Source organism: Nyctereutes procyonoides, unplaced genomic scaffold (assembly GCF_905146905.1).
Source record: "Nyctereutes procyonoides isolate TBG_1078 unplaced genomic scaffold, NYPRO_anot_genome, whole genome shotgun sequence".
Classification (NCBI taxonomy): domain Eukaryota; kingdom Metazoa; phylum Chordata; class Mammalia; order Carnivora; family Canidae; genus Nyctereutes; species Nyctereutes procyonoides.
The window spans coordinates 74,779,764-74,833,096 of record NW_026575140.1 but is presented as its reverse complement, the minus strand read 5'-3'; the positions used below and the strand labels follow the sequence as shown (position 1 = coordinate 74,833,096).

Here is a 53,333-nt window from a genome sequence, read left to right as displayed (position 1 = left end):
GAGATTAGCAACCCACTGCACCTCTTCAGACTTACTGCCTTCCTCTCTTGCCTCTTTTAACAAATATGTATCAAGTACTCACTATCCTGCAATTGTACTAAATGCCCAGGATATAAATGTGAACAAGACATTATTCTCGCCCTTTAGGGAGCTCAATCACCACCATGGGGGACATAGAAAGGACTGACCATGACCACCTTAATTTTATGTAATGAATTATACTTAACAGAGCATTTTAACTTTGTATGGACTTTTAATAGCAACCATTTGCAGAAGTATCATTATCTCTGGTGAGAAATGAAGTCCCTAAGAGGTTCAAGTGACTCTCTATCGGCAAGCACATTAAAGTTCTTCAGTTCCCCAACCTTTAATTAGATGCTTTTCTGGAGTGTGAAGCTAGGTATACTTGTTAGAACATACCCCAGGATTTGCCTTTTTATTATATTTGTCTGAGTCCAGGAACTTCAATATAGTGAGGAAGATAAGCAGGCAAACTGCACAGAAAATGATATACTAATTCAGTTCTGCATATGGAGAACATGAGTTCTTTAGGGACTGAAGATCAAGAGACAATTCAACTCCTTAGCTTGAAATTAAAGAGATCGCAATTCAGAATCAAGGAATGCCTAGCCATGGACTCGCTTTTCCCCTTCGGCAAACTGCTTCCTGTGACATACAAAACAGTCATATCTACTGGAGCAAAACAGGAACACTTCTTTTTTTTTTTAAATTTATTTACTCATAAGAGACAGAGAGAGAGAGGTAGAGACACAGGCAGAGGGAGAAGCAGGCTCCCTGCGGGAAGCCCGGAGCCCAATGTGGAACCCGATCCCAGGACCCCAGGATCATGCCCTGAGTCAAAGGCAGACGCTCAACCACTGAGCCACCCAAGGGCCCTAAAACAAGAACACTTCTTGTTCTGACTGCTCATTTTTATTTTCTATGTTTGTTTTGTTTCTTTCTCATCTGGCTTTCTGGGTAGAAATCATTTTCCAGACTACTGAAAGGTCTGGGTTTTACTCTTAGTCCCTAAAAAGGCTAAAAGTTTCCATGTTAGCAACAGGAAGGTCAATCTAAAATAAACTCTGAAGTCTCCCCGTACAGGAGAGCCCAGGTTCCAAAGCCATAGTGACATAGGAGGAATCAATTAGCTAATTATGGACTGTGAAAATCTGGCCCACAAAAGGGAAAGGAAATTCCCCATGAATTTGGCAAAGCACTTAACCAAACTTTTAACACTGCAGTAGTGCCCATTTTTAAGTTGTATTTCTCTAGACTAAGAACAAAAACAAGTAGTTAATGTATATTTGGTGCTTAGGCCATCTCAACACTGTGCTAAGCACTTTCCCCTTTTACATCAACCCTGTAAGACTCATACTAGCATGTAGCTTTTATTTTTTTTATTTTTATTTTTTTTTAAAGATCTTATTTGAGACAGAGAGCACAAGTGAGAGAGAGAGAGAACTTGAGTGGGGAGGGGAAGCAGAGGGGAGAAGCAGGCTCCCCACTGAGCAGGGCGCCCAATATGGGATTTGATCCCAGGATCCTGGGACCATGACCTGAGCCGAAGGCAGACACTTAACCGACTGAGCCTCCCAGGCACTGCACCATGTCGCTTTTAATGCCTTAGAAACTGAGGCTCAGGAAAGCTAAACACCTGCCTGGAGTCACGCAGGTAGGAAATGTTGTGTACAGGCAAATCCAGGTCTGTCCAAATCTAAAGCCCCATATTCTGGGTGCTTGATTTAACTTTTTTTTTTTAAAGAAACCCAATTCCATAAATCTGTTCATAATTCTGAGTGATTTTCCATGTGGTCATGAAATCACAGAATTCAAGAACACTGAAAGTCTTGCTTTCTCTTGACACATAATCATCCCTATCTCAATGCAAACTGGGAAATGTTCCCAATCCTGTCTGCTTATCCACCCCTCCATCCTATTCAAATTCATAATATTAGGACTGTAGAAATGAGCCAATATCCTTCATAGTGTCCTTAAGGATACAGAGACTGTCATCACTGCTGTTGGGAGCACATGTAATAAACCTTTCTGGAGAGCAATTTGGCAATATATACGAAATGCCTAAAGAGGAATTTAAGCCTGCATAACCACTTCTGGGAATTTATACTAAGTAGATTAAAAGGGATAAATTTGCATAAAGATTTGTCATTAAGTGTCTATTGCAATTTTATAATAGCAGAAAAGAAGGAAACAACATAATTGTCAAATAGTAACCTTGGTAAATAAATTATAGTTCTTCATGCTGCAATTCTATAAAGATAGCCACTGAAAATTCTGTAGAGAAAAAAAATCATGTACGGAAATGTTCTCAGTAAGTTAAACGAAAAAGTCACAAAATGTTATCTCTGTTAAGTCTCAAGTGTGTGTGTGGCTTTACACATAATGACATAAAATAAACATAAACATGTTTAATTTAGAAAATTCAATTGTGGATGGCTTTTATTTTATTCTTTGTTTTTCCTATGTTCTTCATCATCAAGTTTTCTTCAGTAACCATATTTCTTTTGTAATTCTAAAACCACTGAAGTAGAAAAATACTTATCCTGGTGCAGCTTCTTCTGCTGAGTTTTCCCCTGCCTAAGGTTTCCAGCAAAATCAAACCCTCTACTCTTTTGTGCAACACATACAAAAGGTTTTTTAAATTATTATTGGGGTGCCTGGGTGGCTCAGCAGATGAGCACCTGCCTTCGGCCCAGGGCATGATCCTGGAGTCCTGGGATCGAGTCCCACATCAGGCTCCCTGCATGGCGCCTATGTCCCCCTCTGCCTATGTCTCTGCTTCTCGCTGTCTCTCATGAATAAATAAAATCTTCTAAAAAATTATTGGAGTATAACATATATGGAAAAGCATATATACTACAGTTCATTTTCACAAAGCCACTGCAACCAAGGCAAAGAGAGCACTGCCAGCACCCCAAGAAAGCTGTTATGCACTAAACACTACCACCCTACAAAGTAAGCACCATCATCACAGCTTAGTTTTGCCTGGTTTTAAACTTTATATAAGTGAAATCATAAAGTATGTACTCTTTGGCTTCTTTTTTCACTCAATATTATCTTTGTGGGATTAAGTTGCAGAATGAATAGCAGACCATTTATTTTCACTGCTGTATAGAATTATATTGTGTGAATCCACCACAATTTATTCACCCATCCAATTACTGATGAGTGGGTAATATTCAATTTGGGGCCATTATGAATAAAGCCTTTACAGTCTCTTGGTGAATATATGTAAGACATTTGTTACATGTAAACCTAATATTGGGGTTGCTGGGTGACACCTAAGTTAAAATTCTCCTGAATCAGGATGTTTGCCCTGATAACACTGCTCTCAGCACATGACAACATGCATGGTTTATAATGTATGTATATGCCTTTGCTAATGTGTTCATTTCAATCTTCTGTCACTATGGCACATGTCCTGCAAGATGGCAAGTTGTGGGTTTCTGCTCCATGTGGGGAAGGGATGTAGTCCTCAAATATTAAGAAGTTACTCTAAACGAGAACTAGTGAATTTAGCTGCCTTGGTCGACCTAAATCATGTGATTTACCTTCAAATTTTCCCATTGTTTTACAGCATGTTCTGGGAAACACTATTCTCCTCTTTGGTCAGAGAACAAAACAGGTGAGGCTCCCCAGAGTACTTGCACCTGCTGTATCTCCCAGGGGGACAGATACCCAGGTCAAAAACCTTAGCTGCAGCAAACCTGTGCTCCCATCAAGGATATTCTGGGGATCAGAGCTCAAGAGCAGGGCACACCGATCTTCTTACTGTCCCAACTTGTAGCCATTCAATAGGTTTTTAATGAGTGCATTGAAACCATGAATATATTTGTTTCCCAACAGACTGTGATTTTTCTAAAAGCAAGGACATAGTCATCCCCATCTTGGGAATAGTACAGCACCTAAGACAGAGGCCCAATAAACATTAAAAATGCAAAAAAAAAATAAAAATAAAAATGCATCTGTTTGAAATGATTGCTAAGAATCTACCCTCCCAGATAGCTACTCAAAAGTAGAGGCAGTCATACAGAAACAAAATCTTTCTGTGGAACTGAAATGACAACATATATGTCCATTACTGCGGCTAAACAACCCCCATGCTGTGCAATGTTCTATAGTAGTAAACAATGAGGTGAATCTTTACACACTGACAAGGAATCTTTTCAGATTAATATCATTAAAATGATATTTTATCATTTAGAAAACAGCAAAAACTACATGTTTCAAGATACTATGTACGGTAAGTGGACAGGAAGAGATCTGGAAGGTTACACACCACACTCATAACAGCAAGTAGCTCCAGAGAGAGTGAGGTTGAGGATGGTATCAAAAGGTTTTATTTCTCCTTGTTTCTACCAAGGTCTCCATATGAAGACTGAACAATTCAGATTGAAGAAAAATAGATCTCTCCCTGGTACTGCCAGTAGGTTTATCTTCTAAGTATAGACACCTGATTTCTCTGTCTCCCTAAGAATCCTGAAAAATGTAAAGAAAGAACGGATACATAATTTCTTAGGGCATCCCTGGGTGGCTCAGTGGTTTAGTGCCTGCCTTCAGCCCAGGGCCTAATCCTGGAGACACAGGAGTGAGTTCCACGTCGGGGTCCCTGCATGGAGCCTGTTTCTCCCTCTGCCTGTGTCTCTGCCCTCCCCCCCCATGAATAAATAAATAAATAAAATCTTAAAAAACAAAAACAAGTTCTGCCCAGGGCCTTCGGGGGAGACTCCTGTAAAAGGGAGGCCGAGAGTCGACTTTGGGAGAGGGAGGAAACAGAACAATTTTCCAAATTTAAGAAAATCGCGCTCACATGAATAAAATGGGAGAGGAGCGCTCTCCAAGGGCCGCGCACACTTCAAGAGCTGCAAAATAGACAGAAGGGAGGGAGGAGCGCCAAATACCTGTCCGAGGTACTTTAATTTGGATTTCAAAGCAGGAAAAGAGAAGGGAAGATACACAAAATTCAATGGAATGAAAATCTGAGGTGGTGCATTTAGGATCAATTACAGCCTCACAAATAAAAGTATCTCTTTTATGTACAGGGCTTGGCATTTTGGAATATTCTGTCCCTAAAAATGGAGCTAAGAGGGACACGTGGGTGGCTCAGAGGTTGAGCGTCTGCCTTTGGCTCGGGTCGTGATCCCTGGGTCCTGGGATTGAGTATTGCACTGACCACCCCCCCCCCGCAGGGAGCCCGTCTCTGTCTCTCCGTGTCTCTCATAAATAAATGGAGCTCAGAGTAAGGAGCCCCGGCCAAATCCCGCCACCGATCCAAGCGTCATCTCCGTCCCACTGGCGAGCATCTCTGCCGGTGGCTTCAGTGTCACCGGGGGACCGGGGCGGGGTGGGCCACCCCTGAAGCGCGGCCATGCCGATTTCCATCCAAAGCCCAGGGCGGTCCAACACCAACAGCAAGCGAGCACCTCTTCCGCGTGGCTGCGGAGGGGACGCGGCTCACTCCCCCCGCGGCCGGGGCTCCGCAGGAGGCCGGAGAAACAGGGCCGAGCGCGGGACCGTCCGTGCGCCCGCCGCACCGGGGTCCCCTGGCTCCCGACCCCGGCAGCCCGGCATCCGGTGCGGGAGGCCGGAAAGGTCCGGGAGCGCACCGGGGCGGGCGCGGGGCCCGTGACGGGGTCCAATCCCCGGCGGGCGTCGGCGGTTTTCCCCCAACTGGCGGACTGGCCCCTCGGCGGCCTCCGGGGCCCCAGCCGGCTTCGGGGCGGGGGCGGGGCCAGGACGTGGCCCAATGGGAGCGCGCGCCGGGGCGGCGGGGGCGGGGCCGGGCGCGCGGCGCAGGGCCGGGCGGCGGAGGCTCCAATGAGCGCGCGCCGCGTCCGGGGCCGGCTGGTGCGCGAGACGCCGCCGAGAGATTGGTGGCTAATGTAACAGTTTGCAAACCGAGGGGAGTTGTGAAGGGCGCGGGCTTGGGGGTGCGCTGCCGGCCTCGTGGGTACGTCCGCCGCCGCGTTTGTCCCAGGGCTGGGGCCGCAGGAGCGCAGGCAAGCGGCAGCGGGGCTGGGGATGGCGCTGCGCGCCGGCCACCCCTCCGGGAGGAGGCAGCGTGCTAGCTCCGGGGGCGGGTCGGGAGCGGGAGCGAGGGCCGCGCGGACGCCGGTGCGCTCGGCCCCGCAGCTCGGTCCCCCGGGCGCCCCCGCGTCTTCGGGGTGGGCTGGGCCGCGTTTCCGGGAGTGGGCGCCGGCGCCTTCGCCAGGTGAGGCTTCGGGGAGCTCGGAGGGGACTCGGTGTCCGCCGGGCGAAGAATCCTAGCGTTCCAGGCGCGGCGTCCGTGTAGGCAGCGGGGCCGGGGGCTGTGATGGAGAACCGGGGGGCGGGCGGGGCGCCCCAAAGGGATTCCGAGGGGCAGACAGGCCCTTCTAACATCCTAGCCTCCTCCGACGTCACCACCTCTCAGTTCCCGTCCAGGCCCGGCCTGGCTCTCCGCGCCAGCCGAGGAGCTCCAGGTGTAGGGAGGTAGTTGAGCCCTGGGCGGGGATCCCTGGCCGCACCCCGGTGTCTGACAGCAGGGGCAGTGCTAGGGTGCGCCGGTTACAGCCTGTGCAGTGGGCGGAAGGCTCTGGTCTCCTCTCTCCTATCCTGGTACCTTCCGTGTTTAGGGATGTGGTGGATGGAGCCCAGGACCCTTTGTGTGATTTGAGGAAGGGGGGGGTGTAGTCTCCTCCGGCCCCCCGGGGTGACAGCGGAGTATGGATCTTAAAGCTTCCCTGTCCTGGGATGAGGTTGTCTTCACTTAGGGCATCCGGTTACAAGTGTTGTTTTTCTCCTCCCTCAGAGGCACAATGGCAGCCACCGTCAGGAGGCAGAGGCCGAGGAGGCTAGCCTGTTGGGCTGTGCTGGCTGTGCTCTTGGCAGACCTGTTGCCACTCAGTGGTGTGTACCCCCAGAAGCAGAGTCAAAAGAAGAATAAATGAGTGAATGACAAATGATCGATGGTGGGAGGGGAGGCTTTTGGTTGGAAGCCTCTGGACTTGAGTTGCTGGACACACAGGCCTTTATCTTTTCACTGTCTTACCTTCTCTATGGAGAGCAGTGTGCTTTGGTGAGAGGGGACTCGGGAGTGTGGGGGAAGAGGTGGCTAATTGACAGATCTATTTCCTTTTCAGACACACTGGCGGTCATGTCTGTGGACCTGGGCAGTGAATCCATGAAGGTGGCCATTGTCAAACCCGGAGTACCCATGGAAATTGTCTTGAACAAGTGAGGGCAGCCCCAGTGTCAGGGGTGGGGAGGGAGGGAGTCTGTGCTCCAAGCCAGTGTATATTCTTTCCTGCACACCAGTTTGGTGTCTTTAGTGATTGTATTTGGAGTGTTGGGGCTCCTGAGTCCACCTCCTACTATATATAGGCACCTGGGTCCTATGTCTCTTCAGGGAATCCCGAAGGAAAACCCCAGTGACTGTGACCCTGAAAGAAAATGAAAGATTCTTTGGAGACAGTGCAGCAAGCATGGTGAGCTAGCAGCCCATCCCTTTCCCAGAAGTGGTAGGCAGAGGGGAGGAGATGACAGATGCCAGAGCCTGAACCCTTATCGACCTCTGATAAGACAGGTAGGTGATGGTGGACCTGGAAGCCTAATGCTCAGCTCCTTATGTACCTCATCTCAGGCCATCAAGAATCCAAAGGCGACGCTGCGTTACTTCCAGCACCTCCTGGGGAAGCAGGAGGGAAACCCCCATGTGGCCCTCTATGGAGCCCGTTTTCCAGAGCATGAGCTAGGCTTCGATCCACAGAGGCAGACTGTGCACTTCCAGATCAGCCCGTGAGTACTCTGGTGGGAACGTGGGCTCAGCAGGCCCAGTGGGCTCCTCTAGTACCCATGACTTTCTTGCCTCTAACTACTCCCCCACCCCCAGGCAGCTACAGTTCTCACCTGAGGAGGTACTTGGCATGGTTCTCAATTACTCCCGTTCCCTGGCTGAGGACTTTGCAGGTGAGTAGCTAAGGGGAGGGCAGCGGTGGCCAGGCTCCCTAGGGTCTCTTATGGGAGCTGTTTTGCCTCCCAGGAACATTTGAGAATACTTGAAGATATTTTTATTTTGGTTATCTGGGGAGCTGCTCCCAGCATCTAACTGGCAGAGGCCAGGGATGCTGCCAAACATCCTACGATGTACCGGACAGCCCCATATAATCAAAGAGTTTTTTGGCCCAAGGTGTCAATAGTACCAAGACTAGGATAGTGTCATATGAGGTACAGAGCTGGTGGGAGCCCCGTTCTGTTGTCCTCTGTAGAGCAGCCCATCAAGGATGCAGTGATCACGGTGCCAGCCTTCTTCAATCAGGCTGAGCGCCGAGCTGTGCTGCAGGCTGCTCGCATGGCTGGCCTCAAAGTGCTACAGCTCATCAATGACAACACCGCCACGGCTCTCAGCTATGGTGTCTTCCGCCGGAAAGATATCAACACGACTGCCCAGGTGAGCCATCGAGAAACTTCTTTTCTTTTTTTTTTCTTTAAGATTTTATTTATTGGGCAGCCCGGGAGGCTCAGCGGTTTAGCGCTGCCTTTAGCCCAGGGCGTGATCCTGGAGACCCAGGATCGAGTCCCGCATCAGGCTCCTGGCATGGAGCCTGCTTCTCCCTCTGCCTGTGTCTCTGCCCCTCTCTCTCGGTGTCTCTCATGAATAAATAAATAAAATATTAAAAAAAAAAGATATTATTTATTCACGAGAGACAGAGAGGGGCAGAGACAGGCAGAGGCAGAAGCAGGCTCCCTACAGGGAACCAATGAGGGACTCAATCCCACAACCCTGGGGTCAGGACCTGAGCTGAAGGTAGACACTCAGCCACTGAGCCACCCAGACCCAGGCATCCCTGGGGAGGAACTTCTAACCAGACTTTCAGGATGGCTGATTCTGAAGATGCAGGCCATGTGGCTCATTTTGCATCTTGTTTGCATAGCTAGCCTTGACAGAATGCAGTAACAAAATGCCCTTCTCGACCACTGGTTGGAGCTTTTCAGCTTTGAGTGGAGAGTGCATAAAGCACCTGGAGTTAGGTAAGGTTCCTGTGACAGTCATTTTGGTGTCTCTACAGAACGTCATGTTCTATGATATGGGCTCTGGCAGCACCGTGTGTACCATCGTAACCTACCAGACAGTGAAGACTAAGGAGGCAGGGATGCAGCCACAGCTGCAGATCCGGGGCGTGGGGTAAGTTGGTGCTGGGAAGAGGGCTCCTTGCTGAGACATTCTCGGGCCGGGGCTTTTTTTTTTTTTTTTTTTTTTGGAGGGGCAGTGACCTCATTTCCCTGCACCCTGCATGAATGCTATCCTAAAGCAGCGCTCATCATGGGGTACCTCTTGGGAGACCCAGGGGAATGTGGAGAGGGAGGAGGACAGTTTGGGAAGATTGAAAGAGTACTTCCTCAGCTGCTTCTAAGGAAACCCATGAATAGACCACGTGCAGTCATTTTGTCGACTTGTCGCTTTCAGCACGCTTATTGATGACGTTGTCTTCTTTCTCAGACCTGTTCACTTGTGTCCGGCTTTCCCGCCGCCGGCGTTCTAGTCTAGGCTGCCCTTATCTCTGACCCACAGGGTTATGAGAGAGGGTCTCCCTTTTCCAGTCCTTCTCCACGTTGCAGCCAGACAGAGAGTTCTTTTCAAAATGCCAACCTGATTATAATTTGTTTCTTTAAAAACCCTCAGTGGCCCCAAACCTTTACTTTGGCCTGTGAGAGCCCAGACTCCGCCCACTTGCCCTCCCCAGAGCCCCTTGCTCTTTGAGCTCCAACCATGCCTGGCCTCCTTGGGAACTTACTCTGCTGGCTGCCATCTCGGGGTTTTACCCTTCTCCCTCTAGGGTTGTTTTCCTCCTTCTTTGCCTCGTTACTTCCATTCATCTTTCAAATTTCAGCTCAAACATCACATCTCACAGAATCTTCCCTGACATCTGTAGATAGGCAACACTTCCCTTTTATGTCTTCTGGTGCTGTTGCTGGTCTGTCCCTTGTAACTTTTGGGCTGGTACACATTTCACAGTCGTGTGTTTATTCAGTGCTAGATTGTAAACTCCTTCAGAGCAGGGATCTTTTTTTTTTTTCTCTTAATTGCATCCCCAGAGATAGGCATGTGGTTGATGTCCAGTAAGTACAGTGGATTGGAGGAGTAGGTGAACTGTCACTGAGATGTCAGTCATGTATGTGGGACAAGAGTCAGATCCTAGGTCAATGAAGGGACGCTGTGGGTTCCTCACACTTTTCCCTGTCACCTTCTCCTGAATAGATTTGACCGCACCCTGGGGGGCTTGGAGATGGAGCTCCGGCTGCGTGAGCACCTGGCTAGACTTTTTAACGAACAGCGCAAGGGCCAGAGAGCAAAGGACGTGCGGGAGAACCCCCGGGCCATGGCCAAGCTGCTACGGGAGGCAAATCGACTCAAAACTGTCCTGAGCGCCAACGCTGATCACATGGCACAGGTGCCTACTGGTGGCTGGTTGAGGGAGGATATTGCCCACCCAGAGAGCAAAGGACCCCATCATCCTGAGCGAGGCCACTGGCGTGCAGTGCGGCCCATCCCTTCCTTCTTCCTAAGCCTCCTGTCCTCCAAAGTCCTGGTCCTTTGGTTTCTGGCCTGCCCAGCCAGAGGAGGATCTGGGCAGAACTCTGACACGCCTCATCCTCCCCCAGATCGAGGGCCTGATGGATGATGTGGACTTCAAGGCAAAAGTGACCCGAGCAGAGTTTGAAGAGTTGTGTGCTGATTTATTCGAGCGAGTACCTGGGCCTGTACAGCAGGCCCTCCAGAGTGCCGAAATGAATTTGGTGAGGGTGGGTAGGGTCAGATGTGGACATGGGGTGGGGAGACAGGTGCAATAGAAAGTGATTCGGTGGTGGGGAGGAAGGGGGAGGAATGTTAAGGGACCAGTCAGCGCTGGGAAAACTAACTATAAGCCGTTCCATATCACGTTGTTTCTCTGTAGGATGAGATTGAGCAGGTGATCCTGGTCGGTGGGGCCACCCGGGTCCCTAAAGTTCAGGAGGTGCTGCTGAAGGCTGTGGGCAAGTGAGTGTGGGTATTGAGGCCCTGGGGCCGGGGCTCCAGGGCTGGGCAGCTGTGGGACTGAAGCGAGGGAGGCCAGGCTGGAGTCTCCGGAGTAGACATGCTAAGGTGCAGGACTTTGACAGGGAGGAACTAGGGAAGAACGTCAACGCAGATGAAGCAGCTGCCATGGGGGCTGTGTACCAGGCAGCCGCGCTCAGCAAAGCCTTCAAGGTGAAGCCGTTTGTGGTCCGAGATGCAGTGATCTACCCCATCCTGGTGAGTAGGCCCGTCTGATCAGGCCACGAGCTCCCTTTACCTGACTAAGGATGCTCCCTCTGCTCTGGCCTGTCCTCTTGTTTTTCTGCCAGCTGAGGTCCTCCATGTACCCTGACCCCAGAACCTGTTCTGACTCTCCAGCGTGCCTCCTTTCTGCCTGCTGTGTAGGTGGAGTTCACAAGGGAGGTGGAGGAGGAGCCTGGGGTTCGCAGCCTGAAGCACAATAAGCGTGTCCTCTTCTCCCGAATGGGGCCCTACCCTCAACGCAAAGTCATCACCTTTAACCGCTACAATCATGACTTCAACTTCCACATCAACTATGGCGACCTGGGCTTCCTGGGGCCTGAGGATCTTCGGTGAGAGGCTGGGGACACCCAGAGGGAGGATCTGAGGCCACAGGGCTGACACGGGAAGCAGCCTATGTATGGTCAAGGTTGGGGTGAGCATCTTCTCTGGGGGGCCCAATACTTCATGCTGGGAGACTTTTTTTTTTTTAAGGAAAAAAAAACATTTTACTAAAATCTAGTGGGAAAATAAATTTTAGAAATTGCATACGACGTAAAAACATCACGTTTACAAAGCTGCAGTCTTGATAAACAACCAGCCATAGAGCCAGCACCGAGGTGACCAGTCCTGAATCCCCTCATCTCTGTTGGAGGGGCTGGTTCAGCAGAGCTTCAGCGGGGTCAGACTCGGTTTCCTGATTCTCAAGGGCTGGGCACATGAGCTGCCATGGCTTGGTCCCAAGCAAACACGAAACGACCCTTCTCAACACCATGAAGGTTCTGTTTCATTTAGTTAGTAGTGAAGATTTCTCTGTACTCTTGACTTTGACCTACCCCTCAAGTATCCTGGATTCTGGAATTTTAAGATTCTTCTAGTTCTTCGTGCTAGTCTAGAGCTGGAGGCGGGCTGGGTTAGCTCCCCAGAATTACTCTCTCCTCCCCAATCAGGGTATTTGGCTCCCAGAACTTGACCACAGTGAAACTAAAAGGTGTGGGTGAGAGCTTCAAGAAGTATCCTGACTATGAGTCCAAGGGCATCAAGGCTCACTTCAACCTGGATGAGAGCGGCGTGCTGAGCCTCATCAAGGTGAGAAGAGGAGGCGGCCCTGGGGACAGGGCAAGGCCTTTCCAGAGCGGTCCTTCCACATGGTGTTAGAACATGAACGAGAAGGGTTTTGGAGATGGAAAAGTCTCAGCTGTGAACACAGCCAACCATGAATCTGGTGTGGTCTTTTCAGATCCTATATTAAGTGCTTACGGATATTGTAAAACTTAAGATCCACAGAATGGTTAACATCTTTTCAAATGTACTGTGGGAAATAATGGCCCATTCTGTTGTCAGGTTGAGATGTGAGGGGCTTGGATGGGAGAGGAGCTAGGACTCTGTCCTCAGAGGGCTCATAATCAAAGGGGGTGGAGGTGACTTGACTCAAGAGCCCATAAAAGAAGGCAGACGAGGGAGTAGACCACACCACTGCACATCCCATGGATGTGAGTAAGGAGATACCCACTTTGGCAGGATGTTTGCGGGGAAAAGGTGGGTCAAATGTGTGTTTCTTCAGCTTGAATCCCTGTTTTCAGGTGGAGTCTGTGTTTGAGACACTGGTGGAGGACAGCCCGGAAGAGGAATCTACTCTGACCAGTAAGACGAGTGTGTGCGTGTGTGAGGGAGGATACACACACACACATGTGTTTGGGGGAGGCGAGCAGGCCTTGCCTTGGGGTTAGGAGGTAGCATCACTGCTGTGTCCCCTTTGAGTTTTTGGGCTTTTTTCCTCCCAGAACTTGGCAACACCATCTCTAGCCTGTTTGGCGGTGGTACGACACCAGACGCTAAAGAGAACGGTACAGACTCTGTCCAGGTAAGGCCAGCATGGAGCCGAGGAAGCTTGGAGGGTGGTGTAGGGGGGCCAGGTAGTGGCAGCGGAGGCAGGGGTTGGGGGCACACTCCAGCTGCCTGGGACTGACTAGACTATCCCTTCCCCTGGGCCCGCTGAGTGAACCACCTCCTCCTCTGGACTCCAAGCTGCCCCTGTCCTTGAGCTCCGGGCCACATTCCCCTCATCTCCAAGTGCTTCTCTCTCTAGCCTGACTAGACTGCGTGGTCTGCACAATGCAGCGCCCATTCCCGTGCCACCGCCTGTCTGCCCCTTCGCAGCACAGCCTGGGAGATGTGGTGTTGCTGAGCTGGTTTATCCGCAGGCTCTGCTAGTGACTGTTGTATGCAGTGGCGTCTGTGATTTTTTCCAGGAGGAAGAGGAAAGCCCTGCCGAGGGGAGCAAGGATGAGCCCGGAGAGCAGGCGGAGCTCAAGGAGGAGGCCGAGGCCCCAGTGGAGGATACTTCTCAGCCCCCGCCCACTGAGCCTAAGGAGGATGCAGCCCCTGAGGAAGAGAAGGCTGCAGAAAAAGAAAAGGAGGAAAAGTCTGAGGCCCAGGTGAGCTACAGGCAAAGGCCAGTGTGGACCCAGAGGCTGGGCGATGCCTGCCTTGTTTCTTGCACCTTAGAGCCCTGCTTGTGGAGAAGAGAAGGACCACAGCTTTTCCTGACATGCTCATTTCTTTCCACACTAGAAGCCAAGTGAGAAAAAAGAAGCAGGGTCTGAGCCTGTGCCTCCAGCCCCAGAGGAAGAAAAGAAGCAGAAGCCTGCCCGGAAGCAGAGAATGGTAGAGGAGATTGGGGTGGAGCTGATGGTTCTGGACCTGCCTGACTTGCGGGAGGATGAGCTGGCCCGCTCAGCACAGAAGTGAGTAGAGACTCTGTGTGTGTGTGTGTGCGTGTGTGTGTGTGTGTGTGTGTGTGTGTGTGTAAGGTGGGCAGGGTGTGGAATGGCACCCCCTGGGAGGAGGAGCTGTCTGACCCAGGGTCTGAGTTTCTCATGTTCTCTTCTTCACGTGTGACTCTTGTCCCACAGACTTCAAGACTTGACACTCCGAGACCTAGAGAAGCAAGAACGGGAAAAGGCTGCCAACAGCTTGGAAGCTTTTATCTTTGAGACCCAGGTTGGTAGGCTGGGAGGCACACCTGCTCTGGGACCTGTGTCTGAGGAGGGTCTGACTCTGGAAGCCTTGCCCTCAGGGGCTCGGTGCATGCTTGGGCCTGTGTGCACCTCCCTAGGACAAACTGTACCAGCCCGAGTACCAAGAAGTGTCCACTGAGGAGCAGCGTGAGGAAATCTCTGGGAGGCTCAGTGCAGCCTCCACCTGGCTGGAGGACGAGGGTTTTGGGGCCACCACAGTGGTAAGAGGCCTCCTAGGACTTGGCGGGTGGGATGGGAGCCGTTGCTTTCGTCTCCCAGGGTCAGAGAAGGTGAGGGGTGTGAGGCCATGAGCAGGATACAGGGCTGACTCCAGGGCCAGCCTCTCCTCCCTTTAACCCTTCTGCCCATCCCCAACCTGCATCCGTCAGATGCTGAAGGAGAAGCTGACTGAGCTGAGGAAGCTGTGCCACGGGTTGTTTTTTCGGGTGGAAGAGCGCAAGAAGTGGCCTGAACGGCTGTCTGCCCTTGATAATCTCCTCAACCATTCCAGCATGTTCCTCAAGTAAGCAGTCCCTCGCTTTTCTTCCTAATCCAATCCTGCTAGGCCTCACAGTCCATCAGCTTTCTATGCCCCACAAGCATACCCATACCCCTCTTCCTTTTGGGCTCACCGTCTCCTTACTGGCTTCCAGGGGTGCCCGGTTGATCCCAGAAATGGACCAGATCTTCACTGAGGTGGAAATGACAACATTAGAGAAAGTCATCAATGAGACCTGGGTAATCCCTGTGTAAATACTTAGGGGGATACTGATCTGGCAAGGTGTGCTGTGCTAGGCAGCATGGGGGATGCGGACAAATGGAGGCTCAACAGCCACTCCCTCCTGGCCTCACAGCTAATCGGGAAGGCAAAAGGCGTTTACATTTGAGGCCATGTCTGATTAGCCCCCAACAGGAGTAATGGCCACCCATGAGTTGTCAGACCGGAGTAGCAGCAGAGCCCATCCCTGGGACATTAGAGCAACCGCTCCAGGGAACTGGGGCTTGAGCTGCATGCAGAAAGTGGGCCGGGGGGACACTTGGGTGGCTCAGTGGTTGGGCGTCTGCCTTCAGCTCTGGGCATGATCCTGGGATCTGGGATCAGGTCCCACATCAGGCTCCTTGCGGGGAGCCTGCTTCTCCCTCTGCTTCTGTGTGTGTGTGTGTGTGTGTGTCTCTCATGAATAAATTTTTTTTTAAGACTATTTATTCATAGAGACAGAGAGAGAGAGAGAGGAAGGGAGGGAGGCAGAGACACAGGCAGAGGGAGAAGCAGGCACCATGCAGAGAGCCTGACGGACTTGATCCAGGGTCTCCAGGATCATGCCCTGGGCTGCAGGCGGCGCTAAACCGCTGCACCCCCGGGGCTGTCTTGTAATGAATAGATAAATAAAAATCTTTAAAAAAAAGAAAGTAGGCCGGGGTTCGGGAAGGCGGGAATGACTTCATAGGAAGCAGAAACTTCCCTTTTGAATGTGTGGGGAGTGTATTTGAATCAGAGCTCAAGAAGTGGAGGGACAAGAGAATAATCAGGAGGTTTCACTGTAATCAGTTCCAAGTAACAGGACGTAAGCTGCAAGCATGTAGTTTGGGATTCTTTGATAGAAAGCCTCAGGTGCCTGCCTACTCTTGTGGGGCTCACAGCCAGGTGGAGGGGAGTGGTTTGAGATCTGAGGGAAGAGCCTGAGGCTGGTTTGGGGTGTATTCCATCTGGGACAGAGATAACCTGGGCTCCCCAGGGCTAGCTCTGAGCCTGGCCTGGCCTCACCTACAGGCCTGGAAGAATGCAACCATGGCTGAACAGGCCAAGCTTCCCGCCACAGAGAAGCCCGTGTTGCTCTCAAAAGACATCGAGGCCAAGATGATGGCCCTGGACCGTGAGGTGCAGTATCTGCTCAATAAAGCCAAGTTTGCCAAGCCCCGGCCTCGGCCCAAGGACAAGAACGGGACCCGGGCAGAGCCTCCCCTCAATGCCAGTGACCAAGCAGAGAAGGTCATTCCTCCACCAGGTGAGGACATGGTGCCTGGCTCCAGGTGCTCCTGGGCAAGAAGTCCTCTCCTTCCTGGGACTACATTTTGCCCGTGGTTTCCTTCCAGGCGAGACTGAAGATGCAAAGCCCATTTCAGAACCTGAGAAAGAGACTCGTGAGTTGGGGAAAGTGATTGGGAACGTGGGTAGCTTAACCTAAGGGTTGGCAACCTGGCAGGCACAGCCTGTTTCTGGAAGGTCCCCAAATTATGAATGGGTCTTACATTTTTAGGTTATTATACGTGCGTGTGCACGAAAAGGCCGAGTGTGGCCCACAATTCCTAAAACATTTACTGTCTGGCTTTTTACGGAAAAAGTTTCCCAACCCCTCCATTAACTCCTTCCTCACTTCTCCAGAGGCTAATCTCTTCCTTCCCAAAAGCAGGATCCGAACCGACAGATGCCGAACCTCTGGAGCTAGGAGGTCCTGGAGCAGGTGAGTGTGGAGCTGGGGGTACCTGGGAAGCCAGGGTGGTCGGGTTCTGGGGTGAGGAGTATCGACACAGAATGGAGGCCAGTTACTTCCATTTCACCTGCTGGCATCCCTTCGCTCTTCCCCACTCCCAGCAGAACCAGAGCAGAAGGAGCCGCCCACAGGACAGAAGCCGACTTTGAAGAATGATGAACTATAACCCCCCTGCCCCAGGTCCCCATTCATCCCGCTCCCTTCTCCTACCTCCTCTATTTATTAAACATCGGGGGGAGGGGTTGCTCCTGCCCTCAGAGGCTTCGGTTCCTTTTCTCTCACCTTGATTGGAGGTGTGATGAAGGGGAAGGAGGGGACAGCTCACCAGTTCCTTCTGCAACGATTCTGTGGTAAAAACTGCAGTTGTTCTATTTCCTAATCCCACCCCTGGTTCCCTACCCATCCAGGCCCTAATTTGGGGAAAATCACTATTATGTCTTAATTCTTTGCCTGTGGGTAGGTGAGAGATTGGCCATTGAGGGGTCGATGGACCCCGCAGCGGGAGGGACACCCTGGGATATTAGAGTCTCCAGGCTTCTCTGCCCTCCTTCCTGCCTCTTTTCCACCACGAAGGCTGCCCTCCAGGGGCCAGCGTCTACAGAGCCTTGGTTACCAGGTCTGGTTTCTGAGTGCCTATCTATGCTCTTTTATCCTCCAAGGTCTTGTCTTTCCCAAAAAGGCCCTATTCCCAGTGACTCCTCTTCCCATGGGTCCCTTCCTGTTGCAAGTCAGGCAGCCATCTGCCTCTTGCCCAAACCCTTCCATCTGGCCTGGCTGCAGTAAAGCTAGATCAGTCCCCACCTGCTTGTGCACCCCCCGGTGGCCAGAGTGGGCAGGGAGAAAGCGAAGAAGGGAATCCAGCCACCTCTGTGGGAGAGACGTGTGAAAACCCTGGAGCTCCTGCTTGTGGATTCTGGGGCACAGGAAAGCGTGTGGAGTGGCCGGTGTGCAGCATCCTGCAAGCACTGAGTCTGCATTTTCCCAGTAGCCTATTCCCCCATGTCCCTGTGACTCCTGGCCCTCTCCTCTCTCCTCTGTTCTGCCCACCCAGACATAGCCTTTCCCTGGCCCCCGGCCCCCTGGGCTGACCAAAATGTGCTTTCTACTGTGAGCCCCTATCCCAAGACCCTGGGAGGAGAGGCCGTGGTGTGAATGTAAAAATGCCACCTCGCCCTCTTTGCGGCAGGCCTTGTGGGGAAAGGAAGAGGGTCAGGGCTGGCCTGCCTTTCTTGCATTGCTCTGCTAAGGAGGGGGCTCTTTACCCACCATGCCAATGTTGGGGAGCCTGTCTTCCAGGATTCCATCTGGAGCAGGAGCCACAGCTGCCACCCAGCTCCCAGGGCAAGGGGAAACCTGGTTGTGTCTGTCTTTTGTCCTCTTTTCTTTCTTTCTTTTTTTTTTTTTTTTTTTTTTTTGCCACATTGGCAGAAATGAGACCGAAAGGTCCCACCCCGTCCTGTATGTTTGGGTTCTTTCACTAGCGGTTGAGGCTGGTTGGACAGGTTTGAGTCAAATTGTACTTTGGTCCATTGTTAATTGAGAAACTGTTTCAATAAAATATTCTTTTCTACAGTTTTTGTGCTGCGATTTTTAAAATGTTTTGTTCCTGAGTATATATAGAAAATTTGTAAGATGGGAATTTGAATCTTAAAATTACATATACTACTACCACCACAAGTTTAACATTTTGGACTTAGTTGAGATTCATATGTGTAAGTTGTTTCGTTTTTTTTCATGGAAACAAAATTGTGGTTTTGTTTTTCCTTCCTTGATGTTATTTGGATCTCTGTGTCCCAGGCTTTTTTTAGGTGACACTTTTTAAGATGACAATCCCATTTTGCAAATAAGAAATTGACAGTTTGTGGGGTGCCTGGCTGCCTGACTCAGTAGAGCATGTGACTCTTTGATCTCAGTGCTATGAGTTCAAGCCCCACATTGGGTATGGAGCCTCTTCTTTAAATTTTTTTTTAAAGATTTTATTTGTTTATTCATAGAGACAAAAAGAGAGAGAGAAGCAGAGACACAGGCAGAGGGAGGAGCAGGCGCCATGCAGAGAGCCTGACATGGGACTCGATCCCGGGTCTCCAGGATCACGCCCTGGGCTGAAGGCGGCGCTAAACCGCTGCGCCACCGGGGCTGCCCAGTATGAAGCCTTCTAAAAAAATAAATGAAAAATGGACGGTTCATAGAGGTTTCAGTAACTCAAGGAATCAGACGTGTTAAGTTCCTCAGCTGGGTTTGAACTTAATTCTGATCTGTTAGCCTTTGCTGTTAACTGCTCTGAAAGGAGAATGTTGCTAATGATTCACCACTCAATTAATTCACCAGCACAATTAACTTGGGTTGTTCATCAGTCTTGATGGAACCATATTTTACCAAAGGAAGACCACTCTAGTCATCAATCACATGTCTAAGAAACTGAATAAGTAATGACCATGAACATTATTTTTCTCTGAAGGCTGAACATGTCTGACAAGTTTTAAGCCTGGAAGCCTCTTTTTTAAACTTTTTTTTTTTGAGGAGTAAACTTTCCACTATTTTTTTTTTTAAGATCTAGGCTTGCATTCTGTATGTCTCTTTTTATTTTATTTTATTTTTAAAAGATTTTTATTTACTTATTCATGAGAACATAGAGAGATAGGCAGAGACTCAGAGGGAGAAGCAGGCTCCATGCAGGGAGCCTGACGTGGGACTCGATCCCAGGTCTCCAGGATCCCACCCTGGGCCGAAGGTGGCGCTAAACCGCTGAGCCACCAGGGCTGCCCTCCACTATTTTTTTTTTTTTTAAGATTTTTAAAAATGTAATTATTCATGAGAGACACAGAGGCAGAGACATAGGCAGAGAGAGAAGCAGGCTCCATGCAGAGATCTCAATGTCGGACTCGATCCTGGGACTCCAGGATCACGCCCTAGTTCGAAGGCAGACGTTCAACCACAACCACCCAGACGTCCCTAAAACTATTTTTTAGAGCAGTTTTAGGTTTATAGCAAAAATTGAGCAGAAAGTACAGAGACTTCCCATGTGCCCTCTGGCTCCATACATGGCTAGCCCCCCTCATCTATCAACATCCCCCCTACCAGAGTAGTATAGTTATCATTTCTGACCCTATATTGATTATTGTCATCACTCAAAAGTATAGTTTACATCAGATTCACTCTTGACACATTCCTTGTATTTGGACAAATGTATAATGATACGTGCCCACCATAACATTATACAGATATACTGCCCCCCCCAAAAAGACATGCTTTGCCTATTCATCTACCCCTCCCTGTGCCCTCTTACTCCTGGCAACCACAGACCTTCTTGCTGTCTCCATAGTTTTGCCTTTTCCAGAGTGTCAAATAGTAATCAGCACATTGCCTTTCAGACTGGCTACATCTGCTTAGCAACATGAGTTTTCACTGCCTCCATATCTTCATGGCTCGACAGCTCATTTTTTCCTAGCTCCCAATAATACTCCATTGTCTGGATGTACCATGGTTTATCCACCCACTGAAAGACATCTTGGTTACTTTTTCGAGGTTCTGGCAATCATGAATGAATAAATCTGTGTGTCCAGGTTTTACGATTTCAACTCATAATGGTATGTAATTTGGCATATACTTTTAAATTAACATCATAAGCATGTCATTAGTAATTCTTAAATATAAAAGTAGTGAGCTTTTAATAGCCATTAGTTTTGAAGGATCAATTTCAAATTCTCTAGTTTCCATCATCAGATGGGCATTATTAACTCTGTAATAACACTGAATAGATAGTCCGTAGTTTTCTCAATCTTTCATCTATTATTGCACCCGCACTGTGTTTCTACTTTTCAATGTTATGAACAGCAGTGACTACCTTTGGGCATGATGTTGTTTTCGTGATCTCTTAGGTTACATTAGAAGGTAGGAATATTTGATACAGTGGTTCTCCACTGGGGCAATTTTTCCAGGGGACATCTGGCAATGTGTGGAGACATTTTGGGCTGTCAGAATTGTGGGGTAGGGAGAGGAAAGATGTTATTCATATCTAGTAGGTGGATGTCAAGGATACTGCTAAGTATGCTACTGTGCACAGAACAGTCCTCTCCACCACAAAGAATTACCTCACCCAAAATGTCAATACCATTGATATGAAGAAACCCTAATCTAAATTCTCAAATATCGGGACGCCTGGGTGGCTCAGTGATTGAGCATCTGCCTTTGGTTCAGGGCATGATCCCAGGGTCCTGGAATCAAGTCCAGCATTGGGCTTCCTGCATGGAGCCTGCTTCTCCTTCTGCCTGTGTATCTGCCTCTCTCTCTCTCTCTCTTTCTCTCTCTCTCTCTTTGCGTCTCTCATGAATAAAGTCCTTAAAAAAAAAAAAAGGAAAGCAGTCCTTAGTTCGTGACTTGTAAATATATCTTACCCAGTTGAGGTTTTGACTGTGTATGTGGTCTTCAGCATAAATTTATTTATTTTAGGTAGAATTTATCATTATTTTTTTGGGATGGCTTTTAGGTATTTGTTGTACTGAGGCCATCCCCATTCCAAGATAATAAGAATGTTTCCAGGGGGCAGCCCAGGTGGCTCAGCGATTTAGTGCCGCCTTCAGCCTGGGGCCTGATCCTGGAGACCCAGGATCGAGTCCCATGTCGGGCTCCCTGCATGGAGCCTGCTTCTCTCTCTGCCTGTATCTCTGCCTCTCTCTCTCTCTCTGTGTCTCTCATGAATAAATAAATAAATAAATAATCTTTAAAAAAATGTTTCCATGCTTTTGTTTCGTACTTATGGTTGTACTTTTTTGAGTTTAGACTTTTGATCCACCTAGAATTTTAGTGTAAGGTATGAAGTAGTGATCCAATTAGCCAGTATTCTGATACCATTTATTGAAATCTGTTTTTTTCTAGGCTGTTATAGCCACCTTTATTATACAACAAGTTCTCAGATGGATTGAGCTTATGTTGGGATATTTAAATGTATTTCAATAATTTTTTTTAATAATGCACAAGTTTGGGGTACCTGGCTAGTCAGGTCAGTCAGAAAAGTATACGACTCTTGATCTCTGAGTCATGATTTTGAGTTCCACATTGGGTGTAAAGACTACCTAAACAAACTTAAAACAAACTTAAAAAAATAATGTACAGGCTTAACTATGTAGTTTCACACTTTTTAATAACCTCATTATACTTTAAAAAATTTTCTTGGGATCCCTGGGTGGCGCAGCAGTTTGGTGCCTGCCTTTGGCCCAGGGCGCGATCCTGGAGACCCGGGATCGAATCCCATGTCGGGCTCCCGGTGCATGGAGCCTGCTTCTCCCTCTGCCTGTGTCTCTGCCTCTCTCTCTCTCTCTCTCTCTCTGTGACTATCATAAATAAATAAATCTAAAAACAAACAAACAAACAAAAAGAAATAGACACTTCCACAGTAATAGTTGAGATTTCAATACCCTACATGCAATGATGGATAGAACTGCTAGATGAAAGATCAATAAGAAACAGAGGACTTACACCTCACTACAAATCAATTAGACCTAATAAACTTCACCCAATAATAGAACACTCTGCCCAGCAACAGCAGAATATTCATTCTTCTCTGTTGTACATAGAATATTCTTCAGGATAGACTATATTTTAGGTCACAAAACAAGTCTTGATAAATTCTAAAAGATGGAAATTGTACAAAGTATTTTCACTGACACAATGAAAGGAAGCTAGAAATCAGTAACAGAAGGAAAAGAGGAAAATTCACAGATATGTGGAAAGTAAGTGGTACGAGCTTAAATAACCAATGGATCAAAGAAGAAATCACAAGGGAAATGAGAGGATACCTTGAGACAAATGATAGTAACAAGGGAGGCAATAAAAAGGTCAGTGGTTTCTAGGGGCTGGAGGGGAGGGAGAGATGAATAGATGGAAGACAGGGTTTTCAGGCAGTGAAACTGTCCTATATACTGTCATGGTGGCTACATGTCATTATACATTTGACCAAACCCAAAAAATGTACACCAAGAGCCCTAATGTAAACTGTATACTTTGAGTGATAATGTGTCAGTGAAGGTTTATTGATTGTACAAACTATACCACTGATGTGGGATGTTGGTAGTGAAAAAGGCAGGGGATATATAGGGACTCTGCACATTCCACTCAATTTTGCTGTGAACCTAAAACTGCTGTAATAAATAAAGGTTATTAACACACACACACTTGCATGCACAGATACATACCTACAATATACTAAAACCCGGGCAGCCCCAGTGGCTCAGCGGTTTAGCGCCGCCTTCAGCCCAGGGTGGGATCCTGGAGGATGGAGTCCCACGTCCAGCTCCTACATGGAGCCTGCTTATCCCTCTGCCTGTGTCTCTGCCTCCCTCCCTCCCTCTCTCTCTCTCACGCATAAATAAATACAATCTAAAACAAAAACAATATACTAAAACCTGGGGATCCCTGGGTGGCGCAGCGGTTTGGCGCCTGCCTTTGGCTCAGGGCGCGATCCTGGAGATCCGGGATCGAATCCCATGTCGGGCTCCCGGTGCATGGAGCCTGCTTCTCCCTCTGCCTATGTCTCTGTCTCTGTCTCTCTCTCTCTCTCTCTCTCTCTCTGTGACTATCATAAATAAATAAAATTTTAAAAAAAATTTAAAAAAATAAAAAATAAAAATAAAAAAATATACTAAAACCTGTGGGATTCACTGAAAGCACTGCACAGAGGGAAATTTATAGCAGTAAATACCTATTTATAAAAAGAATAACCATCTCAAATCAACAATTTAACGCCACCACTTAACTAGAAAAATAGAAAGAACTAGAAAAATAAAAGCAAACTAAACTCAAATGTAACAGAAAGAAATAATAAAAATGAGAGCAGAGGTAAACAAAATAGAAAATTCTGAAAATCAGAAATGAAAGAAGGGACATTACTCTTTCTCAAATAAATAAAATATATATTTTTAAAGATTTTATTTATTCATTCATGAGAATATACAGAGAGGAGAGAGAGAGGCAGAGACACCGGCAGAGAGAGAAGCAGGCTCCACGCAGAGAACCCGATGCGGGACTCGATTCCGGGTCCCCAGGACCACGCTCTGGGCCGAAGGAGGTGCTAAACCGCTGAGCCACCCAGGCTGCCCTCAAATAAATAAAATCTTTTTAAAAAAATCTCACCCAAAGCACCCTCTAAGTTGACACATAAAATTAACCATCACAATTGTGAATATAGCTTTTTGTTTGTTTCGGCTTCTGCTTTCCTAAACTGAATTTAATTATCTTGTGATTCTTTCCTCACCTGAATCTGATCTATTCTTTTAATTTTTTTTAAAGTCCTTTTGGGGATCCCTGGGTGGTGCAGCGGTTTGGCGCCTGCCTTTGGCCCAGGGCGTGATTCTGGAGACCCCGGATCGAATCCCACGTCGGGCTCCCGGTGCATGGAGCCTGCTTCTCCCTCTGCCTATGTCTCTGCCTCTTTCTCTCTCTCTCTCTCTGTGTGACTATCATAAAATAAATAAAAATTTTTTTAAAAAAAGAGTCTGTTTAAAAAAAAATAAAGTCCTTTTGTTTCTATTTATTTATTTATTTTAATTATTTATTTATGATAATCATACAGAGAGAGAGAGAGAGGCAGAGACATAGGCAGAGGGAGAAGCAGGCTCCATGCACCGGGAGCCCGACGTGGGATTCTATCCCAGCTCTCCAGGATCGCGCCCTGGGCCAAAGGCAGGCGCCAAACCGCTGCGCCACCCAGGGATCCCCTGATCTATTCTTACTTCCAGTTATTGTATTTTTCTTTTTTTTTTTTTTTAAATGAGTATTGACAAACATTGGACTTAGTTTTAATGTTTTTTTTTTAATTTTTATTTATTTATGATAGTCACACAGGGAGAGAGAGAGAGAGGCAGAGACACAGGCAGAGGGAGAAGCAGGCTCCATGCACCGGGAGCCTGACGTGGGATTCGATCCCGGGTCTCCAGGATCGCGCCCTGGGCCAAAGGCAGGCGCCAAACTGCTGCGCCACCCAGGGATCCCTGTATTTTTCAATTTAAGAGTATCCACGTGAGTATCTTTCGCAGTTTCTAGGTCTCTGTTGGTCATCTGATTTCTTGGACATATTAATCACATTTATCTTAAAATCTGGGTTTGATAAATATTACTTAAATTCTCTCCAGATATGTTTCTCTTTTTTTATTTTTACATTTATATATTCATATAGATTCACCTTAGATATGGAATGAAATCAGAAACTGGGTTGCTTTCTTCCAGGTATGTTTCTATTTAGTACTTTTTTTTTTCTGATGGGTACTTAATTCTTGTCTTTTTCAATTCCTGTTTTTGAATGCCAACCATTGTCTATAAAGAATTGTAGAGATCATTTGAAGCTTATAAGTAATTGCTTATAGTAGGCAGTTAGGATAGGGGAAGATCATCTTTAAAAAAAAAATTTCCTCCCAGATTCATTGAAGTGTAATTGACAAATAATATATATTTCAAGTGTACAAAGTAATGATTTGATATACATATGTATTTAGAAATGATTTCCACAATCAAGTTAATTAACACATCCATTACCTCACATAGTTAGCTTTTTGTATGTGTGTGTGAGAACACTTAAGATGCACTCTCAGCAAGGGGTGCCTGTGTGGCTCAGTCGGTTAAGCATCTGCCTTCAGCTCAAGTCAGGATCCTGGAGTCCTCTCCCTCTGCCCCTTCCCCTCCTCATGCTCACGCTCTCTCTCTCTCTCTCTCTCTCTCTCTCTCTCTCCCTCCAATAAATAAATAAAAGCTTTAAAAAAAAAAAAGATGTACTCTCAGCAAATTCCAAGTACTTAGCCATGGTCTTTCTTCCCGTGGTTTCAGTCACTTGTGGTCTCAATTACCAGGGGTGGTCAACTATGGTCTGGAAGCAGATGGTCTTCCTGATGTATCTTTAGATGGTCAATAGTGGCCTAAGACTATATCGCAATGCCTAGATCATACACCTCACTTCATCTCATCACATAGGCACTTTTTTTCTTTTAAGTAAGCTCTAAGCCCAATGTGGGCTTTGAACTCATGATCCCAAGATTGGGATCAGGAGTCACATGCTCCACCGACTGCACCAGCCTGGTGCCCCTCATCATGTAGGCACTTTATCATCTCACATCATCATCACAAGAATTGTGAGTACAGTACGATATTTTGAGAGAGGGAGAGAAACCACATTCACATAATTTTTAATATAGTAGGTCGTTATGATTGTTTTATTTTATTAATTACTGTTATTAATCTCATATTGTGCCTAACTTATAAGTTAAATGTTATCATAAGTATATATGTATAGGAAAAACAGTACAGATAGGATTTAGTACTATCTGCAGTTTCAGGCATTCCCTGGGGGGGTGTCTTGGAATGTATCCCCCAAAGGTAAGGGCGATACAATGCAGTATTATTATAGTAACAGTGCTATAAATCATTAGTTCCTCAGAACTTACTCATCTTATAACTGAAAGCTTGATCAACCTCTCTCCACTTCTCTCAGCCCCCAGCCCCTGACAACCACTACTCTACTCTCTGTTACTATGAGTTTGACCTATTTGTTTAGGTAATCTCTATACCCAACACAGGGCTCGAACTCACAATTCTAAGGATCGAGAGTCTCAAGCGGTATCGAAGGAGCCAGCCAGGTGCCCCTCCCCCCTTTAAAATGCCGTAGTATTTGTCTTTCTCTGTCTTGCCTATTTCACTCAGCATAATGCCCTTCCATTTCAACCGTGTTGTCACAAACAATAGGATTTCCTTCTTTGTTATGGCTGAGCAGTATTCCATTGTATGTATCTACTACAGATGAAGAATCAAAGCTATTTTTGCAATCAACCTGGCACAGGGGTCAAGGTCTCAGAGAAGAGAGTTGCTTGCATCACCAGGGCATTTGCCAATTTGAAAGAAGCTGCTGAGAGACAGCCCAGCTCAAGCCACCTAGGATTGGGGTGGTGGTAGTGGACAAAAATTAGACCTCAAAGCCCACCAAAGAGAAGGTATCTGATAAACAGCCCAGGAATTAAGTTAGAACCCCCGAGGGACTGTACTCTAGAAATAAGGGTGAATATGAACTGTACCACCTTTCACAGACTATACTATCCAATCAAATCAGCTCAAATCCTGGTTGGACTAAGGCAATGGTGCAATCTTAGGACCCCTGAGGACTTTTTTAGGGAGTCAGGGAGGACAAGATTATCTGCAGAATAATGTAATTTGCTTTTTTTTTTCCCCACATCTGCACTCAGTGTAAAAGCAATGGAAGAGTAAGTCTCAGGCCCTCTGCAGTGAATCAAGGTAGTGGCATCAAGCCATATTAGTAATCACCATTCTCTTCACCACCACACACTTAAAATTAGAAAGAAAAGACAGGCAGGTTCAGTTAACACTGTCCTTGATAAAGCAGAGTAAACCATTACTCCTATTCATTTCAACTCGAGCAAGTCTTTTGTAAAGTACTAAAGTACTTCCAGAAGTACAATTGTTGCCCTGAGGAAACACACCTATGTAGTTGTTTGAGTTGTAAGCTGAATTAGCCTCTTCTTTCATGGAACACCAAGTTTACTTGAAAGGACACCTGAGAAACAAGCTACTGTTATTGTTATCGGGACTTGGGTATTTGGCAGACATCTCCAAAACGAATAAAGTGATCCCATCACTTCAGGGGAACCAATTGACAATATTTGCTGCCAAAAATAAAATTTGAGCTTGACAGTTTCCTACTCCTTTAACACTTTTCCAATAAAACCAGTGATGATATAACCAAGTGTCATTTTTTGGTATTGTGTAATGAAATGAATTGGCATTGGAGGGACACCTTGGTGGCTCAGCGGTTGAGCATCTGCCTTTGGCTCAGGTCATGCTCCTGGAGTTTCGGGATGGAGTCCCATGTCGGGGTCCCCGCGGGGAGCCTGTTTCTTCCTCTGCCTGTGTCTCTGCCTCTTTCTGTCTCTCATGAATGAATAAATAAAATCTAAAAAAAAGAAAAGAAAAGAATTGGCATTGGAAAGATCTGCCTAATTCAGTGAACCAACCATGATGTTAATAAATCATGCATGCAGGGTGCCTAGGTGGCTCATTCAGCCGAGCAACCCACTCTTGATTCCAGCTCAGGTCATGATCTTAGGGTCATGAGATAGAGTCCCACGTGGAGCTCTGCTGAGCATAAAGCCTGCTTGGGATTCTCTCTCTCTGCCCTTCCCCTTCTGCACACACACACTCTCTCTCTTAAAAAAAAAAAATCATGCATGTGTAAAATATCCATTTTTAGTGCAAGGTAGAACAATAGATTCTAACATTGGAATATGAAAACTTCAATGACTTGGTTTCAAGTTCCACACTGCAGCCAATCTTTAACAAACTACCACTTGTTCATCTTAGTATACTATCAAAAAAGAATATTCACAAATATGTGGAAAGGCTATAAGGTTTATTAGTATTACTTTAAAATGTATTCATAAGTAAGTTTTTTTTCATAAGTAAGTTTTTAAATCTCTTTTAATAATGCGAAAAATATCCATAGATATAACCCACATAGCTCTCTGGAGTCCTCAGTAGTTTTTAAGAAGGTAAAATGATCTTGAGAACAGTGGATTAAGATGATCTTAATCCATCAGATGACATGATTATATGGAGAAAACCCTGAAGATTCCACCAAAAAAAAAAAAAAAAAAACCTGTTACAACTGATAAAGGAATCCAGGAGCGTTGCAGGATACAAAATCAATGACCCCCAAATCACTTGTGTTTTTTTTATTTTATTTTATTTATGATAGGCACACAGTGAGAGAGAGAGAGAGGCAGAGACATAGGCAAAGGGAGAAGGAGGCTCCATGCACCGGGAGCCCGACGTGGGATTCGATCCCGGGTCTCCAGGATCGCGCCCTGGGCCAAAGGCAGGCGCTAAACCGCTGCGCCACCCAGGGATCCCCCACTTGTGTTTTTATACACTAACCAAGAACTACCCGAAAAATATATTTTTTTTTCCTGCAAAGAGCTGTACTGTTTCCACTTGGTTCACAGCTTGGGCGAGGACTAAAAGGCTGCCTAGGGGCTGCAGGGAGAGGCTCACGCAGAAGCCCCCAGAACCGGGGGGGGGGGCGCAGAGGGGCCCCTCCAAGGCTCCGGAGGCTGCCGGTCTGCTGCAGGGGGAGCCCCTGGAAGGGATGCTGCGCGGCCCAGCCCGCCGAGCTCAGGCAGGTGCGCCCCATCTTCCCGAGGAGCCTCACCTGCTCCTCTAGGTTCTCCGGCAGGTCCCGAGTCTACGCGGACACCGCCCGGGGCTTGCAGAGCCACGAGGGCCTGCTTCTGGTTCTCCCCGGGGTTCAGGGGTTTGCAGGGCCCGTCCCGGGAGGCCTCTGCTCCTCCTGCGGGAGGGCGCGGCCGCGGGGCCGGGTTTGCACCCGAGGGCTCCCGGCGACCCGGCGCTGGTCCCCGGCCCGCTCGCGGAGGAAGTGGCCTCGGCGTGCAGAGCCACAGCGTCGCGGTGGAAGTAGAGGCCCCGGCGGAGGAGGGCAGGAGGCCCGCAGGTGCAGGCGGACCGGGCGGCGGGCCGCGGCCTCCACGTGGGCGGAAGGATCCCGGCAAATCCGGGCTGGTAGCGGGTGGGCAGTAGCGGCTAAGCTCGGGAGCTGCTGCGGCCTGGTCCCCGGGGCAGGGGGGGAGGGAGGATGGCTCTGAAGATTTCGATTGGAGGTTGATCAGAGGTTGGAAGGACCTGAAGCCTAGAAAGAGGTAAGGTAGGCCCACAGGTTACTAATTACAAAGCGCGATACACTTTACAGTATAGAAATCAGGTGGACACTATTTTAACTAAGTGATCAAACTTATCACAGGCCTCCCGATGTGGCACATTATCATCTATGCGGTACTTCTGCCAAAACCTGCATAACATCCTTATGGCAAAAACAGTTGGATAAATCTGTATTGAAAGACATTCTGCAAAAAAACTGACCTAGACTATTAAAAAATATTAGTCATGAAAGTTTTCTTTTTTTTTTAAAGATTTTATTTATTTATCCATGAAAGACACAGAGGGAGGCAGCCACATAGGCAGAGGGAGAAGCAGGCTCCCAGGACTCCAGGCTCACGTCCAGAGCCAAAGGCAGAGGCTCAACGGCTGAGCCACCCAGATGCCCCTCTTTTTTTTTTTTTTTTTTTTAATGGGAAACTGCTTTCTCTTTATTTAGGCTTTAGGAAGAAGGTTAACTTCGTTCATGTATTACCTTTAAAAAAAAAAATCCGGGATCCCTGGGTGGCACAGCGGTTTGGCGCCTGCCTTTGGCCCAGGGTGTGATCCTGGAGACCCGGGATCGAATCCCACGTCAGGCTCCCGGTGCATGGAGCCTGCTTCTCCCTCTGCCTGTGTCTCTGCCTCTCCCTCTCTCTCTCTCTGTGACTATCATAAATAATAAATAAAATAAAATAAAAAAAAATTTAAAAAAAAAAATCCAGTTTGACATAGATAGGACCAATGATCAGACAATTTCTTCTGTAAAATTTGGCTAAATTTTATAAAAAATACAATATACAGTGTAATTCACATTATATAAAGATTCCTTGGGATCATAACATTCCAAATATATGACAGTTGCCACTCCATCCTAACAGATGTCAAAATATTTGCTTTCATGTTGCTTTGGTTCAAAGACCAGTGTCTAACCTTCTGCCAAAATTAATTTAGATTGTTATTGACAGTAGAAATACCCATGATGAATAATACTACTATTACAAAATATAATAACATGAACATATCACTATATCAGATAAACTTTTTATAAGAGGAAAAATATAAAGGAACAAAAAAAGATGAAACAGCTACCACAGTGTGCCTGGGTGGCTCAGTGGGTTAAGTGTCTGCCTTGAGCTCAGGTCATGATCCTGGGGCCCTAGTATCCTGTCCTGTGTCCCACACTGGGCTCCCAGCTCAGCAGGGAGTCTGCTTGTCCCTCCCATCACTTGTGCTCTCTCTCAAATAAATAAATAAATAAATAAATAAATAAATAAATAAATAAATAAAATCTTTTTAAAAAAGAGGTCAGGTGGTGCTAAAATGAAAGGAAATTGAGTTTTGTATTTATTATTTTGTACAACTTTTTGCAAAGATGGTTATAGTCATGCCCATAAAAGTGTAACCCATGCATCTGAGGGCAAATGTTTTTGGTAATTATTTAAAAGGGCCTTTCAAATAATTACAATGGGGATCCCTGGGTGGCACAGCGGTTTGGTGCCTGCCTTCGGCCCAGGGCGCCATCCTGGAGACCCGGGATCGACCCATATCGGGCTCCCGGTGCATGGAGCCTGCTTCTCCCTCTTCCTCTCTCTCTCTCTCTCTCTCTGTGACTATCATAAATAAATAAAAATTAAAAAAAAAACCAAATAATTACAATGTAAAAGTCTGTGCTCTATGAGTAGTCCTCCACTGTGCTTATAATAATAAGGTGTACTTTTATTTATGTTTATTTTTATTCTAGTATAGTTAACATAGTGTTAGATTAGTTTCAGGTCTACAATAGAATGGTTCAACAATTCCATACATGACTCAGTGCTCAGCACAGTGAGTGTGCTCTTAATCCTCTTCACCTAGTTCACCTGTCCCCCCACCTGCCTCCTCTCTGGCAGCCATCAGTTTGTTCTCTATAGTTAACAGTCTGTTTTTTGTGTTTTTTTGTTTTTTTAAATTTTTATTTATTTATTCATGAGAGACACAGAGAGAGAGGCGGCAGGCTCCATGCAGGGAGCCTGATGCAGGACTTGATCCTGGGACTCCAGGATCATGCCCTGGGCCCAAGGCAGGCGCTAAACTGCTGAGCCACCCAGGCGTCCCAACAGTCTGTTTTTTGTTTTTTCTCTTTTTTCTTTGTTCATTTGTTTTGTTTCTTAAATTCCATACATGAGTGAAGTCATGTGGTATTTGTCTTTCTCTGACATATAAGCATTATACTCTCTTAATCCATCCATATTATTGCAAACGGCAAGATTTTATTCTTTTTTACAGCTGAGCAATATTCTATATATATATGTATATCTTCTTTATCCATTCATCTATTGATGGACACTTGGGCTACTTCCATAATTTGGTTATTGTTGCAATAAAATAAATACTGCTGCAATCAACATAGAGGTGCATGTATCTTTCGAATTAGTGTTTTCATATTCTTTGGGGTAAATTAATTCCCAGTAGTGGAATTACTGGATCAAATGGTAATTCTATTTTTTATTTTTTTGAGGAACCTCCATACTGTCTTCCACAGTGGATGCACCAGTTTGCATTCCTGCCAACAGCACACGTGTTTCTTTTTCTCCACATCCTTGCCAACACTTCTTTCTTGTGTTTTTTTTAGCCATTTTGACAGGTGTGAAATAATATCTCATTATGTCTTTGATTTGCATTTCCTTGATGATGAGTGCTGTTGAGCATCTTTTCATGTGTCTGTTGGTCATCTGGATGTCTTCTTTGAAGAAATGTCTGTTCATGGGTTCCACTCATTTTTAAAATTAAGTTTGTATAGTTTATTTGCTTATTTACTTTTGAGTAATCTCTGTATCCAACATGAGGGTTGAACTGACAACTCTGAGATAAAGAGTTGCAAGCTCTACTGACTACCCAGTCAGGTGTCCCTCTTCCACCCATTTTTAAATTTGATTATTTTTTTTTTTGGTGTTGAACTGTAAAAGTTCTTTATATATTTTGGATACTAACGCTTTATTGGACATGGCATTTGCAAATATCTTGTCCATTTGGTATGTTGTCTTTTTAAATTTATTTTTAAAGGTTTTATTTATTTATTTATTAAAAAGAGAGTGTGGGGGATCCCTGGGTGGTTCGGTGGTTTAGTGCCTGCCTTCGGCCCAGGGCGTGATCCTGGAGACTCAGGATCGAGTCCCGCGTCGGGCTTCCTGCGTGGAGCCTGCTTCTCTCTCTCTGCCTCTCTCTCATTAATAAATAAATAAAATCTTAAAAAAAAAAAAAAAGAAAGAAAGAAGGTACATACGAGTTCACCCCCTAAGGGGCGCTGTCCTCACCCAGAAGCCAATGCAACCGGAGGACCAGGACGCAACTCTTCGGGGGTGGACTTGGCTCTTGGCCAGGCCCCGCCCCGCGCGCAGGCGCATGCGCCCGCGGGCCCGGGCGCCCTGCTCGCTCCTATTCGGCTCCCGCCTGCGCTCAGGTAGCGGGCGGAATGCGGGGGTGGGGGCGCCGCCCGAAGGCGGGGCTGGAGGGGGAGTCTCGGGCCGCGGGGCTCCTTTGTTAGAGCCTCCACGAAGGCTGCTGTAACTTGCGATACGAGGCGGAGCTGTTACTGCAGCTGCCCCTTCCGGGGTGGGGGGCAGTTCTTGGGTCTGGGGGCCTCCGAAGCGCCCTCCGTGACCTGCACGCACCTGCTGCTGTTTTTTTCGCTCCAGTCCGGCGTCTCCGCACCTCTCCAGCTCTCGCACCCGGATCCGTGGGCTCCCGGACCGAGTCGGGTGTCCCGGGTAGCTTGAGGACACGGGGCTGGGCAGGTGCCGAGAGCCTGCGCCTGGCCCCATCCTGCGGGACGGAGCCGCTCGGAGCCCGAGGCGAGGAGCCCCTGGGGGACTGCGTGCGGTCGCCCGCGCCGCTCGCGCCTCCGCCTTCCGCTCCGATTGCCTTCCCAACCGAGCGGAAAAGCCGGGGGCGTGTTGCCCGGGCCCTGGGAGGCGGGCGGGCTCGGCACTGCCGCCTGAAGTCCGCGGGTGCACCTTCCCGCCTTCGGGCCGTGTTGTCACGGCCCCTGCAGCCCCCAGCCGGCCAGAGGGCACCCCATACTGACGTTACAGGGTACAGGGCCAGAGGCAGTTGAGTGACCCAACCACGATCCCAGCCTTTGTGGGGGCGGGGGGTTTCGGTGCAACACAGGGCCTGCCATGGAAAATGTCTCTTGCTTACGATTCTGCAACTGCATGAACAGTTACCTCAGTGTGTGCTGAGCATTGGAAGTTACAGGGCTTGAGTCAGTCTTAAGACTTGGGAATCGGATTGTTGGGGGTAGGTGTCTAATGGAGTGTGTGTGTGTGTGTGTGGAAACTAACCCAGCACTGAGTGCAGTGCTTGGCAGCCTGCAAGCCCTCCGTAAACTTCTTGGTTGAATGAATGAGAAGGTAGGCGACTGAGGCAGCAGGGCTAGAGAGGGCATCTCTGCTTATCCCCCCCCCCCCCCCCCCCGCTGCGTCCCCTGGTCTCCTGCAGACAAAAGTAATTAGGTTGAGCCTTTAATCACAGCTGGTTTCACAGGCAGGCAGACAAGGAAAAGAGAAACGCGAAGTTGTGGGGACACCAGCATGCTGGCTTGTGCTGGGTCTTGGGCAGTGCCTCCCTCTGGGACCCCTACAGCCCCCCACCGCTTCTCAGTAATCTGCTGTTTTCTTGTCTCCCTCAGGACACTAGGTTCCCTACAAGCCGCCCCAGGCTTAATGATTGTCCAGAAGGTGGCTATAAAGGGAGCCTGGGAGGCTGGGTGGAGGAGGGAGCAGCAAAAGCCTAACTCAGCAGATCTGGGCGCTGAGAGAGCCACCGGCAGGAGCTGTGGTCAGAGGCTCCGTGTCCTGGCCAGTGGAGCCTGCTCCCGTCCACCATGGCAGCCCAAGGCTACGGCTATTACCGCACTGTGATCTTCTCGGCCATGTTTGGAGGCTACAGCCTGTACTACTTCAACCGCAAGACCTTCTCCTTTGTCATGCCGTCGTTGGTGGAGGAGATCCCTCTGGACAAGGATGACTTGGGTGAGCCCTGGAAGGGGGCAAGGTGGTGGGCTCCCGGACTCAGGACTAGTAGGACAAGTTGGGCGTTTGTGGGAGTGTGGAGTGTCTGTGCACAGCAAAGGACAGGGAGCAGTCTGCAGGTGGCAAGTGAAGGGCCTCTGAGTATGGATATGAGTGAAGAACAGGAGTGTGGTCTATGCGTGTCCGAGGGCTGCTTACCTGATGTGTCTTTGCCTGTGACCTACGAGTGCCCCCAGAGGCATGGCTTATTCTGAGTGTGTTTAGGCTGCGTTCTGAGCACAGTTTGCACACTGCCTGGGTGCGTGTTCAGACCGCAGGGTGCATGCTGGCCACCCACATTGTGAGCCATGGGAACCAGGGAGCTGGCAAAATAACTTCCTATGGCCCACCAGGCTGCCTTTCAGGAGGAATAAGGTCTCTGGCTCCAACTCTAAGTTCTTTGCCCCGTGTTCAGAGGTGGGGCAACAGAACTTCCAGAAGCCCTGCGTTGGCATCCAGGGTGAGAGGGGAAATGTAATCAGGTATTTGTAAATCCCAGGGAGGGTGGCTGCCTTGTTCTCCCTTCTTTCCTCCTGACAGCTGCAGCTGGAACTCTCCAGGAGGTTGAAAAGTCATGGGTCAGCCTGGGGCTAGCGCTGGTGGTGAGGAGGAGGAGCACCTGTGAATGAGTGCTAGGATTCCAGCACAGGCTCCTCCTAGTTGTCTTGGAGGGAACCTACACCGCTACACACCTGACCCCACGCCTTCCTCCATCCCTCCTGTGCCTTTGCCCTGGCCTCTAATTCCCCAGGTGTCCTGCTTCCTGCTCTCCTCCGCTGCAGGGCTCATCACCAGCAGCCAGTCGGCAGCCTATGCCATCAGCAAGTTTGTGAGCGGGGTGCTATCCGACCAGATGAGCGCTCGCTGGCTCTTCTCTTCCGGGCTGCTCCTGGTTGGCTTGGTCAATATAGTCTTTTCCTGGAGCTCCTTGGTACCTGTCTTTGCTGCTCTGTGGTTCCTCAATGGCCTGGCACAGGGGCTGGGCTGGCCTCCGTGCGGGAAGATCCTGCGGAAGGTGAGTGTCTGCTTCCAAGGAGCTTGTTTAGACTGGCATAGCGGATGCCTAAAGAGCATGTGGGAGTACCAGCACCCCCATCCCAGAGCAGGTTCCTTGGGAGTGCCAGTCCAGCTCCTATTGCTCGTCGAGATATTTTAGGAGCTAAACATGGTGGGATCAGGTGGCAGATGAGGGAATTGGCCCTGGCAAGTAGAAGCGCCCTCTTCCTCATCCCTATAATGTGAGCCTCTAGGTCTGCCTCACCTGACCCTCACCTTCAGCATGTTTAACATGGGCACCTACTCCACACCTCTCTGCCCCACAGTGGTTTGAGCCATCTCAGTTTGGCACCTGGTGGGCCATTCTATCAACCAGCATGAACCTGGCTGGAGGACTGGGCCCTATCCTGGCAACCATCCTGGCCCAGAGCTATAGCTGGCGCAGCACGCTGGCCCTGTCTGGGGCCCTCTGTGTGGTTGTCTCCTTCCTCTGTCTCCTGCTCATCCACAATGAACCTGCTGATGTCGGACTCCGAAACCTGGACCCCACCCCCTCCAAGGGCAAGAAAGGTGAGCACCCACCCAAGCCGATCACTGGGGCACCTTCATTCATCATTCGTTTGGCAGACCTTCGTTGAGGACTGGCTGTCTGCCTGGCCCTGGGCTAGCAAATGGATGGAGGGGGAGGGATGGTGGTGGCGAGTTGGTGGGGAGTAAATAAAACTCCACTCCAAGAGATACTTAAGTACCAAACAAGTGGCAGAGCCAATAAACGCTGTGACTCATGTTGTATTCTGGTCCTTCCTCACAGCAGAGCCAGACTTCCCTGTCCTAGGCAGCATCCTAAGGTTTAGTGGCTTGGGTGCCTCCGGCCATCTTCTGCTGAGGCTTGCTGTGGAGGGGGATGGGGGCAGAGCAGTGGGTGGAGGGGTGCCTTCCTGCTGATTGCTGGCTATGTGGATGGACTCTGGCCCTGCAGCTGGTTTGTGAGTGGCAGGGGCTCAGTTGGGGCAGAGCAGCGAGAGCAGAGCCTGAGTCCTGGCCTCCTCCTGCCCCCAGGCTCCCTGAAGGACGAGAGTACATTACAGGAGCTGCTGCTGTCGCCCTACCTGTGGGTGCTCTCCACTGGTTACCTTGTGGTATTCGGTGTAAAGACATGCTGCACTGACTGGGGCCAGTTCTTCCTTATCCAGGAGAAAGGACAGTCTGTCCTCGTGGGTAAGAGGGGTGCTGCAAAAGGGCTGGGCACAGGGAGCAGGAGTCCATGAAGGGGATGGGAAATTGAGGCCCAGCTTCTCTTTATCCCTTTCTTCTTCCTGTGAGGCCAGGCGGTACTGACAGCTGCTGCTGGTCACTCACCCTCCAGGGACCCTGTACCTCTCTGGGTTTCGGCCAATCTGGGAAAACCCCAGCATGTAACTCCATTCCCCCCTTCCATTCCCTCTTCCCACCACCACCCCCTTACTCCAGGTAGCTCCTACATGAGTGCCCTGGAGGTTGGGGGCCTCGTAGGCAGCATCGCAGCTGGCTACCTGTCAGATCGGGCCATGGCAAAGGTGAGTGGGCGGAAGGCACAGGAAGGAGGAGGGTCCCTTCACATCTTCCCAGCACGGTTGGGCCAGGCACCAGAGAGATGGGAGCCCTGGGGCACGGGCAGGTTGGCAGATGGCAGGGGGGAGGTTGGAAGGATTCCAGGTACTCTTATTTGCTGGGGGCTGTGGAGGCAAGGCAAGCTTAAAAACCCAAGAAAGGGTTTTTAACTGATGTCAAGGAGAGCCAGGATTTCTTTCAGCCCAGCAGTGGGCTCCTCTATAGCCCCAGGAAAATGGGGTTGAGCAGAGACTAGGTGCAGCTTGTCAGCGCGTGTCCTGACCCTGCCCTGCCGTGGAGGACAGGATGTTGTGGAGTTTGGCCTCAGGACACAATGAGCAGGTCCCCGGGGCCTCCCAGAGCCGCCCCAGGCCAAGAATGGTGGTGGGATTGCCAAAGACCTGTCAGCAGAGGCCCTGCTGTGTCAGAGTCCAGGGGCGGAGGTTCTCGGCTGCTAGTAGGGCCTGACATTGCTGGGACTGTATCCATAGGCAGGGCTGTCCGTGTATGGGAACCCTCGCCATGGCCTGTTGCTGCTCATGATGGCTGGCATGACCGTGTCCATGTACCTCTTCCGGGTCACTGTGACCAGTGACTCCCCCAAGGTAAATGAGGAGCACCTGGCCTGCAGCTGGCACAAGGATGAGGAAGCCAGGGCCACTGACTGCCCGTTCCCTGCCCCTGGCTCCACCCTGGCCCAGGCCTTTCTCTGCCTCTCAGATCTCCCTTTACAGTGGTGCTTCACCTCTCGTGTTCTCTATACTGGGGTGCTCCTCCTGGACTCGGGGCCTGGTTTTCTTCTCTTCCCTGTGCTCCTCTAGGATGTTGCTTTCTGGACTCCAGCTCTTCACCCTCTCGCTGAGCTCACAGGCTTTACGGAGGATGAGGTGCCTTATCTGGTTTCCCTCCTGTTTGTCTCTCCCTTGTCCTGCCCTATCTGCCTGGCCCCGAGCCCAACCAGCTAGCATAAATTCTAAGAGATAACATTTACCTTGGAGGGATGGCTTCTGTCCCCCCTTCGCCCGTCCACACAGGCCCTCAGGTTGGTTCAGTGTGGCCTCATTCCTCTAACTCTGCCCTTCTGCTGTATTGGGAAGTGGGGTGAGGGGAGTCCCTGACCATCTCCTTAACTACAGTCATTTGTTCTGGGGGCACAGCATTTTTCTCTCCTTTGGGAGAGGTAGGTAGGTAGGCTTTCTTACTCTGAATGCCACCCTGCACTGTCCTTGTAGCTCTGGATCCTGGTGTTGGGAGCTGTGTTTGGTTTCTCCTCTTATGGTCCCATTGCCTTGTTCGGAGTCATAGCCAACGAGAGTGCCCCTCCCAACTTGTGCGGCACCTCCCACGCCATTGTAGGACTCATGGCCAATGGTGAGTGATGCCCTGTAGAGTCTCTGCGTCATCTCCACTGTACCTTGCACACAATCTAGCTAGAGGCTGGGGCAAGCCCCGCTGACTCTGGCCTCACAAATGACCCAGGCCCTTCCCCCTCTTCTTTGGCAGTGGGCGGCTTTCTGGCTGGGCTGCCCTTCAGCACCATTGCCAAGCACTACAGCTGGAGCACAGCCTTCTGGGTGGCTGAAGTGATCTGTGCAGTCAGCACAGCTGCCTTCTTTCTCCTACGAAACATCCGCACCAAGATGGGCCGGGTGCCCAAGAAGGCTGAGTGAAGAGAGTACAGGCTCCAGTGCATCCTCTCCTACCTGTGGCCTTCCCCTGCACAGGGTTGGGGGGAGTGGGAGGAGCAGAGAGAACGAAAGGGGGGCTGCTCCGGCTAGCACTGAACCTTTCATTTCCTTTTGTGCTCCTTTTCCCTCGCCCAGGTGGCACTGGAAGATATCAGTGCCTAATGAGGTCCCAGCTCCCCATCCTGTGCTTTATTTAAAAGGCAAACATTTTTGGTTCTTGGACTCCATTAGCTCCTATTTCCTGCCTTCAGACAGGAAACCCCTGCAGTCAGGGAGTCTCCTGCACCCGTCTTCCCTCCTGGGTCCTGCCCAGTGTCCCAGAGAGGTGCGGCCCCTCTGGCAGCTGCAGGGTACCAGTGGCTCAAGATTTCTGCCCCAAGGCCTCTCAGCAGGGGGCAACAGCCAATACCTCCAATCCCAGGGGGTGAGGAGGCCATCACTCTCACGGGTACCCTGGGAAAAAGGGGCGGGTGGAGCATCGTAGGGAGGGAGGAAGACTTGATATAGATTAAAACTAGATTTGATACTAAACACCATCAGTGAGTCATTCTTTCCAAGGGGTTCTACAAGCCAGACAGCTTTCATCTCCTTGAAATGGGAAATTTTACATGGACTCCTTTAAGCTTAGGGCTCCTCTGCTTTCAACATCACACTAATTCAATGATCATTTTACAGATGAAGCTACTGGGTTTCAGGTAGATGAAACCATTCGATGGAGGAAGGCAGTATAACAGTGGCTCACTGATAGTATAGTCAGAAAGCCTGGGTTCAAACTCAGGTGCTTAGTAACTAGCTTTGAGAGTCTGAGGCAGAGTCTGTATCTTGCTAAATCTATTATCTGTAATAGAATACATCCCCTAGATTAGGGTGAGGGTTAAAATAGTTAAAGCAGTAAAGCCTGGCTGCACCTGATAAATACCCCACCATCATCACCAACACTGCCAAGGCCATCCTAGAAGTCAGCAATTCTGGAACTAGACCCAAGGCTCCCGACACAAAGTCCCATGCTCATTTATTCAGTGAACAATTACTTGTTTTCTACTAGAACATATCTCATCTTCCCAGAATTCCCTTATCATTCCTGTTTCCCCACAGGAGCCTTTCCCCCTAAACCATCAGTTAGGATAGCAAACACAGGTAAAAGGAATGTTTATTTATTTAGCATTTATGGGTCTACTCCCTCCATAAATAAACCTGTACAGAGTTGGGAAGTAGGCCCACAAGAGATACAGGAGGGTAGAGCATGTGTTAAGGCTCAGGGATCAGTACACGTCATCAGGCTCAGCACCCTCCCATCTCCAAGGGCACTAACGAGGCTGTGGGCATCTCCATCGGAGTGGAAACAGCAGGATACCTGCTGAAGGATCTCTCAAAATGTGGGGGATCCATTGCAGGCTCAGCCTATGATCCAGGTCCAAAAGTTCCAGCCTTCTCTGCCACCTCCAGGGCTAACTTTAGGTTCTGGTCAAACAGCTCACACCTAGGCCAGACCCAAGAGGCACAAATAAGGACGAAGTGTAAGGTCTCAGACTCTTTCCCCCACTCTGGGTGCCAAGGGGAAACCAGTGGAAACTCTTGCTTGAAAAAGGACATGAACCCCAAGAAAAGTCTTTGGCTTCTCAAAATATCAAAAAAGACTAGTTTACTTGTGTTTCATTTAAAAGCAACACTTCTTATCCTTTTGAAAAATGAGCTTGAGGAAGAGCATAAAGGGAGGAGCAAGGATGCTTTGACCAGTCTCTGGGGAGGGAGACCACCTACCTGATGGGCATTTCCAGGGAGTAGAATGGATTCTTAAGGGCAAAGTCTGAGTAGATCTCATAAATCTTTCGGAGAAGAGAATCTATTCCCGCTTGCCTAGGATCTGCCAGCACCACAAACTTGATCCCTGGAGAAGGGCCAAGAATGGTCACCATAGGGCAGAGAATGCGGCAAGTAACATCACCCTGTGTGTGTAGAGCATTTTCATAAGCCCATTTTTAATTTTGTCTTTATTGCTCCATAAAGCAGGAAAGGCAAGACTGTGAAATCTATAAGACTGGAGCAGGGAAGGGACTATCACATCACCCAACTGATTGAGACTACACTTTGACATCTAGCTCTGTCACTTAATTCTTAGTCTTGTGGTCCCTCGGCAGCAAGTGCCTGGCAGGGGACAGACTGAGGCAGTTTTCAATGATCTCCATTAAGGGAGTGAAGCAATTACATGATCCAAAGGTCATTTCCATTTGGCATTCAAGTTTCATTTTGAAACACACCTTCTGAAACGTGTGCAACATGAGAAACTATTATGGTGAATTTTATCTGCACACGGGATAACCAGGGCTGAGCATTCTGGGTGGTGTGGACAAAACTGGCATCAGGTTAAATATTGGCTTTGGATTCACAAAACAAATTGACGTGTCTGTACAATTGTCCCAGGAAAAGCTAACCACCACCCCCTTGCTTACCAAAGTTGTCTTTGGTCAATCCCTTCCCCCAACCTGCCCCACTGCATCCCTCTGGCCTATTTGGAGACGCCTACCTGTCAGTGTCTGGAAGCAGTGCAGTTTGAACGTGTCGGTCTCCAGCATCTCAATGCCTGAGCTGCCCTGTTCTGGAGACAGCTGGGAACCAATTGCGAACAGCCTATTTGCAAAGGAGGTAAGTTTGGGAATGTGCCCCACTGCTTTAAGGGAGGAGCACTTCTCAAACTTTTCCCCTGAAATGACCCTGTCTGCTGAGTTCACATTACACCCTGAGAAGTCAGAAGAGACAGTATTAACTGCCTAGCAGCAGCACCAAAATATCTTTAAAATCCATTTAAACTCTGCATGTATTTTACACATATTTTGCTGTAAAACATTTTACGTGAAAATTTTGGGTAAAATTACCACTGGAATTATGTGCCATGGTTACTTAGCCCTTGACTATGATTTACCCAGCACATCTCCTATAATAATTGAGTTGAAAAAGGTCCTAACGGTCATTTAATTTAGCTACCTTACGTTAGAAACTAAAGCTGAGTGAAGTCTTGTGCAAGATCACACCACTGCCAGAATTACCTAAAACCTAGTCAACCTGGATTAGTTCTTTTTCTTTTCGCAAGAACTGACGATCTAAAAGGGGGCCCCAAAAAAGGTAAGCAGGGCTGCTCAGGAGACTTCCCTGATGCAGCCGGCCTACGGGCCAAGTGCAGGCCCAAAGGCCCCAGGAAGGGTTGGGGGACTTACGAGTGGAACATAGAGGCCAGCATAAGCTTCTCATTGGAGGTGAGGCGGGGTCGGCCGAATCGAATAGACACCGGGTAATTGGCAGGATTGCCCAAGTACTCCAGCACCTCTTTCCCGTCGGCAGTGTACTTGCCGTTCACGTCCACGCCATTGATGGCCAGCACTGCGTGGCCCACTGCAGAGGTGAGGCTGGGGTCAGTGAAGCGGCAGCGTGGGCATTCCGCCGAAGGTCTCACCCCCGCCCCCCTCCCCGCCGGGCGGAGGCTTCAGGCTCCAGTCCACCCCGCTGCCCTCTCCTCGGCCCCTCTCCCCGCCCCCCTTCCCGCCCGGCGGAGCCCCCAGCCCACCCCGCTGCACCAGGCCCGCCCCCCATCCGACGCGAGCCTAGCCCACCCCGGATGCCGTCGCGCTGGCCGAAGGCAACTAGCACACGCTCGTCGTGCAGCTTGAGCAGCAGATCGAGAGGGTAACTGAAAGTTTTCTCAGCCTCGGCCCGTGGCGCGTAGCTGTCCAGCTGGTAGATCAGGCCGCCCGCTTTGTTCACCACATACACACTAAAGATCGCCATCGCTGCGGCCGCGGGTCCGAGACGGCGATCCGCCGCGTTCCTGACGGCCCCGCCCCGGAACCGCAGCCGCAGCCCCGCCCCCGGCCCTGCCCCCCCTCCCCTCCCCGCCGGGCGGGCCGCTGCGGCGCCTGCGCGCTTGAGGCACCACGCTTAGCGGGGTCCCCGGGAGCCTTTGAGGGGCGTGGCGGGTGGTTTTCTGTCTTTACTAATTTCCAGAGTCAGGGGATAGCACCACGTGGCTGCCTCAAAACTAGCGGCAAAGCCCGACAAGCCGCGAGCAGCCTTCGGGTGCGCGGCTCGGGAACCACTGCCCCCCGAGGCGCCCGCTCCCCGCCCGGCGCGGGCCGCAGCTGCCGACCTTCCTCCGCGGGCTCCGCCCCCTGCCCCGGAAGTGCTCGCTGAGGGTGGAGGTTTCTGGGCCGGTCCGGGAGCGGCGCTTCCTTTTTGTCCGACATCTTAGTGAGGCTGCAGGGGTGGCTGTTGCTCGCCGAGCTTCGCTATGGTGAGCTCTTGAGGGTGGGAGGCCGGTGCGGTTCTGAGGGCCGGGCGGCGCTGGGGCGCGGCTGAGGCGGCACCGGACGGAGGGCCCCAGACCCGCCGGGCGCTCCCTGAGGCGGGCGGGAGGATTGCTTCCCCCATGTGCTCGGGTGGTGGGGCTGGGGCGGTGTGGGGCCGCCGTATCATCTGGCTGCATTCTCCCTTTTCCTCTACAGCCGCCCAAGGACGATAAGAAGAAGAAAGATGCCGGAAAGTCGGCCAAGAAGGACAAAGACCCCGTGAACAAGTCTGGAGGCAAGGCCAAAAAGAAGGTAGGAGCGCCCCCCGCCCCAAGCGTGGGTGAGCTTGGGGACGCCGGATCCATGTGGCTGCGCTAGTACGTCACGTTCGGGGCAACTGCTCTTAGGAGTGTGGGGTCTGGAGTCCGAGCGTCAGGGCTTGTACGCTCCTCACCGTTCTGTTTTGAGCACTGGGGTGCTGCGCAGTACGTAGAAGTTAAACGGGAGCGTGCAAAGTATCCTGATGCCTAGCACGAGATTTTAATAGTATCGTGGGGCCCCGCCTGTATCCGAAACTCTCACAGCCTTTTTTTCTTTTCTTTAGTCTAACGCGTCTTTGACGCCGCTAACGGTAGCGAGGGTCCCTTTTGTGTCTTGGTGGTCTGAATCTTAGTTGGTAAACTTTCTGTAAATTCTGAATTTCGTGGGTTTTTGCAGGCCAAGGATCCCTTGCGCTGTAGTACTAAGGCCAGGGGGACGAGTTCGCTGACACAGGTGGTCTGGGGAGGGAAAGCGTGATCTCTTCCAGGAGCAACGACTCCCTCTTTTTTTCTTTTCGTGAGCAGAAGTGGTCCAAAGGCAAAGTTCGAGACAAGCTCAATAATCTGGTGTTGTTTGACAAAGCGACATACGACAAACTCTGTAAGGAGGTTCCCAACTATAAGCTTATAACTCCAGCTGTTGTCTCTGAGAGACTGAAGATTCGAGGTTCTCTGGCCAGGGCAGCCCTTCAGGAGCTCCTCAGTAAAGGTGAGAGGGGTGTGTTGTGCTGATGGGCTTTTACACTTAAATTGGCATGACGGTGTTAGCCACCCTACACTGTCTTTACTGGAATTGAGTAAATGGGCACAGGCTCACCACTGGATGTAATACTCTAACCCACGTTTCCCCTTGGGTAGACCCGGAAGCAGGGTCCTTGGCCAGATTTGTCCCATGGACCCCTATGTCATATTGGTGGAAGCCTCAGGATCCCTGTGTTTTCAAGTAAATTCACCTTAAATATTACAGAAGAATCCCAATGATGTTGAAATACTATGGAACTACCAAAAGCTTTGATAGTAAAACGTTTTTTACTTTATTTTAAAAAAATTGGGCGTTGGATCTAATTACTCTAACTTCATCCACATTAGTGTAAAGGAGTATAAATATTTTAAACCATCTCTAGTGTCTAATATGGAAGTAGTATTTTTTTTTTTAAGTGTCAGGAGGGTGGGGTGCCTGGATGGCTCAGTAGCTTAAGGGTCTGCCTTTAGCTGGGGTCATTATCCCAGGGACCTGGGGATGAGGCCCACATTGGGCTCTCTACTAAGCAGGGAGCCTGCTTCTCCCTCTCCTGCTCCCCCTGCTTATGCATGTGCACACGCTTGCTCTAAGTAAATTTTATTTAAGTGCTTAGGGTAACCATCCCAATAGCAAGTCATAGGCCCCTCATTTAGAATAGATAAAATTAGATTACCACCAAGAAATGTAAAGATTTTTTTTTTTTTAAGGTTTTTATTTATTTATTTGAGAGACAGACACGGGCAGAGGGAGAAGCAGGCTCCGTGCAGGGAGCCTGATACGGGACTCGATCCCGGCTCCCCAGGATCACGTCCTGGACTGAAGGCGGTGCTAAACACACTAAGCCACCGGGGCTGCCCAGTTTTGTTTTGTTTTGTTTTTTTAAAGATTATTCATGAGAGAAGGTAAGCAGAGGGAGAAGCAGGCTTCCCTGCAAGGAGCCCGATGAGGGACTCAGATCCCAGGACCCCAGGATCATGCTGTGAGCCAAAGGCAGATGTTCAACCACTGAGCTACACCCAGGTGCCCTCAGGGGTGTTCTTATTAAACACTTATGCTTAAATTCAGCATTCCTAGTGTTTACATTGAGTGTTTCATAGTACTTGTGAAAAATGTATCCTTATTTTTCTTTCTAGGACTTATTAAACTGGTTTCAAAGCACAGAGCTCAAGTAATTTACACCAGAAACACCAAGGGTGGAGATGCCCCAGCTGCCGGTGAAGATGCATGAACAAGGTAACAAGAACCCAGGGGCTCATGGCATAGAAAGTATACATATCTTACATAAGGCTGTATAATTCTGATTCTTTATTTTTGTTTTTGTTTTTTTTGCAGATCCCACCAACTGTACATTTTGGGAAATAAAACTTTATTAAATGAAATAAGTGGGTATGTCTCTTTCCTAAGAAAACTAGTTACAGAGAAGAATAAGCAGGTAGGGTTTGTTGACTTGGCTTTGTGCCTTAATGGTGGTTGGAAAATATCAGGAAATGATTGGCTTTTTTTCTTTACATGACTGTTTGTTCCTTGCTGCAGCTTCCGTTTTGAATTGATGTCTGAAAGGAAATGAAGGGTTAGCAGGATGAAGGCTGACCTCTCCAAGGGGAGAGGGGGTGTTAGGGTTGGGGTGTTGGGGTCCTGGAACTGGACCTATACCTGGATTGCCAGCGACGTCCATTATTCCAGACCCGGCCAAAAGAGGGCAGCCAGCCTACACTGGTGCTGGAGCTGTGATCAAAGTTGGCTCCAACTCTGTCTGGGGGGAGTTTCTTCAATTTCTGTTTTTCCTCTACAAAGAAGTAAACAGTTTTTGAGCTGTTTTTATTATTTTTATTAGAGTTTATTCCCGTTCTTGAATTGGTTTACTCACTTTCTTTAAGAAATTCTTCATAGGATGGTCCTATTTGTTGGTTTACAGAACTGTATTCTTCATCCTGGACCATCCAGGGAGGTGTAGCACCTGGAAAAGACCCATTAAGCAGGAATGAAGGCACTTAAGTTTCAGGCTACCGTGACACATGCCCTAGCTATAAGCTCTTACCAATTGCCACCTGAAATGTTAAAAAGCAAAACTGAGGAACTCTGGACCATGGGAAGTTGAGGGGCTTGGGCTAATGTAAAGCAACATACCTTACACGTGATATGCTGTACTGACACTTTACAGTTTTGTTGAGGCATGACTGACCTACAGCTGCACACATGGACAGTATACAATCTGAAAAAAGCTTTGAGTAAATGGGTCACACGATACCAGCTGTCACCGTTGTGTATCCTCTTCCCCTTTATAAAGTACTTCTGCAGGATCCCTGGGTAACGCAGCGGTTTGGCGCCTGCCTTTGGCCCAGGGCGCGATCCTGGAGACCGGGATCGAATCCCACGTCAGGCTCCCGGTGCATGGAGCCTGCTTCTCCCTCTGCCTATGTCTCTGCCTCTCTCTCTCTGTGTGTGACTATCATAAAAAAAAAAATAAAGTACTTCTGCATCTTTCTGTACCTCTTCCCAGCCCCAGGCAACCATGGCTGTGTGCCTGTTAACTCTAGTTTGCATTTGCTGGTATGTGCCTTTTTTCCATCTGGTTTCTAATAGTTATTTTAAGATTTATCTGTGCTGCACTTAACAATACTTTGTTGAGCGCTACTCTGTTCCTTTGTTGAGGCACGTTTGGATTGTTTTCAGTTTCAGTTTTGGGGTACTGCAACTAAAGCTGTGACCATCTGGTGTGCAAGACTTTGTGCAGACATATTTGCTTTTTCTCCTGCAATGTCTGGATCATGATGGTGGGTGTATGTTTAACTTAAATCCTTGAACTGTTTCCCCAAATGGTTATGCCATTTTAACATTGCCACCGGCAGTTTAGGAATGTTCTTTCACATACATAGCGTTTCATTTTAGTCACTGTGATGAACATCTTTTTACATCCCTCTGAGTTTTGATAATTCTTCATATATTAAAGATACAAGGCCTTATATCAGATAGCACTTTATCTTAACTGTATTCTTAAAAAAAGTAATTGGGGTGCCTGGGTGGCAGCTGGTTTGGCACCCATCTTCTTTTAAAAAAATTTCAGTGAGAGAGCACAGGGGTGGTGGGGAGAAGGAGAGAGAATCTTAAGACTGTGCTGAGTGTGGGCTTGATCTCAAGACCCCAAGATCATACCCGAGCCAAAACCAAGAGTTGGGATGCTGAACTGACTGTGCCACCCAGGCACCCCTAAAATAAGAAACTTAAAAAAAATAAAGTAATTGCCTCTTACCATCTGAGAAACACTGCCCTGGATCTTACCTGAGTGGATGTTACCAATTCCTGGTGCATCCTATAGTTGGAAATGGGGAGGAAAATCCCAGATAAGAAACTGAGGGCAGGATGGGATATTCCTAGCTAGAAAAAGGGCAAGCCACAGGAGGGGGGATAGAAGTACCACAGTGCTAGTTCTATGCCCTGGTTGGCATTAAATCTTAAAATACTGAGTGCCTACTAGTTGCATCATAAGCAAAACCCTTTCTACACAGGGCAGTATGTACCAAGGGGGAAGAGACTTAAGCAGAAATTAACACAGATTACATTGACAGTTTTTTTACGTGGTCCCACATACATTTGTAACAGGCGACCTGTTCACATAAGCCTTCCATGAAAAGGTGATCTTTGAGGCAGGCTGAAGGAAGGTAGACATAATATTTAATGCCATAGCAACGACACATGCAAAAAATCAGAAGATGCACGTGTACAAGACAGCAGGTGAGGCAGTGGCTTTCTGTTTAGGACAGGAATGCAGGGGGAACAGAAACTTCCAAAACGTAACAGAGGCCATCTTACAGCCAGCAAGTAAACTAGGTCTACTCACAGAGGATGTAAGAGATGAAAGAGGAGACAAGAACTCATACAGTTCTGGAAATCTAGGGATGGTAGGGTAAGTTAGATTCATGTGCCTAAATGTCCTAAATTGAGCTGGGGGTTTTGCAGAGGATGAGCTGTAGGAGTTGGCATTCAGTGGCAGAGGGGGCAACAGGTGCAGATGAAATCACTGGTGGGTGAGGAAAGAGGTCTGAACACGCCAAGGAAAGGCATAGCTAGGGAGATGGGAATGGCCAGAAAAGGTACAAAACCCAAGAGAGATGGGTGTCCTAGGAATTGTGGGGGCACTGTCCTTCCAGGCCAGCTTATCCATTGTACCTGATGGCCAATGAATGTCAAAGGTTGTCCTGTCTCCATCCAATCAAGCTCTGGGGTGGGTGGCAGGTCCAAGTAGGAGGGCTGCTGTGAGGTGGAGGCCACTAGACTAAAAAAGACAAACAGGAGCCAGGCTGGCAGAGAGGTCCTTGAGCCACAACCCCTGGAGGATAGCAGAATGGGAACACCCATGTACCTTTCACCCAGATTCCCCATCTTCCAGCCAAAAAGTTACAGAATGTTCTAACAGAGGTCACACTCCCAACAAGATTCCTTAGCAATTTTACCTGTTGGTCCCTTTCCAGCTTCCCAGTGCTGAAGAGCCTTCTTCTGGGTCTGGCACTGCCTGAGGCTGAGTTTGATTCAGGAAAAATAAATGTGTCTCGGATCCTTAAGTGTCAGTCTAGGCCTTGCTCCCACCCTCCAGTAGGAAACAAACTGGCATATGGAGGGTACTGCCCATCTTGCAAACTTCCCTCCCTCCTAACTCTGCCCACATCTCCACTGACAAGGCCTGCCCCCTGGCGGACAGGTAAGGGAATTCAAGCGGAGCAGATGAAGCATGGAGTCCAAGAGTTGTAGAAGACCTGGTAGGTGAAATGCTGGACCTGGGAAAACCAGGGATCAAATGTATTTGGATACTGCTCTGGCGGCTCCGAGGGACACCAACCTCTAAGACAGACTGAACCAGCTCCTGCCGGCTGTGTTCCACCTCTCGAATCTGAGCTGCCATCTGCGGGGGAGAGGCTGTTTAGCTAGGTACAGGGTCATGGGGCTGGGTCCTTCAGAGACCTTTCTTTAACTTACCTCTTTGATCACCTCATCCTCTTTTTCCTCATAGGTATCCAAACCTTTCACCATGGATTTCTTGAATCTAAAAAGAAAAAGGTGGGGAGGGGTGCCTAGGTGGTTCAGTCAGTTAAGTATCTGCCTTCGGTTCAGGTCATGATCCCCGGGTCCTGGGATTGAGCCTCATGTTGGGCACCCTGTTCAGTGGGGAGCCTGCTTACTTCTCCCTCTGCTGTTCCCCCTGCTTGTGCTCTCTCGCTCTCTCCCTCTCTCAACTGTACACAATCTTTAAGATAAATAAGAAAAAGGAAAAGGACTAGTCAGCCAAGAACACCAGTTATAAAAAGATCCTCTGTAGATCATTTCTTTTCCTTCAAATTTTAGACAATTTCAAAATTACAGAAACAAAATAGAACAGTGAACACCCTTGTACCTTTTACCCAGATTCACTGTCAACATTTTGCATTACTGGCTCTGCTTCTCTTCTATATATACATTTCCCTTTTGCCAAATCAAAAATGAGCTTTAGAACATCATGAAACTTAACTCTGAATACTTCGACATGCACCTAAGAACAGGAAGAGCCTATGAAACGTTACCACACTTATAATCAATTCATCTCTTTTGATGTCTAACTTGTCCCGTATATGGGACAACACCAATATAACTACAGTTGTTTTATCTTGCAATACACACAGAAAGGTACCAGAAAAATACCAATACAAGCAATACCACTACCAACAAAACTACTAAGCAAAGCTCAGGACTTCTTTGCAGCTCTTTAGTCCTTGGAAAATATAAGGATATACAGTCAGAATTTTGTGTTCAAGTTACTTGAATTTTTATTCTTTTGTGATTGTTTTCAATTTGATATATAGCTATGACAATTTGTTCTTGTTTGGAATCAATTTTAGGATTTGCTTTCTGGCCTGATTTCAATATGTAAAACACCTCTGTGGGGGAATGGCTCTACCACTACCCTGGCAGCCTTGCACCTATCCATTCGGGCAAAGCCTAGAACACAGCATCAGAGTCTTGGCTGAAAACCTGTGTGATGCTCATGGAACACAGAGGATGGGAGTCCTGAAAGGAGCTGCTTTGAGGCCCTCTCCCACTTGCAGATTTCTCCCCACCTCTCTCAGATTAGAGCTGCAAGCCACACTGGGCTCCCTAGCAGCAGAGTGTCCTACAGCTCACATGACAATTAGCTAGCCATTTTTGTTTCAGAGTGGTCCTCTTTGGTGGGTGGGACAAGGACCTGGAAAGCTGGCACTTTGGGCTTCTTTACTCTATGTAAAAACGATAACCTGTCTGGATCTAAGGATGGCTTATGTTATCTTTACCAACTGGTAAATCAGTCAGGCTTGGCTTTGCCTTGTGCATGTGAGCTTGAAATGTATAATGTTCAAAAATCAAAACTAATAAGTTTAAAGAGTCCATCCTCATAATTCTCAATTACAACTTTTTCTGCTCAACTATCCTTTATTCCCACCAAACACCATTTGGAGCTGGGTCAGAGTGGCCTCAATTCCCCATCTCCTGCCCAGTCTGAACCGCAAATTTGGAGGCAAGGTGGTAGGTTTTAGGTATTTCTCCCCATTCCCTCATTATTCTCCACACTGAGTAGGAAACAATAATAGATGTCATGAGTTTTTCTGTAACTTTGGTTCCAAGATCCCCTTGGGTTCAATTCCTTATAATCTCAGTATTGTCCCAATAAAAGTAGAATGAGGCTGGGATGTCTGGGTAGCTCAGTAGTTAAGCATCTGCCTTTGGCTCAGGGCATGATCCTGCAGTCCTGTAATTGAGTCATGCATCGGACTCCCCATAGGGAGCCTGCTTCTCCCTCTCATGAATAAATAAAATCTTAAAAAAAAAAAAAAAGGTAGTATGAGGCTTTGTCCTTTTCCTGAAGCAGTCAGCACTCATACCCACTCTGTGCTGACCAGCTTATTGCACTCCAGTTTCTCAGGGTCCTCTAGAGGCCAGTTAAAACAGAGTCTAAGATTATTCAAGTGAGCACAGGGTGGGTACCAGTTGCTTATACACTATAAAAGCTAAAGGACCTTAACAATTCTGTGTACCACACATTTAAATAATAGTTTACTTTAGGGACATCTGGGTGGGTGGCTCAGTCGGTTAAGTGTCTGCCTTCAGCTCAGGTCATGATCTCAGAGTCCTGAGACAGCCCCACGGTGGTGGTGGTGGTGGGTGTGTCTCTCTCTTCTCAGCGGGGAGTCTGCTTCTCCCTCTCCTCTGTGTGCTCTCTCTTTCAAAAAAATACTTTTATTATATACTGTTATCTATTTGCTAATTGTATCATAAATCCTATCCCCAACTAGATATAAACCTTTCAAAGACTCTGTCATGCTTCTTTTGTGTCCAGTATCATGCCTAGGAATGAGTGCTATGAAGACAACAGATACTTACAAAGCCCCTACTGAAATTTCCAATTAATAGAGAAAGCTCCAGCACCTGACAAAGACCCAGAGAAGCCCCATTCTGTTATCTCATCTTTCATAATCAGTGATTTACCGTGCATAGTCCTGGGGGGAGATCAGAAACTTCTCTTTCAATTGGAACTCTGCCTTGTTCTCCCACCAGAATCTGTTGGTTGCTTTCTTGTGCTCTGGGCTGCAAATGAACGGATAATCTCAATGACAGACTACAGAACGTTACTGATACCTAGGCATTAGGTAAGTAGTGCACACTGACATCTTGGTTTCTGCCTCTGGGCTAGGCTGATAGAACAATGTTACTAGTCTCTTCCAGATGTCCAGTCTCCCTCTTCCAGTAAAAATGTGAGAATCTGAAAGGAGATGATGGGAGGTAACCCTGAACCAGCTGCCCATCTGGCTTCCCCACCATTTCCACTGGGACCATGGCAGCCATAAACCCTCCACCGCTCAAGGATGCAACGCCAATAAGGTGACTCGATCCACCCGAACTACAAAAGCGTTCTTCCTCTCATCCACCCCTAACCCCCCTCTCCCCCGACACCAGACACTATGCGAATGTGCTGGATGGATGAGGCTCCCCGGCCGGATCTCACCTGGCCAGATGCTCCAGCAGCCCCCCGTGCAGCACGGTCAGGTTTCCGTGGCTCAGGTGTTTCCGCACCTCGCAGCCGCAGCACAGGCACCAGCAGCGCCGCTCGTGCTCCGGCACGTAACGCTCCACCTGAGCGGCGCGGATGGCCTTGCGGGCGGCCTCCACCTGCGGCGGAGAGAGGCCCAGCAGGGCCCCGGTGGAGCCCCCACGCCTCCCCCCTCGCGCCCTCCCTGCACCGCCCGCATCCCCCACCCCAGGCGGTCCGCGGCCCCCTCCCGCCTCCCGTCCGCACCTGGGGCAGGAGCCGCTCCAAAGCCGCCTTCAGCTGCCGCTGGTGCTTGCGACTGTAGACGTGTCCGCGACCACAGAAGAAGGTCTGGCGGCACAGCGGACATCGCTGCGCCGGCGCCATGGGCCCAGGAGTCGCTGTACCCGCGACGCGCAGCTGGGCTCCCTCCACCCGGTGACCCCTGACCCCCTCGGGGGCGGGGCGTACCCAGCGGTCCCCGCGGCCCCCAGCGGCGGGCCGGCGCCACTGCAGCCCCTTCTGCGGCTGCGCGAGTCCCTTCCCGGGCTCCCACTGATAGGTAACTAGTACTATAGGGTGCTCCCTGTGTGTCCCCCCAGCTTCCCATTAACTACTTCAATCCTCACAACAGCGCTACGTGCCGTTCTATTCTTACAGGCATTTTACAGATGGGAACACTGAGGCGTGGAGAGGAAGTAACTGTGTGGAAGGTTGCGCGGGAGTTAAGCATCCGAGGCAGCGCCCCCAGTGGGCCTCAGTACCAGCCCGCCTAAGGAACGCATGGTGGAGGCGGCCCTGATCTAAGACCTAATCACATCCGTATCCTCCCCTGGGCTGGGGGGGGCGGTGGTGTTCTGAGCAGTCGTTACTGCAGAGCTGTAAAGGGGAAGCTTATATATAAACGGTGCAGAATCACTGCTGAGGGTTAACAGACATTTTTATTCTGTAAACATGCTCGTGGAATTTTTATTCTTTGCAAGCTGCTTTTCCCAGAATGAACAGCTCCTTACCCAAATGAGTTTACCTTAGTGCCTAAAGTAAATTGCTCCCTTACACGGCTGAAATCCCCAGGCTATGATCTCTACCCTAGAGCACCCCCAAAAAAGCCTGGGGTCCAGCCAGACCTT

General features: G+C 48.9%; 6 protein-coding genes across 13 annotated transcripts; 3 read left to right on the top strand and 3 right to left on the bottom strand.

Moving 5' to 3' along the window:
- The first annotated feature begins 5,842 nt into the window (after positions 1-5,842).
- On the top strand, positions 5,843-18,383 carry HYOU1 (hypoxia up-regulated 1). 5 transcript variants are annotated; one of them, XM_055306768.1, is made up of 26 exons: positions 5,843-5,971; positions 6,812-6,909; positions 7,143-7,236; positions 7,409-7,487; positions 7,643-7,797; positions 7,892-7,968; positions 8,268-8,449; positions 9,069-9,184; positions 10,259-10,451; positions 10,663-10,797; positions 10,956-11,038; positions 11,161-11,293; positions 11,462-11,649; positions 12,247-12,385; positions 12,880-12,940; positions 13,081-13,160; positions 13,549-13,734; positions 13,871-14,043; positions 14,212-14,299; positions 14,415-14,537; positions 14,706-14,839; positions 14,970-15,054; positions 16,088-16,322; positions 16,411-16,458; positions 16,725-16,778; positions 16,910-18,383. In XM_055306768.1, the coding sequence occupies exons 2-26, from the start codon at positions 6,819-6,821 to the stop codon at positions 16,972-16,974; spliced, it is 2,997 nt and encodes a 998-aa protein (XP_055162743.1). In that variant the 5' UTR covers positions 5,843-5,971; positions 6,812-6,818; the 3' UTR covers positions 16,975-18,383. The 5 variants fall into 5 exon arrangements, with proteins under 5 accessions (XP_055162743.1, XP_055162746.1, XP_055162744.1 ...); XM_055306771.1 differs by having other exon boundaries at positions 5,862-6,020; positions 16,728-16,778; positions 16,913-18,383; XM_055306769.1 differs by having other exon boundaries at positions 5,862-6,020; positions 16,728-16,778.
- A 10,161-nt stretch (positions 18,384-28,544) lies between these two features.
- Positions 28,545-34,376, bottom strand: LOC129496935 (translation initiation factor IF-2-like). The gene is made up of 3 exons (XM_055305283.1): positions 34,364-34,376; positions 33,161-33,715; positions 28,545-29,502 (listed from the first exon to the last, which is right to left on the bottom strand). The coding sequence occupies exons 1-3, from the start codon at positions 34,374-34,376 to the stop codon at positions 28,847-28,849; spliced, it is 1,224 nt and encodes a 407-aa protein (XP_055161258.1). The 3' UTR covers positions 28,545-28,846.
- On the top strand, positions 32,899-39,361 carry SLC37A4 (solute carrier family 37 member 4). Of its 4 annotated transcripts, none has more exons than XM_055306905.1 (10): positions 32,899-32,949; positions 34,180-34,522; positions 35,344-35,576; positions 35,884-36,127; positions 36,617-36,775; positions 37,028-37,113; positions 37,639-37,752; positions 37,969-38,034; positions 38,380-38,518; positions 38,651-39,361. In XM_055306905.1, exons 2-10 carry the CDS (start codon positions 34,375-34,377, stop codon positions 38,815-38,817), a joined length of 1,356 nt encoding a protein of 451 aa, XP_055162880.1. In that variant the 5' UTR covers positions 32,899-32,949; positions 34,180-34,374; the 3' UTR covers positions 38,818-39,361. The 4 variants fall into 4 exon arrangements, with proteins under 4 accessions (XP_055162880.1, XP_055162879.1, XP_055162878.1 ...); XM_055306904.1 differs by lacking the exon at positions 32,899-32,949 and adding an exon at positions 33,522-33,598; XM_055306903.1 differs by lacking the exon at positions 32,899-32,949 and adding an exon at positions 33,701-33,788.
- Positions 39,362-39,973: 612 nt separating this feature from the next.
- On the bottom strand, positions 39,974-42,678 carry TRAPPC4 (trafficking protein particle complex subunit 4). Its single transcript, XM_055306401.1, has 5 exons — positions 42,441-42,678; positions 42,048-42,222; positions 41,360-41,463; positions 40,597-40,723; positions 39,974-40,315 (listed from the first exon to the last, which is right to left on the bottom strand). Exons 1-5 carry the CDS (start codon positions 42,613-42,615, stop codon positions 40,237-40,239), a joined length of 660 nt encoding a protein of 219 aa, XP_055162376.1. The 5' UTR covers positions 42,616-42,678; the 3' UTR covers positions 39,974-40,236.
- A 288-nt stretch (positions 42,679-42,966) lies between these two features.
- On the top strand, positions 42,967-45,557 carry RPS25 (ribosomal protein S25). Its single transcript, XM_055306402.1, has 5 exons — positions 42,967-43,117; positions 43,329-43,424; positions 43,958-44,141; positions 45,308-45,407; positions 45,507-45,557. Exons 1-4 carry the CDS (start codon positions 43,115-43,117, stop codon positions 45,400-45,402), a joined length of 378 nt encoding a protein of 125 aa, XP_055162377.1. The 5' UTR covers positions 42,967-43,114; the 3' UTR covers positions 45,403-45,407; positions 45,507-45,557.
- Positions 45,457-52,635, bottom strand: CENATAC (centrosomal AT-AC splicing factor). Its single transcript, XM_055306400.1, has 11 exons — positions 52,471-52,635; positions 52,180-52,343; positions 51,663-51,761; positions 49,146-49,212; positions 49,009-49,071; positions 48,626-48,690; positions 48,342-48,447; positions 47,454-47,484; positions 46,042-46,131; positions 45,828-45,960; positions 45,457-45,727 (listed from the first exon to the last, which is right to left on the bottom strand). Exons 1-11 carry the CDS (start codon positions 52,588-52,590, stop codon positions 45,655-45,657), a joined length of 1,011 nt encoding a protein of 336 aa, XP_055162375.1. The 5' UTR covers positions 52,591-52,635; the 3' UTR covers positions 45,457-45,654.
- Between the last annotated feature and the right edge of the window lie 698 nt (positions 52,636-53,333).

Bases quoted from the DNA above. Each gene is read 5' to 3' on its own strand.
- HYOU1 (XM_055306768.1), top strand. From the start codon at position 6,819: ATGGCAGCCACCGTCAGGAGGCAGAGGCCGAGGAGGCTAGCCTGTTGG. The intron at 14,044-14,211 runs GTGAGTAGAGAC...CTTGTCCCACAG, and splicing joins CTGGCCCGCTCAGCACAGAA to ACTTCAAGACTTGACACTCC. The intron at 15,055-16,087 runs GTAATCCCTGTG...CCTCACCTACAG, and splicing joins AAGTCATCAATGAGACCTGG to GCCTGGAAGAATGCAACCAT.
- SLC37A4 (XM_055306905.1), top strand. From the start codon at position 34,375: ATGGCAGCCCAAGGCTACGGCTATTACCGCACTGTGATCTTCTCGGCC. The intron at 38,035-38,379 runs GTGCCTTATCTG...CTGTCCTTGTAG, and splicing joins CAGGCTTTACGGAGGATGAG to CTCTGGATCCTGGTGTTGGG. The intron at 38,519-38,650 runs GTGAGTGATGCC...CTTCTTTGGCAG, and splicing joins TGTAGGACTCATGGCCAATG to TGGGCGGCTTTCTGGCTGGG.
- LOC129496935 (XM_055305283.1), bottom strand. The intron at 29,503-33,160 runs GTGCGTGCAGGT...ACCTCTTTCTAG, and splicing joins AGCGAAAAAAACAGCAGCAG to GCTTCAGGTCCTTCCAACCT.
- TRAPPC4 (XM_055306401.1), bottom strand. From the start codon at position 42,615: ATGGCGATCTTTAGTGTGTATGTGGTGAACAAAGCGGGCGGCCTGATC. The intron at 42,223-42,440 runs GTGGGCTAGGCT...TCACCTCTGCAG, and splicing joins CCAGCGCGACGGCATCCGGG to TGGGCCACGCAGTGCTGGCC. The intron at 40,316-40,596 runs GTAGGTGGTCTC...GGTCTGGCCTAG, and splicing joins TCCCTGGAAATGCCCATCAG to GTGTGAGCTGTTTGACCAGA.
- RPS25 (XM_055306402.1), top strand. The intron at 43,425-43,957 runs GTAGGAGCGCCC...TTTCGTGAGCAG, and splicing joins GAGGCAAGGCCAAAAAGAAG to AAGTGGTCCAAAGGCAAAGT. The intron at 44,142-45,307 runs GTGAGAGGGGTG...TTTTCTTTCTAG, and splicing joins TCAGGAGCTCCTCAGTAAAG to GACTTATTAAACTGGTTTCA.
- CENATAC (XM_055306400.1), bottom strand. From the start codon at position 52,590: ATGGCGCCGGCGCAGCGATGTCCGCTGTGCCGCCAGACCTTCTTCTGT. The intron at 49,072-49,145 runs GTAAGTTAAAGA...TCTCCCCCGCAG, and splicing joins AGGATGAGGTGATCAAAGAG to ATGGCAGCTCAGATTCGAGA. The intron at 46,132-47,453 runs GTAAGATCCAGG...GGTCTTTTCCAG, and splicing joins AATTGGTAACATCCACTCAG to GTGCTACACCTCCCTGGATG.